At 35.1% G+C, this 72,089-nt stretch overlaps 2 long non-coding RNA genes across 3 annotated transcripts; one reads left to right on the top strand and one right to left on the bottom strand.

The window, feature by feature from the left end:
- Window positions 1-22,997: 22,997 nt before the first annotated feature.
- LOC129058800 (uncharacterized) lies at window positions 22,998-70,409 on the bottom strand. Of its 2 annotated transcripts, XR_008524200.2 has the most exons (7): window positions 66,526-70,409; window positions 52,657-53,164; window positions 49,958-50,047; window positions 43,170-43,339; window positions 34,921-34,974; window positions 34,577-34,612; window positions 22,998-25,706 (listed from the first exon to the last, which is right to left on the bottom strand). It is a non-coding gene; the product is annotated as an uncharacterized LOC129058800 (long non-coding RNA). The 2 variants fall into 2 exon arrangements; XR_008524199.2 differs by lacking the exon at window positions 43,170-43,339 and having other exon boundaries at window positions 34,577-34,619.
- On the top strand, window positions 45,758-50,041 carry LOC134761282 (uncharacterized). The gene is made up of 2 exons (XR_010139720.1): window positions 45,758-46,718; window positions 49,567-50,041. It is a non-coding gene; the product is annotated as an uncharacterized LOC134761282 (long non-coding RNA).
- Window positions 70,410-72,089: the final 1,680 nt, after the last annotated feature.

Raw genomic sequence — 72,089 nt, 5'->3', positions numbered from 1 at the left:
GTAAACTGCTTTTGAATTGAAGCAGTTTACTTTTTCAGTAAATGAGAACAGAGGATTTTTTTTTAATAAAATGAGATTCGATTTTTTACAGCTATCTGAGTCTTTTTAACTGCTTTCTTTAAACATGCGTAGTAAAACTTTCGTGTGAATTTCATTAAGCTTCAAGGTCATTCAGGAAAAAATGATAAGCATATCAATGACAGAAGTGTTTTGCATGTAATGCAGGTGTTTGCCTATCAAATGGATTCATTAAGACAGAAGATCATTTATTCATTTTCTGTTATTACTATTATAATATTTAGAAAGAAATCTTAATATGCCATATATTCTCTCACTGTTTTTCGTAAGCGCATATCTACCATACAATAAATAAATGCCTTCATATCACTATTGTTATTTTTAATTTCAGTGAATTAGAAACAAAATAGTCTATAATTCCTTCAACTGATTTTAATTACATCTGAATGTCCAGGATTTTTCCATTAATATGGATATATATATATATATATATATATATATATAATTGAAGGTTGGACTTTATATTGGAAAGATATTTTTACAAGTATATTAAAATTGTAGAAATTCACAATCTTCCCTTATTGTGTTTTTATAATATATATTCGAAATTTTAATTGAAACTAATGTTCACAGTGAAGAAAAACATTTGAAAAGTAAAATAATCTTAAAAGTTTTTTTATTAAATTCATCCACTTGTTAGTCCAAGAATTTAAGTTTTTACTTGATTATTTTTATGTGCTCATCTCGTGAAAAACTATCTTTTAACAACACTTAATTATATGTATTAATATACTGTAATATTGATTAAAATTCTGTTCTACAGACGTCAATATATTGACTTTTTAAATACTTGAGAATTTCAGATATTATTTACTGGTATAATTTACTAGGGTTTCATGGTGATCATGAAAAGAGAAGACTTTCTTCGAGTAAATAAATAATTATAGTTTCAATAAATTTGTAGTATGCTGTCCACACTGTACTGTTTACAATCTATTTGTTAGTTGGTATGCCTTGCTGATGGTGGGTGTGACTATCTGTGCAATTCTGAAGATGCATGGCTAGCAGAAAAAATGTCTACATTGTAGAAAACAAAATCACTTTGTCAGAATAATGAATAATTACAAAAATTACATTTTGCATTGAAGTAATTTGATGTGATATTTTTCCAAAACAAAAGGGTAGCTACAGTAGTGTCTGGATTAGCTAGAATTCTCCAGAATAGCTGTGTATAATTAATTAAAATTTTGATTAAGAGTTAATTGGCACAGCTATTGTTTCAATTGTTCATTAATTTTCTGTAAGTGTACAGTAGTTTCTCCCTTAGTAAATAAAGGATAGTAAACATTCTTAGCAAGATGATTTCTAGTCGAATTTGTTCATTATTTAAGCATAAATTGTTCTTGTACTGTGTCATGAAATGCTTTGAACGTTGTAAATACAAAGATGAATACATCTTAACTTCGTAACTGTTGGTATCACACATTTGGAAACCCATCAGAGATGTTGAGGATGACTGTGCTACATACAGTAGCCAAAACAGGCATTACCAACTTTTAAAAAATCATTGACAATCTCATAGGTAAAAAGGATATTTATTATAATTTAATATTAATGTATTTTATTAGCGTTAGCTTGTTCATTTTTCATCATTTAAAGTTCATTTGTGGTGCTCATATTGTGAGCTGTCATTTCATATCCATTGCTCATTTTTTGGTTATACTGTTAGTTTCTTCCTAGTAATATGTGAAAGCTTTTTATATATTAGACTTGGATTATGGTGACTTCTTTGCCTTGCGTGTTTGTTATTAAAAACCTAGTCAAACTTATCGTTGTTTTCTTTTCTGGCCTTTGAATGTTGTATTACACATAGATAACCTTTCTTTGTCCTAACATTTTATATTATTTTCCCAAAATTCCTGTCACCTTTTGTAAGATTCATTTCTTTTATATTCAAATATTTAGTTTTTATGGTACAAGGTGGCATTAAGGATCAAACTTATTTTTTTCCCCTGGAATTTTCCCACTGGTTTGAAGTGTCCCTTAAATTATCTTATGAATTTTGCCTGCTTCTGGATTTCTGGTTGGTTAAATTGATCTGACTTTCTATACACATCCTATTATTTCCTGATTTAGTTATTATTTTATCATTTTATCAACATTAAAATTTGCTTTACTACAAAAACAAATATTGCTTCTCTTCTAATCCCAATTCCAAGTAATTTGCTTCGTCTGAGCTGCTACAAGTAATGCATAACCGTCTGAAATGAGGTCTGGAATATTATGGGGATCCCAAAAGAAAACTGGCTTGAGGCAGCTTCTCCTGACAGTTGGGCAAACATGTAAAGAACTGAATCAAAGATCAAGGTCAACACCTAGTAATTTGCAGATTCTTGGCGGGGTTTATACAGCAGAGACTTTCAAAAACCCACAGGGAAGATCAGTATTGGCCCCAGGTTAGCATGTTGAGCTTCTCCTATTATCAAGAAAATAAAAAATAGTGGAACCATGGGCAGATTACTGTATCACTTGAGACTGAAGATGTACAGAGGGCACATGCAGAGCCCCTTTCATCAGTTGTCCCAAACATGGATTGATGTCTTACCTACTTCACATCATTCTTTATTACCTTTGTGACTGCTGACCCTCAATGTAAACACAAATCCACACCTAAGCCCCCATGCCTTGAGAAAAAAAGAAAATTGCTGCATGTTTAAAAGGCCGTGTGTCAGTTTCCTATGGCTTCTGGAACAAATTACCATGAACTATATGATAAAACAACCCAATGTTATCCTTTTATGGTTCTAAAACTTAGAAGTCTGAAATGGCTCTTAGAGGGCTAAAACCAAGAAGAGAGCAGAGCTACACTTCCAGAGCCTCTAGGGTAGAATCTGTTTCCTTGCTCTTTCCAACTTCTTGATGCCACCTGCGTTTTTTGACTCATGACATCCTCCTCCATTTTCAAAACCAGCCATGGAGCACCCACTAGTCTTTCTCTTTCTGTCTCTCCCTCTCTCCCTTCCACCCCAACCTCTTTGCTTCTGTTCTCACACCACCTTCTCTCCCTATGCTTCTATTTTCACATCACCATCCCTGACTAACTCTTCCTGCATCCTTCCTATAAGGAACTTTACTAATCGTCAGGCATACTCAGATGACCCAGGATCTTGAACTTAATCATATATGCAAAGTCTCTTTTGCATGTAAGGCAACATTCACAGGTTCCTGGGATTAGGATGTGGATATCTTTGGGGGACATTATTCAACCTACCATAGATAGGCCAACAAAAGAAGTTCAGTCACAAGATGCAAAACTGAAATACAGCTCATAGAGGAATGAGGTGAAAACTTCCATAAAAATAGGAGTAATTGAGGAAATGGGAGCAGTAGAAATGTACACACATACACACACACTAACACAAACATAGACTTTTTTTTTAATTAAACAACTAAGTAGAATATTTGGAAGGAAAGAAAATCACATATATTGAAAAGAGAATTATAAACAGAAAATGGAAACTATAAGCAATTGTCAAATGGAAAAAGCAAGAAATAAAAATAGTAATATCAGAAATTAAGAATTCCTTCAATAAAATATCAGTGATGTCAAAAATAGTTAATAGTAATCATTCAAACTAACAAAGAAAGATGGTAAAAGAAGGTAAAAAAATGACCTGAACAGCCAAGAGCTGGGGGACAATACCAATGGTCTAATATACCATGAGTATAGTTCCAGAAGGAGTAGAAAGAGAGAATGGGACAGAAGAAATGTTTGAAGAGAAAATAGCTGAAAAATTTTGGAAAGCAATGAAAGATGTCAAATCACAGATTCATAATACTCAAAGAAGATAAATACCCCCACTGTCCCACACTCATATGTATTCACACCCAGATACACCAAAAGTAAACAGTAAATTTCGAATGCACTCAAAGAAAAGAGACAAAGAGGACTACAGGAGAACAAAGAGAACTAAGCATTCTCCATAGTTCCATTAGTGGTTATGAGTGACTATGCACCCATCAGAAACCCAATGCTGAAAGAAAGAATACAGAGACAAAAAGAGGACAAACTGATGATTCAGCTTATGTTAAGTTCAAAAGCAGGTAGAACTAATCTATGTTGATAGAAGTAGAAGTGTGATGTCTTTCAGGGTATTGATTTATAGCAAGCACAGGGAACTCTCAGGGGTACTGGAAGTATTTTTCTGTCCTTATTTTGTACTTGAATTTGCCCACTTTTTTTTTGTAAATTTGGATGACTTTTTCTTCTTTCAGTTTTATATATTTTGTATGTTAGTCTTTTACAAAATTATGTATTGAAATATAGTCTTCAACTTATTCTTGTAACTCTTTTAAACTTTTTTCAATGTATAGTGATTCTTAATATTAAGAAAGCTCTGTTTATCGTATTACATTTTTTCACCTTAAATTTAAGAGGTATAAAATAAGTAAATTGTGTAAATAAGATATGACTGAATTAAAATTGAATAAATGTAAAAGGGAAAAAAGCCTAAGAAATATCAAGATCTCAATATAAATAAAAACAAGAAAAATTAATACACACTTTAAATTCTAATTGTAATCTAAATAGTCTGTTTCAAATTGACACAGTAAGCTGTTGAATTTGTGTTGAAGAGTAAATATCTAGTATTAACAATGTAATTTATTCAAACAGAAGACTGTTGAGCAGAGATATGCCTTACCATATGTGAAAAAAGTGCAAACCCCAGTAATCATGTCACTATGCTGTTGGCATAGACTTAGCCAAAGGTGAGTGGAGAGAACAGAGTTCAGAAACAGATTTCAGAATCAATAAATTTCAATACGTGAAAAAGAAGGTATTGCAATTCGGCAGGAAATTATTGGCTAATTTAATACTTGTGGCTGGCACAAGTGACTATTTGTTTGAAAGAAATTTATATAAAAGCCTACTCTACATCATATGAAAACATATTGCAGGTAAATTAAGCATTTCAATATAAAATAAAATCGCAGAAATGTTGGGAAATTTTAGGAGACCAAACAAATAAACTAGAGATTAGGGAATCTCTTAAAACATGTTAGGAAGGCCTGGCGCCATGGCTTACACCTGTAATCCCAGCACTTTGAGAGGCCCAGGCGGGTGGATCACGAGATCAGGAGATCAAGATTATCCTGGCTAACATGGTGAAACCCCGTCTCTACTAAAAATACAAAAAGTTAGCTGGGCATGGTGGCAGGTGCCTGTAGTCCCAGCTACTCAGGAGGCTGAGGCAGAAGAATGGTGTGAACCCGGGAGGCGGAGCTTGCAGTGAGCTGAGATCATGTCACTGCACTCTAGCCTGGTTCCAGAGCAAGGCTCCGTCTCAAAAAAAAAAAAAAAAAAAAAAAAAAAAAAAGGAAAATTGTTGGCTATAATGGAACTATCAAAATTTTGTTCTATTAAACATAAAATTATAGGCAAGACACATTATAAGTATAGTCAAAGGAAAACTATAGATTGGGAAAGTATTTACAATGCACATACTTGACATATGTATGATATTTATATTCTCTCTCATATTCATTAGTGCTACCTTATTTCATGACATGATTTCAGTGGATATAAATTACATTGTGTTTTATGTAACCCCTAGAGACTGTAATGTGAATAGAAGCAGGGTTAGGCTCACAGGAGTTGTTCACTACCACAACCCTACTGCAAAGAGTTCCTACATGTTCATATGAGAAAGAAAGCCTTATAGAAAAGTTTGCAGAGGGTCTTTGACAGATCACATATGGAAGAGACAACCAAATACACACTAAACACAAAAATATTGTGGGACTCATTAGTAGACATTTTTTAATTGTATTAAAAGAATAACAGGGTAACTCTGTATAGGTTACCAAAAATAAAATAATAATCAGAACTGGCACCAATAGGTACAAAGGGTGAACGCACACATGTGTACATAACTGGTGAAAGATGATTTCGTAGAGCTTTTTTTGGAATATAATATGGCAATTTTATTTGATATTTATATCATATATATATGTTTATATCACAAACAAAGACTTCTGTAGCACAATAAGAAGATTCCAGGAAATCTACAGGTTTATTTGCATTTATTTATTGGTATGGTAAAAATCTAGGACAGGGATCACTAACACTAATGCTACAATACAATTTTATGAGGATAAATCTAGAAATGAGCTAAAGCACTAGTAAGTAGGGAAGCTGTTGACAAAATTACGGAACATTCATCCCACGGAAATGTGAAGTCTTTGCAAGGATGAGTTAAACGTTTATGAGTTGTCTTGAGAAGAGTTTATCATACAATTCTAAGTGAGAAAATCAAATTGCAGTAATGTATATATAATATAAGGTCAATTTAATACACAGAGAAGGGAAATACTTTTGTAGAAATTTTCACTTGAGTGTATGAACAAAGAGAGAATTTGGGTTAATGGAAAGAGCAAGGAGACACCACAAAAAAAGGAGATGATAAAAAAATGCTATATTAAAAATGCCAAGACAAAAAGCAAACTCATTAAAGATAAAATAAAAAACAATATGTGTATATATGCATATATTTATTTCTCTCTTATGAAAAGGTTATTGCTGGTTATGTCTACTAATTGAAAATTTCAAGTGATTTTGACTTTCCTCTTACATTTTGCTATATTGTTTGAAGTATTTATAAAAAGCATGAATTATTTATATAATCAGAAAGAAACAAGGAAACATTTTTATTTAAAAAAGAAAATATGTAATCCATGTGTAATATGTAAATTTGTATGACTCAGAATAAGTTAATCATTGTAATAGACTACTTCTATTATTTGTCACATCAGAGAGCTTCATGCATTGGTAATTCCCTATCTACAACTATCTAGCTGTCTTTCTATCTCTGAGACATTCCAGGCTTTGCTTATTATGAGGGTAAACAGGTCCTATCACAGCAATTTCCCAGGACATACCTTGAAGCCACTGCGCACTTGATTACCAGATACTGGGCCACATAGAATAAATGGTGCTGCTCTGCAATCTTCTGCTTCTAGTTTGTGATGCTTTCTTTCTTTGGTTTCATTGAATGCAGTTGCTCTGCCAGTACTGACCTCCCCTAGTAACCCCAGTCCTGTTCTCTTTCATGTAGTGAACAAGTCATTATTCTTTAAGTAATATTGTGCAATAGGATATTCTACAATAATGGGAATGTTTACCTGTGCTGGCAATGTGGTGGGGACTGGCCACATGGAGCTCTCGAGCAGTTGAAATGTGGCTAGTGACACTGAGAAACTAACTTTTAAAATTGTATTCAAGTTTTATTTATTTAAATTTAAGTAGCAAAAATGTGGCCTGTGGCTATTATTGAGCAGTGCCACTTTAAAATAAAATTTTCAGTGCTATTGGGATAGTAATAGCATTTTTCACCTATGTCTCATCTTTGGCTCTCCCAGACACACAAGCCTTGCAGGTGTGACTGTGCTGAGAGGTCACAGCCATCTCGCATCAGGGGTCCCCAAGCCCCAGGCCATGGACTGGTACTGGTCCGTGGCCTGTTAGGAACTGGACCACATAGCAAGAAGTGAGCGGCGGTCAAGGGAGCTCTACTGCCTGAGCTCCACCTTCTGTCAGATCAGCAGCGGCATTAGATAAGCACAAACCCTATTGTGAACTGCACATGTGAGGGGTCTAAGCTGTGTGCTCCTTATGAGAATGTAATGCCTGGTGATATGAGGTGGAACAGTTTCATCCTGAAACTGTGCCCACCCCACACCCCACCCCCATCCTTCCACGGAAAAATTGTCTTCTATGAAACTGGTCCCTGGTGCCAAAAAAGCTCGGGACCATTACTCTGGATTACTCTCAATTCTTCTTCGCTAGTGGTTATTTGTTTTTGGGGGTCCACACTATCTCCTCCAATCCAGAATCCACTGTGGAATCTCTACCATATAAAGAAGTTTGTTAATTTCCAAATTATCATATGGATTGAATATGAATTATTTTTCATAGATATTCTGAACCCCAACAACTTATGGGATATACTGGAGAACCTTTTTAATGTTGATATTTTGTCAATTATAATAACAAAATCCTAAACACGTTCTGAAAGAAGTTCATCTGCCAAAAGCGCACTAGAAAGTGTTGTTGTCCAATTCTTCCTCCAAGCCCATTAGAGCTTAATCTCTGAGCCAGGCAAAATTATACACATGCAACCATCCCACAGTTAAGGAGCCCTACATTTACATTTAGATCAGGGAAATTTAAATGTTTTCTTCTTCTGCACTCACCACAAAGAAGAGCATAGGTGCTGCAGCCCTTGTCTAAAGTTCATTTTCTCTGTCCCTATTCTGTCACCTCCCAGGAGGAGAACAAGTCTCATATGCAGAGTCAGAATTTACTCATGAATTTACAGCATCACAAATTCAGAGTGTCATTCAATTTCCCTTGCTCTACTCCAGGACACTTGACGGCTACTTCTTTTAGATTCTGGAAACACAAGTTGTCCACCCCTTTCTGAGCAACACGTAGGCGCTGCATATAGCACAGAGGTTCAGTGTAAGAACGCTGGAGACAGACTGCCTGCTATCGAGACCGGGTTTCTCCATATCCTAGTTGTGTGTACTTGAGCAAATGTTGAACATCTGTCTCCCTGCCCTCATCTTTAAATGGGGAATAATAATCGTATGTGGATTCCATAGGATGGTTGAAAGGATGAAATAAACTAATACCTAGTCATCCTTTGATATTTATGGGGGATTGGTTCCAGGACCCCCCTGCAGATATCAAAATCCATGGATGCTCAAGTCCCCTATGCGAAATGGCACAGTTTTTACTTATAACCTACATACATTCTCCCGTGTACTTTAAATAATCTCTTGATTACTTATAATACCTAATTCAACATAAATGCTATGTAAATTGTTGTCATATGTATATTTTATTTCTATTAATTATTATAGTATAGTTACTTTTTTTTTTCTAATATTTAAAATCTGAGGTTGGTTGAATCTACAGGTGTGGAACAAATGTGTATGAAAGGCCAACTGCATAAAGCATTTATAACAATGCCTGGCAATACTACTGGCACTACTACGTGCAGTGTCTCATCATTTGCTCTCCACTTGCCAAAGTTGGCTGCCCTTTTAACCTTCAAGAAGGAAGCCATATTAACAAGGAATTTTCCTTCTATGGGCAAGTTACACATACAGGCAACCCTGGGATATATTGCAGATTTGGTTCCAGGCCACTGAAATAAAGCCAATAAGGCAATAAAGTGAGTTACACAGATATATCTGTTTTCTTTCTCAGTGCACATAAAAGTTATTTTTACACTATGCTGGAGTCTATTAATTCAATAGCACTATGTCTAAAAAATTTACATACCTTAATTAAAATATATTTTATTGCTGAAAAATGCTAAGTATCTTCTGAGCCTTCAGCAAGTTATAATCCTTATGCTAGTGGAGGGTCTTGCCTCAATGTGGATGGCTGCTGACTGGTTAGGGTGGCGATGGTTCCTCAAGGTTGGGGTGTCTGGCAATTTCTTAAAACAAGACAACAATGAGATTTGCCACATTGATTGACTCTTCCTTTCATGAAAGATTTCTCTGTAGCATCTGATGCCATTTGATAGCATTTTACCCAAACTTTCAAAACCTGTCTCAAACCTTGACACTGCTTTATCAACTAAGTGTATGTAATATTCTAAATCATTTGTTGTCATTTCAAAGTGTTCATAGCATCTTCACCACTGGTGGATTCTATCTCAAAGAAGCCACTTTCTTTGCTCTTCCATAAGGAAAATCACCTCATTCTCTTCAAGTTTTATCATGAAATTGCAGCAATTCATTCACACCTTCAGGCTTCACTTCTAATTCTAGTTGTCTTGCTATTTTGGCCAAATCTGAAATTAATGCCTGCACTGATGTCATGAACCCCTGAAAGTCATCTATGAGCATTAGAATAAACTTTTTCCAATCTCCAGTTAATGGTAATATTTTGACCTCGTCTCATGAATCACTTATGTTCTTAAGGGCATCTAGACTGGTGAATCCTTTCCTGGTTTTCAACTGACTTCTCCCAGATCCATCAGAGGAATCACTATCTGTGGCAGCTATAGCCTTCTGAAATGTATTTCTTAAATAATAAGAATCGAAACTTGAAATTGCTCTTTTATCCATGGGCTACAGAATGGTTGTTGCGTTAGCAGGCATGAAAACAATGCTTATCTCTTTTTACCTCTCCATCAGAGCTCTTGGGTGACTAGGTACATTGTCAATGAGCAGTAATATTTTGAAAAGAACTTATTATTTTAAGCAGTAGGTCTTGAAAGTGGTCTTAAAATATCCAGTAAACCATGCTATTAACAGATGTGCTGTCATCCAGGCTTTGTTCTTCCGTTTATTGAGCACAGACGGGGTAGATTTACCATAATTCTTTAGAGCCCTAGGATTTTTAGAATTGTAAGTGAGCATTGGCTTCAACTTAAAGTCACCAGCTATCTTAGCCTCTAACAAGAGAGTCAGCCTGTCTTTTGAAAGTTTTCAGCCAGGCCTTGCTCTCTGTAGCTATGAAAGTTCTAGATGGTATCTTCTTCCAATAGAAGGCTGTTTGATCTACACTGAAAATCTGTTGTTTAGTGTAGTCACATTCACAATGATCTTACCTATGATTTTCTGGATAATTTGCTGCAGTTTCTACCTCAGCACTTGCTGTTTAACCTTGCACTTTTATGTTATAGAGATAGCTTCTTTCTTTAAACCCCATGAACCAAACTCTGCTGGCTTCCAATTTTGTCCTCTGCAGCCTCTTCACCTCTCTCAGCCTTCATAAAATTGAAGAGTGTTAAGACCTTGCTCTGGATCAGGCTTTGGCTTAAGGGAATGTTGTGCCTGGTTAGAATTTCTATTCAGATCTTTAAAACTTTCTCCATATCAGCAATAAGGCTGTTTCACTTTCCTATTACTCATGTGTTCATTGAAATAGCACTTTTAATTTCCTTCAAGAACTTTTTCTTTGCATTCACATCTTGGATAACTGGCACAAGAAGCCTAGCTTTTGCCCTATCTCAGCTTTCAACATGCGTTACTCACTAAGCTTAATAATTTCTAGCTTTTCATTTAAAGTGAGAGATGTGTGACTCTTCCTTTCACTTCAATACTTACAGTCCATTTTAGGGTTATGTATTGGCCTAATTTCAATATTGTTGTATTTCAAGGAATAAACAGGCCTGAGGAGAGGGAAAGCCAGGGAACAGCCAGTTGATGGAGCAGTCGGAACACACAAAACATTTATCAATTGCGTTCACTGTCTTATATGGTCACAGTTCTTGGTACCCCAAAATAATTACAATAGTAACATCAAATATCATTGATCACAGGTAATCACAACAGATATAATAATAATGAAAACTTTTGAAATATTGTGAGAATTACCAAAATGTAACAAAGAGACCAAAGCAAAAGTGAGCACATGTTATAAGGAAAATGGCGCTGATACATTTGTTCAAGGAAAAGTTGCCACAAACCTTCAATTTTTGAAAAATGCAGTATCTGTAAAGTGCAATGAAAGTATGCTATATTCCAGGGATACTTACATCTTTCATCTTTGGCTGGAAAACACCTCTAAATACTCACACAACATCTTCCCAAGGTAAATCACTGGGGTGTAACTTTAATAAATAAGATGTGATATTACTATTATGTCTGCCATTTGAGATGGAGAATAGTAATGCTGAAAATATACTTTAATTCAGAGTAAGTTTTCAGTTTTTAATGATGAGCTTAGCACCGCAGTTTTCACAAATGCTATATTGATAAATGAATGATCATAAATTATTAGAATAGCACAGAAATTGTTTTGTAGAATCAAACAAATTCAGGGACAGGGGTGTGGAAACCATAATTTGTGACCCTTTTTATGTTCACGTTAAATTATTTTAAAATTCTTTTGCCATGAAAATTTCTGTCTTGACTCTTGTGATTGTCCTTATAAATTGGAATGTAAAATATGGCTAACAGGTACATGTAATAGTGTTGCTAATGAATAATTGATGCCTTAATAGTCTTTGAAAATCTCATTACCTGATTGTTGCTAAGAATTTTCTGGTAAGGGCTGCCTACAAAACAGAGGAAAGGGAAATTCCTCTGACTTTTTACCAATGATAGAACCCTAGAGGTGACGTGCTTGAAGAGGGAGGCAAGACCTGATTTTGGATTTAAAATCTGAAAGGCAGATGTTTATTCAACTGATCTAACAAGCTATAGGGTCAATAGAGAAGTAAAATAAGAAAATGAATGAGGATTGTCAGAAGACATGGGAAAGCAAAGAAGAAGCCTATTATGAGTAATTCCAAAGCAATTTTATGACCCATGAATTGTTCTTTTTCTGTACCAGCACACTTATTTCCAGACTTTAAATGTGTTATCAAGTTTGACTTATCTGTACTCCCTCATCCCTCAACTTACTTCTGGACCAGATCTTGGTTTATTTGGTGTGCAGGTGTCCCATATTTACACATGCTATGTAACATGGATTAACTTTGAAAGTATTATTCTTAGAGAAAGAAGCCAGTTAAGGAAGACCCCATATTATATGACTACATTTATATAAAATGTCCACAGTAGTCAAATTCATGGTGATGAAAATTCAATTAGTAGTTACTGAGGGCTATGGAAAGGTGGGAATGTGAAATGATTACTAATGGGTAGAGAATTTCCTTTTGTTGTGATAAAAATATTTTACAATTAGATCATGCTGATGATTGCACAATCCTGGGAATATAATAAAAGCCACTGAAATGCACACTTTATAATATGTTTAAAGTATAAATATGAAGCTATTATTAATATTAATATGTGTGTACATGTATATATTACACATATGGAATTTATACACATATAAGATACACATATATAAATATATACACATATATACATGAACACACATATTAATAACATGTATGTTACCTAAGTTTGTCAAATATATAATATATGTTACACATATGTGATATTGTATATATATATTTCACATGCTCAGTTAACATACACTTACACTCCCCTAATGTGAACTAACAAAATACTAGATTCCCTGATAATTTTGGACATCCTTTGTTTCCATACTCTTTCTGCTTTGGTACCATCTTTGTGTAATTACAAATTCTCAATTCTGTCTTTATAATCTTTCTCCTGGACCCTTGCCCTTTACTTTCTTCTTAGTCTGCATTTGATTCTTCTATTTTCTACTTGTTGACTTCTGCTGTAGAACTTTCAATAATTGACCCACAGTCAGGTGTGATGGCCCACAGCTGTAATCCCAACAGTTTGGGAGGCTGAGGCAGGTGGATCTGTTAAGTCTAGGAGTTTGAGACTAGCCTGGGAAACATAGAGGAGACCTCATCTCTACAAAGAAAAAAAAAATCTTAGCCAGTTGTGGTGGGCACGTACCTGTGGTCCCAGCTACTAGGGAGGCTGAGGTGGGTGGATCGTTTGAGCCTGGGAGGTAGAGGTGCAGTAAGAAATGATCGCACCACTGCACTCCAGTATGGGTGGCAGAGCAAGAATCTGTCTCAAAAAAAAGAAAACAAAAAACCCAAGTAATTGACCCATTAGCTTAGGACCACCTGTGTGATGTAACTTACTCTAATGTTCTCTGTAGTATCTGCATCTTTGCCAGCTATTTTGTCTGACATTCTGGTATCAGGAACCTCCCGCTTATAATAGCAACTATCACTCTCTAATAATTGTTTCCAATGACCACTATGTTTAATGAGGAAACTGCATCCCAGTCTGTTCAGAGAGGGAAGAAATACATGTCAAAAATTACATGTCTGTGCATATCGATGCCATACCCTTCAACTTACAGGAGGGTTCTCACATCACCGTCATGCCACAGATTTTAAGGAATTGGAAACTGTTTCCTCAAGATCCATTTCCCTTATACAGATACAGATGCAATACACTGCTGTCATGCAGGGTGTCAATCTGTATGAAGATCTGTATATGTGATCATTATAATATCTTAGTATGGGAAGGTTGATAACTGAGCAGTCCCTTCTGCATCTTCCTTTGAGGATATTTCAAGAACATTTTTGGCTCTCCTTGCCTTTACATTTGACAGACTTGCACAGATGATTTGTGGAATACAGCTCTTAGTGATTCTGCCTTGAGGATGAAGGATCTACTGCCAGGGCAACATGGGAATGATGCAGTTCATGACACATTTTTGAGTAGGCATCTCAAGATGAATGCCCCAAACTACTGAATATAATTAGTCTGTGGGAGACACAGCTTATGACATTCTCTGCTATTCATTACTATAGAAAGAGTCACTTCCAAAGAGGAAGAAATAAAAAGCAACATTGATGCATTGCCAGTTGACATCACCAGAGTGAGCATGTTGTGAGGTAGAATGGATATATGTGTACTTTGGTGTTCAAGAGACATGCAGGTACTCCTTCTGCATGTACTGGGCAAGAGTACAACCACTGCCTAGATACGACATTTCAGGAGTAACAGGGGAATCTGTGAGATTCAGCCTTGTGCTATCACTGAGACTGATTCTTCAGTCAGGCTAGCAAGGGTTTAATAGCTGGCCACATTGCCTATATTTTGAGCTCATGCAGATTTTCATCACAGTGATTTTAGCTGTGTTGCATAGGTTTACAACTTTGAATTTTTTCAACAATTTTAGCTCTTGAAAAACTTGTTATAATCATTAATATTTCTTTTGTTTCAGAGACACAAGACCATCACACAATTAAATGTATTCAAAAGTTCCTGTAGCTTGCCAGGTACCTTAACCTCCACTTTTTTTTTTGCTTATAATTTTTATTAATGAGATTGCTTAAAAAGGAGTTTGTCTTTAAAAAGCAATATGTTTTGCTGCTGCCACGTGACAGAATTTAGAATCAGGCTGCCTCTCTATTGTGCAAATACCAGTTCTGCCACATATTAACTGTATGTCCTTGGGCAAGATAATCTTTTTGCCTAACTTGATGCCTTCCTTACCTGAAAAAATAGAGAGAAGGAGAATAATGGTTCTTAATAAGATTGTTAGGGTGTTAACTCGATTACTAATGTAAAGAGCATTTATTAAAGTATGTAATAAGTGTTCATTATAATTATCTTGCCTATTATTAGTGTATTGGCCTTTATATTTGATTTCTCTAGTGATTTTGGATCTTCCTTTTGGACTGTGGTACAAATCTTTCCCACTCACTCTTCCCACATTGGATTTCCTACGATGGTCCTTATTCAGTCCTAGAGAACCAACCCTCAGCTCCAATCTATGGATTATCTTGCAAATTCCTAGCAAGAACTAAGGGGGAAGGCACAACATTATTAGGTAGAGAAAGCAGGAGAGGTTTTCGGACTCAGATACTATTATATGTAAGTACTGTTCTAAGCACAGGAAACACACAGCATCCACCAGGGGGTGCTTGTCTTGTAAAGATTGGTTAATTTTTGTCCAGCTCAGTCAGGGAAGATCCTTAAGAGACTAAAGTTGAACAGACACTAAAATGAATGTGTTCTTGAATATGACGTGGAATTTTGAGCTTGGTGCTCACTTGCCTGGATATAAAACTATTTTTGCAGCCTGAAGTCACATAATGAAGTTTTAATAGAGGCATTAGAATAGCATGAATACTCCATATAAGAGAAATATTTAACCATCCTCTCCTTTCAGCTCTACTTCCCCAACACACTAGCTCCTAAACACACACACACACACACACACACACACACACACACACTAACCTGGCCCATGAAACCCTACTTATTTACGTATATGATTTATTTTGTATGCTGAAAACTGTGATGTTTAGGACCCACTGTAACTTCTTATTTGGCCTCATTGAGTCAGAAGCTGGATGGTGCCTTTATTCCAAACAGAACCACATAATGCCATCCTGAATTTCATAAATACATCCTTCATATTTTATTATTTCATTAGTCACTTGAATTCTCTACATAACCTGTAGCAAGTTCTTTTGATTATTTATAAGGTACACTGTACTAATAAGATATATAGACCTGTGGGCTTTTGCCCTGATGGCACAGATGGAAAAGTAGTTTCAGTGACTAGATTACGAAGACCCTATCACTTTGTTCCTGATAAATATTTATTAAAGACAAGCATTTTACAAAATTTAGAAAATTAAACTAACCCTGTTTTAGTGGGTTGCTTAAACAATTTTTTATAAGAATGTATGGATTTGAAATGCTTTTAAAATCTTATTTCATTAATATAATTACCATTCAAAATTAAGTTACACAGAGTATCTCAATTTGTTGCTCATGGGATATGATCTCTCTTAGTTTAAAATTACATTATACTCAGGAAAGCTTCAAACTATCAGGTTAGCTTGTTTGGCAGATTGTTAGATTAATTCTCTAATTCACTGAAACATCTATTACAATTTTCAAAAGAATTGACTATAATGAATTAGAGAGCTAATCTTAATAATTTATCACTCAAATGAGGTCATCACAGCTAGTGGAATATTCAAGACTACCAGCCCATTTCTAACATTTTCTTTATATGGAAAAATATATTTTACATTATGTTCTATCACATTTTTAATGGATTATAAAATATACTAAACAGCTGCTGTATTATAAAATAAAAATTACTCATCATCAGCCTGTTGTAAATTACTTGTATTAAATTATTAATTATAATCTTGGCAAATAGTTAATATGAGAGTGTGATGCATTGATAAACAGGGAACAATGGTATACTCGAGTTCTAAAATTTTAAGCATTTATTAGAAAATCCAGAGACAATTACAAACTACATTTGTTCACTGTGGGTATATTTCATTTAAAATAACAATAGTGACTGTTAATATATTTTTAAATAGTAGTATAAATATTTAACTGAAGTTTGTTAACTTTTTAAATTCTCAAATATAACTGAAGTTTATAAAGAAATATTGGTCCAGATTTGCTTTTTTTGAATTTGAGAGATTTACCCAACAAGTTAGGGTAAAAATGTTTATGCATTTGGATATGTTCTTCCTGCTCACAAAGCTCTCCAATTTGCAAATGTCACTTTTCAGAAACATTCATGAGTAAGGTAACTGAATAGCTATTACACTGTAAAATAATCTCTACTAAGTAGATATTTTGCATTATTTAATAATTTTTATCATGTTTTATAATATTTCAGTATACTTTTTATTAAGTGATGTTAACTAGCATGTCATTTGGCAGAATATAGCAACATCATATATTGTTGCATATAATATGAAAATATAAAAATTCAATTAACATAGATTTTATATGCCATCCTTCCTTTAATTAAGCATATCTTAATGTATTTGAATGATATTTTTGTCTCACTTTTTGGCCATTTACATGAGTTATTATGTGGATATTAGAAAATACACTGGTCTAATCTTTGCTAATTCTGCTTAACTGTAATTTCTAGCTTCCCAAATAAATTCTGAAGTAAATGTAAGAGGCAATTACAAATTATTTTGCAAGATTATTTATAGACTGTATTCTAGTATTATACCCATAGTAACTGCATAATAAATATTTAATGTATTTTAAAATAACGAAAAGTAAAAATCACTAAAACTGATTACCATCGTGTGCCTGTGTCTGCACATTCTGTATTTAATCCTATGGCAAGCCTTTGATAAAGTGCCTTTATTTTGCAATTTTGCATGTTAGAAATCTGGGTCTCAAAAGTTCAGATAATTTGTCCAAGGTCACTCAGTAACACAGCCAACCAAACCCCAGCTTTTCGGAGACAAATGCCTGTGTGCTGATAACCACTGCAAAATACTTTCCCCAAAGAATATGTAGACTATTTTCAAACACCATTAGTACTTCTACCAAATCAATGTCAACACATTTCAGCAAGTAATTACTATAAAAATTACTTTCAGCAATGCTACAGAACATTAGATTGCAGTGATCTCTATTGTAGGAGCTTGTAGGATAGGATACCCATTCATAGTAAAGGACTGTTTATTTCTTACATACATGGAGATTAGCTTTGACGGCGGAGACAACTTGCCACAGATAATGAAGAGAGTTGGGCACCCTGCCATAGAGAAGTTACCTAATATTTTAAACTCATCAATGATGGATCAATAAATACATGCATACATTTATAAAACGCATAATAGTATTCCAATTTTTGCTTGCTTTGATGAAGTTGGTCTAATCAAATCTTACATTTTAAGCTGAATTAAAGTAGATTTCAAATGTTTTTGGTTTATATAATCAGACACCTATAAAAAAAAAGGAGGCCAAACAGAAACAGATACAATTTTGCAAAATCCTTTTAAGACTGAATAGACTTCAAAATACAATTTAAAGAACAAACTTATAACTCCCCACAATTATCCCTCCCCATACCTAAATCTGTGCAGTGCATTCCATGTATAGCAATGCATATGCTTTTCATTCTAGATAGCCCAAGAGTCCCAGTCCTTTTTAGCACCAGGGACTGGTTTTATGGAAGACAATTTTCCACAGATGAGGGTTGGGTGTTGGGAGGGGGTGAGGGGATGTTTTCAGGATGATTCAAGTGCATTACATTTATTGTGCACTTTATTTCTATTATTACTACATCGTAATACATAAAGAAATAATTATACAACTTATTATAAAGTAGAATCAGTGGGAGTCCTGAGTTTGTTTCCCTGCAACTAGATGAGCCCATCCGGTGTGATGGAATGCAGTGACAGATCATCTGGCATTAGATTCTCCTAAGGAGCACACAGCCTAGCATGAACAGCAAAATAGAGTTCACACTCTATGAGAATTTAATGCTGCTGCTGATCTGACAGGAGGTGGAGCTAAGACGGTAATGGTAGCGATGGGGAGCAGCTGGAAATACAGATGAAGCTTAGCTCCCCAGGCCACTGCTCACCTCTTGCTGTGCGGCCCAGTTCCTAACATGAACCCCCTGGGGTTGGGGACCCCTGAGATACACAGTTTGGCAGTCAAGCGCATCTGTGGAACATACAGCTTTTGTAATGCTGATGTTTAATAAAACTGGTAAAACATATATTATTCTGTCTTATTAAAGATAATAAATGCTTACTGCCCATATTTCTTTGTTTTTTTTTTTTTTGGAGATGGAGTTTCACACTGTCACCCAGGCTGGAGCGCAGTGGCGTGATCTCGGCTCACTGCAACCTCTGCCTGCTGGGCTCAAGCGATTCTCCTGCCTCAACCTCCCAACTAGCTGGGACTACAGACACACACCACCATGCCCTGCTAATTGTAATTTTAGTAGAGATGGGGTATCACTATGTGGGCCAGGCTGGTCTCAAACTCCTGGCCTCAGGCAATCCGCCCGCCTTGGTCTCCCAAAGTGCTGAGATTACAGGTGTGAGCCACTGCACCTGGCCCAACTGCCTATATTTCTAACCAGTGAAAATTTCTTTTCTATTTGCTGATAGACAATTAAGCGGGATAATTTACTCTTTCAAAATTTTCTTTTCATTACATGTTTAACAGAAGACTAATTCCAAAACCACTAAATATCTCCTCATCAAAGTGACTTCCAAACATGGCCAATGTTGGAATTGTGAGGTTGTCCTCTTTTTCTTGGAACAGTCTTTTCCTGCTGTTTGCTTGGCTTTTTCTTTAGGTTTTAGCTAAAATGTTATAATAGAAAGAGTTTCCTTAATCACTCACTGATGACCTTACCTGTGGACTAATTGGAATGATTCAATAATTTTAATTTCTATGTTGTCATACATATTCAATAAAAGAGAACTTGAAGGTAAATTATTAAGATAAAATACTATAAAATGGACAGTGCAAATAATTTTGAAATTAAGAAAGCATAAGTAGGATATGTGACTTCATAGAAGCATAGAATTAAATGGCAATTTTTAAATTAAAATGTAGAAAACTGAATGTGTTATGTGGAAGTTGATAAAGTGGATAATAAAGAAAATAACTGGAAGATACTTTCAGTTCCAGGCCTAGATGATTAATCTTTCAAAAACATGCTGATGCTCAATGCATGTTTCTGAGTAGTCCCTCTTTACCCATTTCTTAGGGAGTGGTTGACACAGTACAACTCCAGAAAGGAAATGCTTGAGTAGCTAGCATGGTTTGTCTTTAGCGCCACCACTTGAGACTTTGTCATTTGAAAATCCATATGTGGAAACAAACACAGTATGCGAGATCCTCTAAATACTGTAATTATACACATATAAATGAACAAATAGCAGATCTAAAAGCTTTTTTTGAAAAAAAGGCCCTATTGATGCCAATTTGATAAAAGAAACAATGTCATTTTTACTTGCAATATGCTGAAATCTCTCTTTGAAAGTAGATACATGATTCTAATTTTGCCAACAACACATTTTAAATTCCAAAAATTGATATGTGGGGTGATTATACGGTCTGTAAAACGAAAATGCCTCAGATTATTGCATATAATAATTACCCATTTTCTCACAATATGAAGACTACTCAAATTGCAGTAATATTTTTCTGATATACTTTGGGCAAAGAGTAGATAATAAATTAAAATTTAAAAATGTTTTATTTCACACTGAGCAAGTAAGTATAAACTATCTTTTAAAATAACTGTAGTTGTCCTATTAAACAACAGTCCCTTTGAATATTTCTGTTTCATTTTTGGTTTTGACTCATACAGATATGTCAGTTTTAAGGCAGTTTTTTTTTCTGTAATACCAAGATTACTTACAAACACACTTGTTTGCAACTAACATTATATTACAATCATAATACTTCTTAGTACGATGTTTTTAGCTATCAAAACACAACAAATAAATGTATATTTGTTGCTATAACCTAGCTATATGCACTTTAAGGAACAATTTGTATACAGAGCTAACCCATTTCAATTCCATTTTCAATTGTATTTATTTAACACTCGTTGCGTACCTAGAAATATTTGGGTAATTTGGAGGACATAAGTAAATATATAAATCACAGTGTTTTATCTTAAGGAATGTGTTTGTCTTCAAGTTATCAGTTGGCTATCTATAAAAGTAGTAGCGACTAAGTATTAAATTATATTTAATTAGATTCTATATTTGTCTTCAAGTATTTTACGGCGTAGAATATTGGGTAAATATTAAGCTTTTATTATCTGAGAAGCCCAACTAGAACTACTGGCTGGAATTTATGGGAGTGTAAATCTGTGTCAATGTAAGGGAAGAACTTGACAAAAGTAAGAACTGTATAAAAATGGAACCAGTGAGCTTTAAAATGTTTGAGCATCCTTATACTTTGAATATTACAGCACAGAGGTATTTGGGCTAATTTCATGTAATGGTATAATGCAACCAGTACAGTACCTAGTATGATGAAACATGTTTACTAAAGTCTAGTTCCTTTAATACAACCATTCCCTAATACCTATCAGCCTAAGGGAAAAAGTACAGGCTCTACTCATGCAGATTATGGACTAATAGAAAAGAGGGTAATGTGTTTTTAGTAGGCATCACTGCAGGGATCATTGTGAAGAATATAAAATTTGAAACAGGCTTCGCTAGACTGGCCAACTTTGAAATGGTTCAGAAGTGTGTACTAAGTTGCAAAGGTAAGGATGAAGAGAGAGTTTAAAATATAAACAAATAGAATAGAAGTACTTATTTTTATACTTATAAAATTATATTTTTGTCATATTAAAAATGGAAATGAAATTCATTGACATTTCATAACAACTTCAACAATATCAACTCATCTGCTGGATTATTACACACTAAATATATGTAATTATCAAGATTTTCGGAAGCTACAGCTATCATTTAGAAGATTTGGTGACATCTTAAGTACTCTATTTAAAGTACTTGTTAGATGCAATGATTCTTTTGTTGACACATGTCTTTAATTTGCATGCAGATAACAAATAATTCTTAAGATAATAGCTTGTGGAAAGGACAGTCAGGCTTGGGTTTAAAGGCACGTGATCAGCCATGTGGCTTAAGAAAAGCACAGAAAATCTTTTAAAATAAAATCCGGTAGAAAAAGGGTTGCAGAAGTTGTAAGCTTTCACAGCATGGTTTCAAATTTCCCTTATGATAGATACACATTTACTTATAAAATGAGGAAAATATTTGTGGTTTATTCTTTGAAAATATATTTCTCACCTTCCTTCTGTTGTTGATACTATGGGGTAATTTATCACTTTAATATTAGATAATTGGAGGTGGTTTTCATTATTTGTGATCACTGTGTTCCTTATAAGTCCAGAAACCAAAGAATTTGCCTGCCGCGTCTTAGTATTTCACCTGTGATTAGAGCAAATTGCCACAGGGAGGTGTTGATACATCAATCTGCTCCAAGATTCTGAGGCTTGGACCATAAATGAGTTTCCTCTAAATCAGCATAGATAAAACAGGAAAAATGAAAGGAGGGGACAAAATGTCAGAAGGTGTAAGAGAAATATGATTCGAAACAGCATGTTGTGTTAGAGAAACTGGAAAGATCTCAGTATGGTCGGTTAGATTATAGGGTGCAAATGTTGGGTTAGGAGAAGACTAAATTTAAGAGACAGGGAAGAACTAGACAAATGCAGTACTATAACAAGATTTGTGTTTTGGGAAAGTATTTCTGGCATAGATATAGATGATAAGCTAGAGGGGGAAAGATTAGAATCCGGGAGACATACCAGGAGGCTACTAAATTAATGCCTGGAGGGAAATGCTGAAAATCTTAACTATAGAAGCTGTGATAGGAATGGAGAGCAGGGGATGGATACAAGAAATATTTCAGCATTAGGACTGGCAAATATTTTAAAGACAAATATTTTCCCACTGCCATGAAAGCAAAAGAAAAAGTTATTTTCTCAACAGCACTCTCAAGAAAAGCTTTATGGATTAGCTATTGTATGAAATGAATACTCAAAACTGTGCTTATACATTAAACAATTATCATCTTTTAACTTTAGTAATAGCAATCATATTTACAGTTTTCGACACAGACTTCAACATTTCCTGACAACTGATTTAAAAACAGCTTTTATGTATACCTGACAAAGCATTTTCAGAAATATTTTACATATCTTCAAATAAATGTTTTCACTACATGACTATTACATGTATTTCAATAGTACTCAAATGATAGAACTACATTGCGAAAGTACCTTATTGTGAAGAAGAACACAAATGACATATATATTAAGATTTAATGTGCTACCATTGAAAGAGCTGCATTCCTCTCTTTATTTCAAATATATTTCTTTATTTTTTACCAATGTAATTTTTAAGTCTCCAGAACATATCACAGTGTCATCAAGGAATAAGTAAACAAAAAGATAGAAACATTATGCCAATAGGCTTTTTCCTTTATATACAAGCAATCAAGCCTTAAAATGTTGCCTAGATGCAAGCTGAAACTTCTTAGTTAGAGAACCTGAACACAGAGACAGCACTTCACTCTCAGCCAGCTATGCCACGGTGAAGAGCACTGGATCCGGAAATAGGCCAAGCTGGTGGCCCAGGGAAGTCACTTCTCCATGTGTCTCTGATTTTTTCATTTGCAAACTGAAGCATTATTATAAGAAATAAGTGACCTAGTACACATAAAGAGTAGTGCCTGATTTGAAAGGCTGGGAAGAAAGATTTAATAAGAAGTCAACACAACAAATATTAGCTATTTATGTAATACAAGCAGAACGTTTTATAAGTATAATATGTACTGCTGCCTGGAGTTCTAGAAAAGGACACTCATTGATTGATGCTGAAAATGTAAATTTTTGCAGAATTTGTGGAACTCAATCAGGCAACATTTATTAGCCAAAAACTAAACATCTTCTTTGATCAAGCATCCCTGTCTTTGGAATCAATTCCACAAAAATAACCCCCTCAGTATCTAGAATATTGGAATAAGGTTGTTTTTGTTTATGTTCTTAATGGCAGAAGCAATGTTAACACCCCACCATGGCACATTTTTATCTCTGACACAGTACTATTTTTGTCAACTGACACAATAAAATAGTTTTTTTTTTTTTTTTTTTTTTGGAGACAGAGTCTCACTCTGTCACCCAGGCTGGAGTGCAGTGGCGCGATCTTGGCTCACTGCAAGCTCCGCCTCCTGGGTTCACACCACTCTCCTGCCTCAGCCTTCCAAGTAGCTGGGACTACAGGTGCCCACCACAACGCCCGGCTAATTTTTTGTATTTTTAGTAGAGATGGGGTTTCACCGTGTTAGCCAGGATGGTCTCGATCTCCTGACCTCGTGATCTGCCTGCCTCAGCCTCCCAAAGTGCTGGGATTACAGGCGTGAGCCACCGCGCCTGGCCAAAATAGTTATTCTTAATTCTGTACTGTGAACATACAAAAACACAATTAACTATGCTACTATTTCCTTTTAACTAGTCATAACATAATAACTTAAATGCTTATGTTAAGATATATAAATAAAACTTACATATACTACAGAAGTGCATGAGGCATGATGAAATTTCATTTTTGGAAATTTCATCACTGCCATTGAAAATCTCTTCTACTGTAAGTTAAGCATTCGTTTTAACATATTCTTTAGGTATGAGGACATTAACCAAGTGACTTAAATCATAAGTATACTTTATTAGCTGAAAAACTGCTGGTGGTGGCAATATATATAACTTGAGTAAAAAATAAAGTTTTATATTAAATACCAAATCTCATGGGATTATACGTGGCTGTCTGGCATATTCTGTGGAGAAAGATTCTATGGCCATATTCAAATCCACTGAGTAAAATACCATGAGAATTAGTAACATTAGTATTGATGGCAGCATCGAACTCCTTGTGTTATTGTTGCTATGAATACATAGAAAAAAACACCTGAATCATGTTTTCTTCAGTTGGTTGGCATTAAAAACACTAAGCTAGCATAATAGTTTCATAATCTAAAAATCTGATAGTCATATTTTATAGTCCAGACATATTTTTATTTGAACCAAAAAATGTTTCAAATATGCTACGTAACAATTTACATTTTAACTTAGAATTTATTAGCAATTAAGTAATTTAATGCATCATAGGCCATTATTTAACATGTACTTTATAAATTTTTAAAAATAAGACCCATAAAATATGCTATAATTTCACTATGTGACATAATTAGGCTGAAATTTTTTCATGTAGTTCTGTTTATAAATTTTTGACCAATGTCTGAAAAAGACATATATATATATAGACAGTCTGTACTTATAATGTTACTTAATAATTTGGTTCCCATTAAGAGGTGACTGCTTAGAAAAATGAGTTAACAGTGATAAAATTTAATCCACATGGGTTTTCTGTTAGTTCAAAATAACTACTTCAGTCTATGATATAGAAGTGACAATAAGCACCTTTTTTTTTAAATTTTACTTTAAGTTCTGGGATACATGTGCAGAACATGAAGGTTTGTTACACACGCATACATGTGCCATGGTGGTTTGCTGCACCCATCAACCCGTTATCTACATTAGGTATTTATCCTAATGCTATCCCTCCCCTAGCCCTCCACCCCTCAACAGGCCCAGGTGTGTGATGTTCCCCTCCCTGTGCCGATGTGTTCTCATTATTCAACTCCCACTTATGAGTGAGAACATGCAACGTTTGGTTTTGTGTTCCTGTGTTAGTTTGCTGACAATGATGGTTTCCAGCTTCATCCATGTCCATGCAAAGAAATGAACTCATCCTTTTTCATGGCTGCATAGTATTCCATGGTGTGTACTTGTCACATTTTATTTGTCCAGTCTATCACTGATGGGCATTTGGGTTGATTTCAAGCCTTTGCTGTTAAAAATAGAAGCACCTTTAATTTTAAGAGAATTTTCTTAGAGGTATTATTTTATTTGGCATATCATGGTATTTCACCACTTAACAGACTGTTTTTTAACAATACAAACTGTGCCTATTTTTTTTCATGTATTCCTTTCAAATAATACTATAATTGAACAGCATAGATGACATTATAACAGTAAATAAAAATTATGAGTCCAGGCAAGATTTTCCTTTTCACATACTATTTCAATATGACATCTAATGCACAGAGGTGAACAAATCCTTCCTGAATTTAACTAAACTTTATGTAACTTGATTCCATCTTAGATGTCCCAGACAACACAGGTTTAGTAACTTTGACAGTGCGTATGCAGGTCACACTTCTATTGCCTGCCATTTTCTATGATTCACATTTCCAGATCACCATCCCAGTGCAGATGAAGAAGGTTGTGAATGTACTAGAAAAGGTAAGGAAAAACTTATATATGTTTGGGGAATTTTTCCTGGTAAAAGTATTCTCAAAATCTAATTTCACCTCTTTCCTAAACGTAAAAACATTAAAGCATATATCACTATTTATGTTTATGAGAGTATTTCAAGCAAATCTAAATCACAAGGTAAATACAGAATACGGCCCCCAGGAGCTCCTCTTTATTTTTTCAACATTTTTACAGTATACCCAAAATATGTGATCTTCAGCAAGCAAATTCAGAGCCAACAATCACATCTTTATATCTAGATTTCCTACTATCAGGGGAGGCTTTCAAATCTGCAGTGTCATAAAAAATCAGTTACTTCAAGCTGTTATTATGAATAGCTACCTCCAAAGTGAACTAAAGAAGAGTTTAAGAAGATATTTTTCAAAACTTACAATTGAAGAAAGAATCAACTTTGTTTTCTAAGTGCAAATGCTTTGTTGGAAAGAATAATTGGCTTAGAACATTTAACCTTCATGATTTTACAGAAGGATCATGATGTAACAGCCAACTAAAGGCATATATAATTTACTAAATAGTTACATGGACAGGATAAAATTGGATGTGTACTGGCTAAAGTTTGTAAATAGGCTGTATTTTAAATGGCAATGTTATTTACCACAGATAAAGAAATGGTATTCTAAGCATCTCTGTAAAATAATACCACTAATAGCACTGGGTAGGAATATGAATGAATGAATGAATGGAGAGTTTGGAAGTCTTAACCAGAGTAACACCAAATCTTCAACTCAATATCAATGGAAAAACCAAGTCTTATTCTTTACTGGTTTCTAAACTATGCAGAAATTATTTCATGTTCATTTAGTTTAATATCAACCTTATTATTGGCAATTTCAATATATTTGTGGTTTTACTGAGTACAGTAAATCTCAGTCCCTTCTCTGAGTTCTAGATTAGAAAATAACTCACAGAGAGGAAATAACATTCTTTATATAAGTATTGCTGATACAAAAGAATAAGGCTTAAATGTGTGATACAGTGGGATTCATTAACCTTATTTCTAAAATTAAACAGAGTCTCAAGCCATAGGAAGAACCGAACACCATAAGGCTCTTCGTGCTATCACTATTAGTGCAGCGGCAAAGCCTACTTTTATGTATTGTTCAACAGAATCTATTCTTTCTGCAGGCAGCCTGAAAGGAGAAAGGAGGGGCTGAGCTAAGCACATCTAGGTCCTTTTCCCATAGTCACCAAACAGATAAGTAACTCTACCTAACATAGGAAGGAATGAATGAACTGTAGACATAGACTCTAAGAGTGTGATAGACGGACTTTTCTTCCCATAAAACGAACTGTTAGGATGGAGAAAGAGGAAGCACCTCCACATTCCAACATTGTTATCTGCTCACAACTAAAACATATAGGTTCTATAGAGCCCAGGAGATGGGAAAATCCAGTGTTTTAGTGAATCACTCTGTTACAAGTATTCTTTTCAAGGCTTTCATTTGAAAATTAACAGCTGTATATAAATGATTGCGTCATTATTCTTACTTATTAAAATGGCAAAAATAAGCATATAATTTATTTCAGCAGTCCAATATTGGTTGTAGAAATATACCTTATGTTTCTGATAACTACTTATCTTAAAATATGTATCTCTCTAGAAACAGGTAACAGCCAGTTTCAGATACTGATATAGACATAAATATAAAATTTTATTTTATTTCACACAACACTGGTTTTGAGGCTTAAAATTACTATATACGCTGTTTTATAACTTTGCAAGTAGTAAAAAATGATAAAGTAAAGCACTTCACAAATCAGGACTAGAGATGGGAAAATCTTTACAGTACATGTTTTATTTCTTCATCCCACTGACATCAATCACTAAACAGACAACGTGTACAAGTTGGATCTCCGTATGTTTAATATTTTAAAGAAAAGCACATTTGAATGAAGAATTTCTGAGCCTAGACTCTCTCCTTATTCTGTATACCATTTACAACAAATACAAAAATCTACTTCTTAAAAAGAGATGACAAGTGTAGACATGTCACATTTATTTTCTTTCAATCATAAAAAAGATTAACAAGACAAGAAGCTTTATGTAAACTTTAAGAGATTTGAGTAAGTTTTTGTCTAGAAGAATTTACTAATAAGGAACAGTGAATTAAATCTCAAAGAAATTATAGAACTTGAAAGGTTTTGCCACTTAAAATAGACAAAAAACATATATCATCATGCATTTCTTAACAATAAGGATATATTTTCAGAAATGTATCCTTAGGCAATTTTGTCTTTGTGCCAACGTCATAGAGTACACACTCACAAACCTAGATAGTGTAGCCTACTACACACATAGCATAGACTGCATGGTATGGGTTGTTGCTTCTGGGCTACAAACCTGTACTGCACGTTATTATACTGAATACTATAGGCAATTATAACACAATGCCTCTTTGTGCATCTCATCATACCTAAACATGGAAAAGATACAGTAAAAATATAATATACAAGATGAAAAATGGCACACCTATATATGACAGCTCCATTATAATTTTATGGAAACACCAACATACACGTGGTCCATCATTGAACTGAAATGTCATTATGGGGCACATAACTGTAAGATTTAAAATATGATGTGCACCAAACAACTTTGATATCATCTAAAATGATATGTTGTAGGTTTATAACTGCATAAAGGTTAATAAGACCTAAATTAAATTTTTGGATTAATTTTTTTACCTAATTTTGCCATATATTGATGGTAAAGAGTAAAATTTGAACAATGATTCTTAATTCCTGAATATCCATGCTATAATAAAATCGAGATTATATATTTTTCTCCAATTAGTTAATAATTATTAGTTTGCATTAAGCAAATAATGTGCTATGCTTTATCAACCAATGAATTTTGCTTGCCTAAAGCTCCTTTTAAGTTTAAATTGTTTTCATTAAGACAAGTTCATTACTACGTTCAAGGTCTCTATAAACCAGCAGTATTTGTTTTAATATGCATTTACATATTTTATATTTAAAATATACCATTTTGGGAGAAGTATATGAATTGAGGAAGAGAAAATAGACTAATATACTATTGCTTAATACTGTTGCATTAGTTACTTAAAATAATTGCACTGGAAAAGACCTTTCTATAAACTTGTAAACAACTTAAATTCCTTGAATGGTGTTTTAGAAAATATATAAATATACACATTTTTACATATAATACTTAATATATGTGCTATATTAAATATGTATCTATGTACTTTATAACATGTATTCAAATGTTTTTATAAAACATATATGAACAAATACATATATATTTATACACATATATATTAATGTGTGTGTATATATACACGTATAAAATCATATTTGTTAGAGAATATTTGAATCAATTCAAAACACATTTCCCAAATGTGATGGTCAATGAAATTATAGGTTAATAGTTCTACTAAATGATGTAAATTGGCCTTTATGAGAGATCATTTATTTAAGTGAAAATTCAGTTAACTCTAAAAAGTGAATTTATTAGACACTAGCTTAAACTCCTCATCATTTAGAACTGCACCATCAAGGTCTTTATAATATGTTCAAATAAATGCAACTCCCTAAGAGTAAAATATTTTCTTTAAACTTCCCACGTGTGTCCCGTGTATCTACATCTACAGGAAGGGAAGATACACGATTAGTTACATCAGCTCAGCAGCAGTTCATTTTCACTATCTGCAAAGAAATCAGATTATATTTTTACATAACCATAGTGATGAGCTTTGTTTTCAAGTTTATTCTAGTCTGCTTGTACAACACATAGTATTAACAGTTTTTATATGTATGTCAACAGAGAAAAAGAAATAAGTCATAAGCAAATACATATTTGAAATGCAGTTGTTGTGAAATAAACATCTTCTGTCCCTCATATTAAAAAGGTATTTAGGAACAGAAAGTTTTAGCATACTCGTCACATTTTAAAAATGTGTACCAAAGAAAAATGATAGTTTTAGATTTTCACGCTACTTTTTGTCTTGTGATGACCTCTCCTGGTTGAGTTGCTCATTATCTTAGATTCATGTAGTTTCCATCTTTTTCTCCTTTGAATGTTTTATATTAAGAATATAACTATCATACTTTCCTTCAGAGCTACATATAATGTAAATAAAAATGTTCACTAATGTAAAGTACAGTTGATATTTAAAGTACTGAATCCATGAAGCTCATTCTAATCAATAAAGTTCTGTAGCATCCGTATTATTTAATTCATTTCCAGCATATAGGGCAACTTTGCATTTTGGTCACACAGTTTAAATTCAAACGAAATAAAAAGCCACCTTAATTAAGCCATTACGCATTTTTAAACAATAGAGAATGAAAGCCAAGTTAGTAAAAAATCTTAATGGCCGTAACTATTAACCATCTTAAAAGTAATTGTTTCTGTGTTCTCTGTCTTCAAATTCTAATTAAAAAGTTAAAAACTCGGAAAATATTTATGAAATAACAACTTTTTAATCTTAAAATGCATTAACCCAATGGCTGCCAGTGTTCCATTTGCTATGCATGGCAGATGTTTCAGATGGACCCATCAGAATTAAAGTATACAGAACGACGGAACACGGAACCCAGGAAAAACCCTGGATATGAGGACCTTCAATCAGTGAATATAATAAATTTAACATATAAGGAGTTTATTTTCCAGGAAAAGTGGCAGGAAATTCTATATAACCAGACCTTGAAATGGAAACAGAAATTTCATCAAACTAGTTTCCCAATGATAGAGTTACATATTTGTGTAAATATCAACAGCAAGCATTGTATCCCCACAATTTGTTTAAATTTATAAAATTGACATAAATATTAACAATATTTAACTCTTTGTGATTTAATTTGTGTTATAAAAAATGCTATACAATGTTTTCAAGTTCATTACAAACTTAGATTGCCAGTTCGTTTATCTCCTTATCTTTATACATTGTGAGAAAAGAAAAGCTAATACTGTACTTAGGAAGATATGTCAAAACAGTAATACTGGCTCATAACCGGATATTATATAGTAGATTCCTTATTACAACTTATAATGTCCTTTTTCAATGCTATTCTTGTTGATAGTTACCACTACAATAAGAACATTATTAACAAAGATGCATTAATACATCCCAAAATCTTATAAACAAAGAGAAGACTACTTCGCATATGACGATTTCTGGAAAATATTAAACTTTTCTTTTCCTAAATGGACAAAAAAAATCTTCCTTTTAAACTCTGAAATCTCCATGATAATTCTTTACCAACTTACTCATTCTCAGAAACTAGTATGCGCTTATGAATATTATCCTAAGATTCCTATAGGCAGTCTTTCTAGTGTTTTAACTCTTTCTGAACCAAAGGAACAATCATGCATTTCCTCTCTACATGCACAGTATGCACTTCTAAAGGAATGCAGAAAATGGGCCAGAATCTTCCATTTCTTTCTAAACCTCATGAAAACACGGGCAGTCTTAAACACACACACACACACACACACACACACACACAAACACACACACAGTTGATTAAAATGCAGAGATACACATATTGAATAGAATTATTTTCCTGAAAACCCTATTAAGAATCTGTTTATTACTACATTAACGACGCTTTGCACTGAGTGTCCCAAGTCCCGTACTGCATCAGTCATATCCATATCAAAGTATCAAAGAATTAAAGCAATTTCAGTTACAATTTCGCTGCCTTCCATTTTAATAAGCAAGTACTAAAGGGGCATTAACTTTTTAAGAGAACGGGAGAGGTTAAAGAGACCCTGTAGGTGCCCAAACTGTTTAAAACATGCTCCTCTTGTTAACCTCAACCCCGTGCTCATTAAGTTATAACCATAAATAAAAATAAGAAACTTCGTTTTGCCATGGTCTTCACTTTTCATTCACTGACCTACCTAAGCCAAATGCAGTTAACTCTCCCTGCACAAACAACTCCTAAGAAGCTGCCATCTACACCAGTCTCTCTAGCCAAGCTCTTGCCAACCGATCACGAAGACCAGGAACAACTTTCCAGAAACATCACCAGCGTCACAACCCTGTGTCTTCCAAAACAAAAACGCTAGGTTTCGAGTTTGTCTACTGCAGTGGCTGCAAGTGTGTGACAGCGGAGACACAAACACATCAGGGTGCGAGCACTGCGATGCGCTTCGGGGTTGACACCCTGGTGCCAAACATCAATGCCGCACTGAAACTGCTCCAGAGCAGAGCGAGGAGACGGCTACTTACGGGACATAGAGGGAGCCGTCCAGGCTCTGCAGAGGCAGCTGCTGACAGTCCACAGCAGGAGCGCTGCCCCGCAGCCGGCGCGCGGAGCCGCCCGCATCCTTCGCCTCCTGGCCGGCGGCGCTCCAAGAGCTCGCTGCGGAGATGCAGTCCGTCTCTCCGTAGGGTTCTTGAAGGGAGATGGGCTGTCCTCAAATACGCGAGGAAGCCAAGCCCCTCCCGCTTCCTCTTCTCCCCTCACCCCCCTCCAGGCTCCAGTTCTTCTGGGCTTGGAGCGGCAGGCGAGTCAGCCTTCGTTCTCCCTCCGTGCGAGTATTGCCTCTTGCACTGTGTGCCAGTGCAATGCCGGGGGAGGAAATTCAAACCAAGAAGGCAAAGGAGGGGGAAGAGGGGAGGGGACGGACACCTACCCCGCCCTCTCCTTCTTGAAAAAAAAAAAAAATCACCAAAGGACGGGGGAGGGAGGTAATCAGAAGAGCGGAGGCTGCAGAAGAGGAAGGCAGAGCGACGGAGACGGTGGTGCAGCTGTTGCCACTGCGGGCGAACGCTCCCTCCACCGCCGGGCAGCGTGACTCGGGGGGTTTCCAGTCGCCCGTCAGCTCACATGGAGAGCTTGTGCATGTGGGGAGCGCGCAGCGCAGCCGGGGCGCACGCACGGCCTCAGCGCTGCGCGGCGCGGGGAAGCATTTCCCGGGCGGCGGAGCGCGAGCAGCAGCAACAGCCGCGGAGAGCAGGAGACGCCGCCGCCAGCGCCTGTGAGCCCGGGCGGCGAGCGAGGCGGAGGGAAGCCCTCCCTTCTCTTCCCTTCTCGGTCCCCTCCTCGGCTCCTCCTCCTCCGCCGCCTCCTCCTCCTCTTCCTCCTCCTTACCGTACCCTTCTGGCTGTCAAAACCCTTCTGCCCTGCCCTGGCCTCGTTTGAAAGCAAAAGGGAGACTGAGCCGACCGGTCGTGGTCCATCAGCTGGGGCGGGGGCGGAGCAAGGAGGCGCGCGCCTCTCCCGGGGCGGGAGGTGATGCTGTCCGCGGTGCTGAAGTTGGGGATTTGCTGTGTAATCCTAGAACCCTGCTCCAAACCTGGCTGCCCCCTACCCGGCTGCCGTAAGGAGAACACCCTCGCTCAGATGCCTTCTCCTTTCCTTCTCTCCTCCCCTTCAGATAGAGATGGTACAGGCTCCTGGAGCTCCGGCACCCCGGGAACCACAATCAGGCGTCCGACAGGCAGGTCTTCCGAGTGATCCTAACACCAAGTGACGGTGCTAAACATCCCGACTGACTGAAGCAGCGAGGGAGGACTGCAGATGCCGTTAATGCACATGTTTTCGATATGTAATTAATTCGTACTCATACATATGCACACGTACACCAAACACACGCTGCTACCAGGAGAAACTACACTTAGGCAAACACGCATACAAACACAAACACAAAACGGAAATACATAAGCAGGCATATGGGTAACTATTTCAAGGTACCTGAGGCATTGCAAGCACTAAGAATTAAGAATGTTTAGAGAGACCTAGATTTTCTTTTCAGATTTAGATAATTTTAATAATAATTATCAAGCTCTTCTCCCTAGCTCACAGCTCTTCACACTCTACCCTCTATATGTTTTTCTTCCATCTAGTCTACTTAAAGTATTTGAATTCTTATGTCTCTGCAGAGCCAAGCAGTCCACTGACTTTATTGACACAATTAAAAATCATTGGTCATCTAAATATCTAATGATGTTTGTGGAGGACTAAATAGGAGTAACCATGTCTTTCAATGTTATGCAATGAATAAGCATTTGCATTTAAAGATAAATAGAAAATTTATGGAGGCTTGCCTACTCCTGGAATAAACTGAGTTTTTAACGTCATTGTTTGGTCTTAGAAAGGTCCACTGTAAATAGTACTGTGTATTCACTGCATAATTAATATGGTGTTAATGGGTCTGATTCAGCACTTTTTATTTGATCTTTGTTTCTTGTTAATTTAAAAGGATGCTTTGTCCTAGTAAGAACTGCAGATTGGGTACAATATGGAAAATGAAGAAACACACAGATGACTAACGGGAGGTAAACTGCCTCCTCATTCTATAAAATACTCCTCCTGTAAAATAATACAGCAAATGCATTCTTATGGATTATAAAATGTCCCTTTGCTGTTTGAATTACCACAGACTGTCAAAAGTCAATGACCACTTACCAAAACACTCCAGTAAAGAACTGCCATCAGCCATTTCTAAGAGCTCAAAGAAACAAGTCATAGGAAAAAATACTGTCAGAAAGCGTAACTTTTCAGAACAATCTATTATTTAACTATGCCTCTCCATTTTAACTATCATACTGAACTCCAGTAACATAGCATTAAAGTATTTTCAATAGAAGAAAAAAGGCAACGATTGAAAGTATTACCATTTCAGTAACTCAATGAATGCTATTCCATGGGTATCTCAAGCAGAACTGAAACAATTCCATTTCCCAGATTACCAAACTAAAAGACATGCAATAGACATCTATTTAATTATTTTGTAACAGAAAATGATATACCTGAGGGTGTATTCTTCTCCAAAAAGCATTCTCATCAGTTTTCAGTAATTTCTCCTAATGAGAAACAACAAAACTCAATTTAATGACACATGTAAATACCTGCACCACCTCTGTGCCATATAGGATGGTCTTATTTCATGCCAGTATGAGCTAAGAGCCTGCTTTAATCTGTTTTCAATGCACTTTGTCAGGTTTGAAAGTTATGTCACATCATTTGTAACACAACTACCTCTGCCTTCGATTTGTGTTAATTAGGTATGGACATCTGGAACTCAAAATACTTAAAGTCTTAAGACTTTAATTGTTGCCAAATCAGAGATTCCCTAGAGTATAATGCTATGTTCTTCCTATCCAAATCCATTAGAGTTTATATTTTCATCATTATTACAATTAGAATTTAGAATTAAGCTTCTTCTTCCTTCAGTTATCAGTATGACTTTTAGTGAGAAGGTAGGAATTAGTAAGTCTGTTTGTTCTGGTCAAACTACACGGTCCAGCAAAACTGGTAATCCAGTCAATGGACTTACAACAGTCCAACCAGATGTCTAGTAGATATGACAAGCATGAAATTTCTTGTTTCCAAGAGTGAATTCATTATTGATTTCTATATTACATTCATGTTTGCAAATAATTGAAGACAGCTAATAATGATTTGAACATATGTCTCCTTAGTTGGGAGTAAGGTCAATTAAAGCTTGAAAGTAGTAAAACTAAGCAGACCAAAGGTACACACACACAAACCCACCCACCGCCCCCGCACCCCAGCCCCACCTCCCCCAAACACACAGCATGACCAGAAAAGACAGTGGGCAATTTGCATTATTTTGGAAGTAGAGCAATGGAAAATAACAAAGAATAGACATTTTCTCTTTCCCACTGCTCACGTCCTCTTTACTTCAACAGATTTTTAAAAAATGTTAGCTTGATCCCATGAGTAGTGGCTTCATTAGCAGTATACACATTCTTCATTTGCATCCCCAATATTAATTGAATATCTACTATTATTGGGTTTGGCATTATGCTACATAGAGGTTATGCCTATGACCAAGACAGATATTACATTGGTGGTGAGTGGTTGAATAAAGGGACCAAAATAAGTCCATATCATCTTTATGCTAACATTAATTCAAGTAAATCTTGACTGGCTATTTTTTCCAATATCTTAATACATTCTTAAAATTAATATCCTCAACAAATATAAAAATTATTGTTATCACAATCATCATTATTATTCCAGAGTTCTGTAAATAGTCTGCCGCAATGTAAATTATCTCAAAAGTCTGCCCAAATTTTGGAACTTAAGTGAAGAAAAAGAGTCAAAATATTTCAATCCTAACAGTTTGAAGTGATTGCATGAAGCACTGGAAAAATTCAGGAATTTTCAATAGGTTAAAAAAAATTGGTATATGTCTAGGTGAGTGCCTTGGAGTAGAATTTCCTTCTGTAAAGGGAGCTGTCCAACTATGCCCAGAAATCAGTGAATGCCTGCTGAAAAATCGGTCAAATTAGAGTAGATACATTTGCCAGTCTGATTGCACCCTCTAAGAAGGCTTTAGCACCTGCTTCTCTGAAAATATACAAGCTGTCTGGAATGTTATTCTTTAGTGAGCATGAACAGGATAAAGTAGAGTCCCATAGTAAAACCTCTGGTGAGCTGAAAAATCTACCTGGATTTTGGTCCTTTAGCCCTGCTAATTGTCCCTGGGCACTCTGAGATACTTCAGATCATAATCAAGTATCAATTCGAATGACATACTGAGGAAGATGCATAAACTTAAAGGGATTTCCAAAATTTCACTTTATTTTAAAGGTCTCAGGGAAATGCATCACACTGAGTGTTATTTGGACTAAACACCTTGAATATATTGCTAAAGAAACAATTCATGTTTTGGCTGTTTAATGTTAGTAGGAAAGGTAAAATCAGCAAAGGGTGGTCTTAATGCACTGGTAAACATACTTTCAATTAGTATAAGAAACTGGGAGGAAAAATGGTTAAACTAATTTGTATATTTAGAATATAAAACTTGACCTTAATATTTATTGCATTCTTCATGTTCTGCAGGGTGAGGTGGGGGTCACAGCCTAGCTCTGTTGCCCAGATTTTAAGTGAATTTCTTTTGAGTGTCATAATCACATAGAAATTAGGAAGAAACAGACGGTCATTCAGGAAGCAAGTTAGAGTGGAAATTGAGCCTGGTCTCTGGGATTTGTGTATAGGCCTACGAACTCTTTGTGTGACCTTACCCACACACTGGATGCTTTCATTTTCTCACCTATGAGATCAGAGTAGTATTTATACCTATAAAACTTGATTATTTTGGGAATTAAACATAATTTATATATTATACCAGGCACAGAAAGTGTTCTCTATAGATTAACTACAAGTACTATTATTATTATCCAGATAAATTAATATACCTCAAAGTTCTAAACTGAAGTTCTAGAATCTTAAGTTTATCCCTCAATAAATTCATATTGCAAAATCATTTAGATTTTTTTCTGGATTAGAAAAAATCTTTTATCAATGAGAAGTTATTTCAAATTGTCTGAACATTAAGATCAATTTATGTATTAATGTGAAAGCAGTGTGAAAAAATAAAATGCATATTGGAATAAAATTTTGGAAATATATTTGGAATTTGAAAGAACTATGAGAAAGTAAGGTCTATAGAAACATAAGGCAAGATGTGGGGCTTGTGAACTGAAGTACATATTTTCCAACAAAGATCACTTCTTAAGATTTTGAAAATTATCTTTGTTTCAATTAAAAGAGAGAAAAATAGAGTTGTTTAAAATTATTCTGAGCATTAAAGTATTACTACTCCATTGAGACTAGACCTTATGTTATAGATGTACAGACTGTCTAAGCAACAAGGAGGACCCATTTCCTAAAGCAATAGTTTCAGGAGATGAAGGAGAGGGGAGAAAAAGGCCTTTCAGCATTGTAGGCTGGTTACAGAGAGGCAGTCAGGCTCTCAGAATTGCAGTTCCAGGAGTGGTTGCTGCTGAAATATTCAAGTTTATGAGTGGATTGTTTCCTGAAAAATCCAGGATTAAGTTGGAGGGTAGTGGGTCTAATCAGTATGACTACCCAAAGCAGACTGCCTACAGCAGGCTTTAGGAAGTAGGATTTGTTACAGTATAACCCGCTCACAGTTTGCAATTTATCATCAAAGGTTTGTTTTAATACAAAATACTAAACTATAATAGGAAGGGTGTTGAGTACATTTATGAAGCACAGTCTTATGGGCAAGGGCTTAAAGACCTTTAGATTTTATAACTCAGGTCATTTGATTTGATAGAATTGAGTAATATGTCTAAATCACATAGGCCAATGCACGTTTTGCTGACTTTTGTGTGAAATTTGTGGTATGAGTAGCTAGGCTGTGGAAAGTATCTTAGTCTGAATTTAGAGATGTGTGCTATTACTATGTTAACAGCAGATTGTGTAAAGTTTTATGTGGACTTTTCTTGTCAGACAGGTTATTTAAACTTTTATCCTTCTACTGATGTCATGATTATACATTTTAGACCACAGGGAATTGGGTAGAATTTACTCCCAAATAGGAGATCAGTAAGTCCACAGAAAATATTTGGGTTAATAAATATCAAGAGTTAATATGATTTCATCTCTGGGGAACGAGGGTGAGTGAGAGCATAGAAGAGGAGATGGATAAAATTCTATGAAGAATTAGGCAACAGCCTTCATTCCAAATACAATTTCTTTGATTCGGATTAAAGATAGAAATGACTTGAACTGGAGGCTTATGTCTATGTCTGTGACTTCCTCTTGGAATGGGGCCTGTGAAATCTTTTTGGTAGTAAGTGAATACAGAGGTGCATATTGAAATAGCAAATGAAAACAATAGTCATGACCACTGGATTCCAGCCCTGGGATATTATCTGGTTCTAAATAATGGAGGAGAGGTATTGTGATACTTTGTTCAGGTACTTAAGAGGAGATGAGCTTGTATGTAAAGAACAAATGTAAATAAAATTAAAAATGATTTGTGAGGACTACAGGAAGAAAAAAAGGCAGTAGCTGATACAGACTATCATCTTTGGTCTAAGTGGAACTAGAGAAATATTATGAAATGCTCCAAATCTACTTAATGTTGACACACATTCTCATGTATGGTACTTCATTTGGTTTCTAAGAAAACTCATAAAATCCTCAAACTTTCAAAATAGGGTGAGACTGATGATAAAGAATATTGTGTAGATAGCCATGGGAAGGATGCAGAGTTGTTTTATTTGGGGCAAAAGATGGATTTAAACATTTGACAAACAAGCTTGCCTAAATTGTCACATTCTTGACAAAATTTAGCAACTCAGTGGAATAAAAAGGAAAATGGAATTAGGGTGGTGACAGACAAAGGATATTTGGAAGAAGTAAGTTCATCTAGAAGAATTTACAGACATTGTCTTTTCCCTGGGTTGATAAAAGTTTATCATTCCGCCTCACTCTCAAGGAGATATTTCTGGACCAAGATCAACTATAGTATCTTCAGTTGATTTAAGGAGAGAAAACCCTTGCACTAAGAAGCTTTTAGTGTCAGTAAAGAAAAATGGTACACTCCAGCCATATTGAATATTAGGGCTAGTGCTATATGCTCTGTCTAGAAAAGAATAAGCTCATTTCTGAGATGTAGAGTCTAGGATGATGCTGGCAGGTCCCATTTTCTTTATTGTTAGTGTTCTTCTAGACATATAGCAAATTGGAGAGTACATAGTTATAATGGGGTTCATGCGAAAGCCAAAAATCAACTTTTAGTAGCAGCAACATCATTTACAACAAATAAAAGTTAAGAAAACACACCATCTAGCAAATAAATTATAAACGCTTAACTCAATTTTAGGAGATGGTTTCTTAGAAAAAAAAACCCATAAAATGGCTGGCTTATAAACAGCAAGCATTTATTTTTGAGTTTTGGAGGCTGAGAAGTTCAAGATAATGTGCCTGCAGATGTGGTGTCTGATGAGGGCTTGTCTCTCATAAATGGTACCTTCTAGCTGTGTCCTCCCTTGATAGAAGAATAAAAATTCTCCCAGGCCACTTTCATAAGGACACTAATCTCTTTCACATGTGTTCTGTCCTCATAATGGATCCAACCACCAAACACCTCATCTTCTAATACTATTAACTTGAGGCTTAGGATTTCAAGATATGACGTCTGAGGGTACACATTCAGACTACAGCAATTTCCCAGTTGTTACCTCTTTACATTCCATACAATATGATGTCTGCTTGTTGAATGTCCAAACATCTGAGATCCTCAATATTTTCCTGGAGTATTTCTTGGAATTTCATATTCTGTTTTCCTCTTATTAGTTTTTGAAAATGCTAGATCTACTGACAAAGGTGAATGACATTAGGTAGCATCCAAAACCCAATCCAGTGATTAGATTGAAGTCAGCAGTCAGATAGACCAGACAAAATAATATAGCAAACAGGGCATATTATTCTGGAGAATCTGGACATTTTAAGAACAAAGTAAACAAAAGAACAAATGATCATTTATTGTTCACATGGTAGGAGTCGACATTACTGATTTGAAACTAAAGATTACTGAATTTTTTTTCATCTGGAAAGATGAATTGATTTAAATCTCTCTACAAATTTATTTACTATGTCCTCAATTTGCAATAGTGGAGCTATATAGTGCAGCAAAATTTGAGATAATAATTACTGCCTAAATGTTTTAAGTTAGTTTGCATAGTTACTGCCAAAACATTTACAGCTTGCTTCCATAGTTCTTACTGAACCTAATTTCATGTAAGGATGCACCCTCCCATCAAACAATAGGAAACACGAAGCCCTCTTTCACTTTTGCAGAGCTGAAGGCAATTATGGAACCTAAAGTTGTCTTTTATATCAAATACCTAGAACAAATAATAAATTTTACTTCAGTCTGAACTATGTGATGATTATGAAATACATTTCAGAAACGGCTTTAACTAAATGCTTTAGTACAAACATGTTTAATTCGTCTTTTCAAATATGTTTTCTCACTTGAATATATAAATTTTAAAGTTCCCCTATTATAGTAATTCTGCTAAGATCCAAATAACTGTCTTATTACAATTGAATGATCATCACGGTAGTTTATGTGATAATATAATAATTAATGATAACTTAGTCTATTGAAATTTCCACGTGATTACCATTTAGCCAGGAACAGGGAGGAGAGAGAGGAGATGGTTTTTTCATTTATATCTTGTTTAAGAATATTTCTAATGTACACCAGCTCACATATCTGCTTTAGTATGTTGAGTAGATTGAATATAATTTAATCTTTCTTTAAGAATTCATTAATTTGATAATGCAATTATCATTTCAACTTTATGTACTAAAATTGAATTAGATTGAAATATTTCTGATTCCAGAGTTAGTGTGACTTTATGTTAAAATTGCTTTTTCTCTACTTCTCTTCATCTCCTTAAATCTTCAAGAGTCCATGCACCAAGTTGAAACTGAGGTTGCTTACCACTTTGAAGGTAATTCTTTAGTTCCCTGAAAGACCAAATAGGAATAAAGCTGTGTCTGAGAGGCAGGAGAGGTGAATGGAGCAAACTCTGCCTGAGATCTTTGGGCCAGGCTGATCTAATTTCACTCCTTTGTGTGTGTGTGTGTGTGTGTGTGTGTGTGTGTGTATCTGTGTGTGTGTGTTTTTTCAGAGTTCTGCAATTCCAGTGGTCAAGAATTAGCCCAAACACCAGGTAGTAATAAACAGTAATTTTAAAAATATTGTCTTGCTTATATTTCTTTGGGACTAGAATGCATGTATAGCTACTTGTAGAAGTCTAAGCCTCTATTGTCTTAAAAAAATTAACTTCAAATATACCATATGTATCCTAATTCAAATTCTTTGATCTTATGTCATTTTCATAAATGCCAAGTATGGAAGACAATGCTATTTTTTGTGGACTTTCAATTACTGACATTCAGGTAACAACATTTGGTTACTGTAAGGATTATGGACTGACATGTTGGTATTTTCTTTATTTAGAAGGCCCTGGATCATTTTGTCCATCATCTTGGAATCCCTAGCCGAGAATAAAAATAATTTAAGAATAAAAATACCATTGTGGAAGTCAGTGTGGCGATACCTCAGGGATCTAGAACTAGAAATATCATTTGACCCAGCCATCCCATTACTGGGTATATACCCAAAGGAGTGTAAATCATGCTGCTATAAAGACACATGCACACGTATGTTTATTGCGGCACTATTCACAATAGCAAAGACTTGGAACCAACCCAAATGTCCAACAATGATAGACTGGATTAAGAAAATGTGGCACATATACACCATGGAATACTATGCAGCCATAAAAAATGATGAGTTCATGTCCTTTGTAGGGACATGGATGAAACTGGAAATCATCATTCTCAGTAAACCATTGCAAGAACAAAAAACCAAAGACCGCATATTCTCACTCATAAGTGGGAAGTGAACAATGAGAACACATGGACACAGGAAGGGGAACATCACACTCTGGGGACTGTTGTGGGGTGGGGGGAGGGGGGAGGGATAGCATTGGGAGATATACCTAAAGTATAATAATAATAAATAAAAATAAAATAAAATAAGAATAAAAATAATTTATTCTTAAAAAATATTTTAAGAATAAAAATAATTTTATAATTATTATAAAAATAAATTAAATAATAATTTAAATAAAAATAATTTAAGAATAAAAATAAATTAAGTATTAAAAATAATTTAATACTGGGAGTGGCAGAAACAAGTTAGGTGTAATTTATTTCCATGTGAATGTGTGAGTGTGGGGGGAATGGCATATCTAACTAAAAGAAAGGCACATGTATCTAATTTTTACAAGGCTATGGATATGATACTCATTATTTTAGGTATAATCTACAAATGTGCTTTACATTTAATCGATAATAAGTAATTTTATATGCTGACACTCCATTGTGTAGAACACTTTTTATAGTTATGTAATTTAAGTGTAAAAACCACCATCATCTGCTCTTAACACATTTGAAATAAGACAATGGTCATTTTTACAATTTATGACATCTTGAGTTAATGAGACGACCTTTCTTCATATTACTTTTTAAATTCATGTACTGTGGAAGTGTTATTTACGTTCACATTGGGTTGAGTAACCAGAAGGATAGGCTCAAGGGAGACTTTTCTGTTCTCTATTCTATTAGAGCCTACTACTTAAATTCCACCGGAAACAGAGAGGAATGAATTGGGATGGGAATAGTTTAAGCTTACCTTTAATATACACTCAATAAAGTATTCCTAATTGATTAGAATGCAGTTCTTGTTCTAAGTCATTTGTTATTAGTTAACATATGCAATCAAAGTGTCTTAATAAGAATTCTCTCAATTTTATTGACCAAGAAACTGTAAGCACATTTTTTTTCTTCTTGTTAATGTTGGTCCTGTGATAGGAAAAAACATAGGAAAACTTTACACTAAAATAATCAACTTCACCCTAAAATGATTAACTTGCCTAAGATAATTCTGATTATTGTCCAGTGCCTCTGTACAGAGGAGGGTGAACACGTAGAAAATTAAACTGAAATAGGAACAAGATGTTTGGTGACCTCACAAATGTGTTTGTAAAGAACCATAGCTATTGTATGCAATCAATAGTGGCTTCGTGCTCTCTCCACTCAGCGCTCCCCTGGAAAGTCACCACCATCACCACACCAAATAAATAGCGCAATCTATTCCATCCTTTCTCCCTCATACAACTTGACGTCTTTCTTAGTATACAATTTGCCTGTCATTTACCACTCACTAAGAGTTACAATCAGGACAAGTGGAGAAGTGGGGCAAAAGGGGAAAAGAAGCACACACTGAGGTTTGCGGGGCTCTCCTCCTGTGGAAATGGCATTGACATTATTCCCCCTTGACCTCAACGATTTCTAATTGACTAGGTTCACAAAGATTTATCCTTTCATGATTCAAAAAACCTCTAGCCAGAATGTTCCCAAAGTTTTCATTCGAAAATAAAGTAGGATTTTATACAACTAAATTCAAATTTCAAACCTGAGTCCAACGTCCCTGTCTTCAGTGGTGAAAATGACAATTATATTTCCCTAATGCTCTGGTGAGTACCTTTCATAATAAATATTGTATTTAGTTACATGGCAGAACTATTCATCTTTACGGAGACAAGCAATGTATTCTGTACCGCATCAATATATGATTCACTATGTGAAGCAATCACAGTAATTCATTTCTCAAATTTCAGTTCTCAACTTAATCCTTCTCACCTCATTTCATTCAACATTTGAAGATAATGTAAAACTTGAAAAAATTGCTTTAAAATAATTAACAAACTAATTATCTACTCCAGGTTACTCTGGAAAGAGTCACGTAGAGAGAAGTTAGGTAACTTTTCCCCTTATTTGACTTCAAAGACCATAGAGTGTATGGTTCTTATTTTCAGGAGAGAGGGAGAAACAGAAAGAGATAGAGAGAGAGAGAGAGAGACAGAGAAAGGGATGTTTTAGCTTCTCCAAGCAAAGTGAGGAGGAAAGTTACCCAGATAATTACTGCCATCAGATACTTTTGCTTGCTTATCTCTGTTGAAGACCATCATCTGAATAACTACCTTTGGCTTCTCTCTACTGTGCAGAAATTGCTTATCATAGGAGGAAATTTAAAGAATATGATGACACTATTCCATTTCTCATTTTACAATAAACAACTACAATAAAAAAAAAACCAAGCAAACAAAATATCATTAGAACATAAAAGAGTGTGTAAAAGTCTAAGCTTTGAAACTTGTATTCCTGAATTCAGACCTTTAGCTCATATTCCACAGTGTCTGTAACATTAAGTACATAAAATCAATGGACTGAAGTTAGGTGACCAAAATAGTACATTACAACTTGGTTATTTTAGATTCTTAAGAAGAATGATATCAATTTTAAACATAAGAAGTATATCAAATGAAAATATATCAACTTTTGTATTCTTTCCTCTTTTTCACATAGTTCTGTGAATGCAGAGCGTGATCAGTTAACTTCAACATTTATTAAACTTTAATGTTTATTAAAACATTAGACGAAGGGTTTCAAAACCCTTAATATTTAAATTAATCCCAAGATTATACTCTTGAATAGCACTTATTATTTAAAAAAAACTTTAGAGAAGAAATCAAAGGAAGAGAACAAGATAAATTAAAACTAAAAAGTTTTCCAAAAAGACATGATTTATGGTTCATAGTCCCATAGTGAGCAGAGTATGAGATTAAGAACAACGTGCACAGATTGATTTTAGAAAAAAAAAAAGTGAGTGACTTCTTCCTTTGCTGTAGTAGGAAATACTGTAAAATAACATAGGTATTTTGAAACACTAAAGAGAGAAAACAATGACTGACTAATCCAAAATCCATCAGTAAGTCACTGTCCAGTCAAATTCTGTTTTATGTCCCCAAACAGTCTCTACTACCTGTCACATAAGGGAAGAAAATACAGAAGATGCAGTACTTACATTGAAAATAAAAATAAAAAGTAAGAGAATATATTTATAAATGATATACCTGATAAGGGGTTAATATCCAAAATTTATAAGGAACTCAACTCAACAGCAAGAAAACAAATAACCTGATTCAGAAATGAGCAAAGGACCTGAACAGACATTTTCAAAAGAAGACATGGAAATGGTTAGTAGGTTTATAAATAATATTGAGTATTACTCATTATTAGGTGAAAGCAAATTGAAATCCCAGTGAGATATTACCTCACACCTGTTTGAATAGCTGTTATCAAAAGGATATATTATGATAAGTCTTGGTGAGGATGGAGAAAAAAATGCAAGTACATAAAAAATACATTATAAAAAATGTAAATGTACAACCATTATGGAAAATGATATGGAGGGTCCACAAAAAAAAACTGAAAATTATGTTAAGAAGAATAAGCCAGGCACAGAAAGGCAGATACTGCATAATTTCACTCATATGTGGAATCTAAAAAAGTTGATCTCATACCCCAGTGGTTGAGCTGGGGTACCTGGGGATGTATTGGCCAAAGAACACAACATTTCAGTTAGATAGGAGAAATAAATTCAAGAGACCTATTGTACAACATGGTAACCATAGTTAACAACATATTGTGTTCTTGAAAAATGCTAGGAGAGTGGACGTGAAGTGTCAATTTACAAAAAAAAAAAAAGAAAGAGAATAGAACTACCATATGATCCAGCCACTTCTGAGTATGTATCCAAAAAAAGTGAAATCAATATGTCAAAGGGATATGTGCACACCCATGTTCATTGCAACATTATTCATAAGAATAGCCAAGCTATGGAAAAAACGTTAGTGTTCATAAGCAGATAAATGGATAAAAAAGATGGCAATATACACAATGAAATACTATTGGGCCTTAAAAAAAGGAAATTCTGTCCTTTCTGATAATGGATGAACCTGGAGGACATTATGCTTTGTGAAATAAGCCAGGAACAGAAAGACAAACACTACGTGATCTCCCTTACAAGTGGAATGGAAAAAAGTCAAACTCATAGTAGTTGATATGCTTTAGCTATGTCCCCACCCAAACCTCATCTTGAATTGTAGCTCCCATAATTCCCACATGTCCTGGGAGGGACCCGGTGGGAGGTAATTGAATCATGGGGGCAAGCCTTTCCCTTGCTGTTCTCGTGATAGTAAGTCTCATGTGATTTGATGGTTTTATAAAGGAGAGTTTCACTGCACACATTCTCTTTCCTGCCACCAGGTAAGATGTGACTTTGCTCCTCCTTCACCTCCTGCCATTATTGTGAGACCTCCCCCAGCCATGTGGAACTGTGAGTACATTAAACCTCCTTTTCTGTATAAATTACCCAATCTTGGATATGTCTTTATTAGCAGTGTGAGAACAGACTAATACAGAAGTAAAGTGTAAAACGACAGTAATCAGGGTTAGGGGGTGGGAGAAAATGGCGAGCTGTTTTTGGTCAAATGGTACAAATTTTCAGTTAGATAGCAGAGATCTATAGCATGGGAGAGTGACAATATTCAATAATAATATATATTTCAAAGAAATTTAGCAAATCTCAAATATTTCACCACAAAAAGTGATAAGCAAGTGAGATGATTGATATATTAATTAGCTTGATTTAATCATCCCACATTATATACATCTATCAAAACATCACAGTTTACCCCATAAATGTATAAGATTATGATTCTTCAATCAAAAATAATATTAATAAAAAAGAAAAGGCAGTTTTTTTGTTCATGATTGACACACCATGTGATCATCAGTATGAGTTAAAGAATGGTGAAGAGGGAAGATGTTACACTAAATAATTCAGTGTACACGTATATAACTTGGCACTAGATCTGCTTCTGGTTCCAGAGGAAAATAATCCATCTGGTTATAGAGCCAGCATTGAGATTGCAGAGCAAGAATGAAATCACTCCCATCTCAGTACAGCTCATATTTACCTAAGTAACATAAGAGTGTTTTTGGAGAATTGCACTTTAATTCAGGGTCTTTGATATGTTCTATCGTGCTCCTTAATGATTTTCATGGCAACCACAAGTAGGGAGTGTTGTGGGCTAAATTGTGCCCCGTCAAAATTTCTATGTTGAACTCCTAACCCTCAGTACTTGAAAATATAACTATATTTGGAGAGAAGACCATTGAAGAGGTAATTAACTCTAAATGAGTTAGGGTGGGGCCTGATTCAATATGACTGAGTCCCTTGTATGAGGAGGAAATTTGTACACAGAAATATCATGAGAGTAGGCCATGTGAAGACTTAGGGGGGAAGACAGCTATCTACAAGCCAAGGAGAGAGACCTCAAAAGAAACTTACCTTGATGACATCTTGATTTTAGACTTCTAGCCTTCAGAACTGTGAAAAAATACATGCCTGTTTTTTAAACCACACATTCTGTGGGACTTTGTTATGACAATCTTCGAAAACTGATCCAGGGAAAAATAGCTTTCTACCTAGATTCAGTCAAGATAAAGAATTACAAAAGTCCAATCTCCTGTCCTAAAGACAGTTTTTTTGAATTCTCTTTTTCACTTTTCATCTTTCTCTTGATGTGTAAGCAAGAGAATTGAATGCAACAAGAGTTACGCTATGTCACTTAGTAGAGTAGTCAGGCATAGCATCTGTGGTCAGGAACTGTGTTGTCTTTCTTTCAATAGTTGATGTTTGGTTAAGTGCTCAGTGAAGCTGCTTTTTATTATAGATTGCACCAGATTGCTAGTATACACATATGGAAATGAGTTTAACCCATTTGCAGTCTCTAGAATCTATTCTAGGACCCTAGCTATGGATATAATCTCTATACTGCATGGTAGTCTTTGGTAAACACAGGTCTTTTGACATTTTAATTTCCTCCACTATTATTCCAAGTGAAGTAACTCAAGAGTGGAAAACCAAAAACTGTAAGCTCTCACTTATAAGTGCAAGCTAAGCTTTTAGTACACAAAGGCATACAGGGTCATATAATAGATTCTAGAGGCTCAGATGGGGAGGCAAGGAGGAGGGCTATGATAAAAAACTACATATTAGGTACAATGTACACTGCTCAAGTGATGGGTGTATTAAACTCTCAGAATTCACTATCATAAATTCATTCACTAACAAAAAAACCACTTGTAGCCCAAACTCTATAGAAATAAAAATTAACAACAAAAACAAAAAAGACAGGTCTATGTCAAGTGTCTTCCTTTGAAAAGTTTAACCATTCTCAGACATTCAACCACCAACCATTTCCTTTTAAAATTTCTTAGTTCCTGTTATCAGAGTACATTTACGTTTTCAGAAGAATCAGACTATAAAACTATATTTCTTTTCATTTTTAAAGGATGTATTATATACTTTAGTAAGAAGATTACAAATACGGGTGGCCCTATCTCTAGGAAGAAGTTTGCAAAATTGAATCAGTCTTTTGTGGTCACAATGTTGTGAAGTATTTCTGCACTTATTGAGTGAGGGTTGGTAGACACTGTGCATTGTACGGTGGAACATTCATTTATAATTAATGATTATAGAGCCCAAATTAGTGTTAACATGAATTCAAAGTATTTTCTGCATGGTTTCAATATACACTGAATTTTCCTGAAATGCAAATATAGTGGAAATTGAGAGAAAAAACTATTATTTTTTCTTAACAGAACTTTACTTAACATTAAATACCATTTTAGAAAATCATGTCACTGATGGCAACACTAGCTGTGAGACTAAAGTATACCACTAATAGTATTCCTACTTCTGCTGCTTATGTATTTCAAACAATTATGGTGAATCTGAGTAGCAATGGGGCTCTGCAAACTTCATTATGTTTTCTACCTTCTCTGTACCTGCATATTAACATTAAGAAATGCATATTATCTTATTATAAATTATTTTTCTTACATTTTTATTTATATTAGAGTTTAGGCATTATTTTCAAAATATTTTTGAACTTTTTTTTTGAAATTGTGTGAAATTGTATAATGGGTTATACTATCTATAACCTTTGTTTCAGATAGTATTATAAAATATTTGTGTAAAGTGGTGCTGTGTGTCTAGAATTGCCTCTGGGACTTGCCTTTAACTCAGTCTTACTGCAGTTATGCACCTGCAAACCTTTAAAACCCGAACACAAATTGTCTTGAAAATTGAATTTCTGAACTATTTTCTAATTTAGAGTGACTGGGAAGGAAGAAAACTACAAGCGTGACTGTTTCTGTTCAAACTGGCGACCCCTTCAAGAGCTATTGAATAATAGAATGAAGGCCATCATCCCAGTGAAGGAATTCTCAATATACTTTCATTAGTAAGCATGTTTTTCCATTGTTTTAATCTTAGACCTGAAATGTAGAATGATTAGTGGTAACTATTTTGGCTGCTTAGTAGCTGGTTTTGCTACCCGGGTAAGTTCTATGAAATTAAGAGTTTTGATTTATTATTTCACAGTTGCATGTGGCAATTCCAGGAACCATTCCAAAACTACAAAGATTAGCTCATTTATCTTCACAGCAACTACTTTATCCCCACTACACAAAAGAGGAAACTGAGGAAGAGACATGTTAACTTACCAAAAGTCGGTGATATCCAGTAAATTGCAGAGCCTGGACACAGTTGTCTGGCCATGGAGGCCATGGGCTTGGCTAATTATGTTACACTGCCTTCAAAGGTTGCAATATAGCAAACGAGAAAGAACACGGCAGTAAAAGGATTAATGAGAAAACAGAATTAGATGATATTGCTTTTTTCATAAAGGGATCTTTAAGTTTCCACTTATGTTAAATTCACCATCCTATATCAAGTATGAATAATCAATGGAAGACCACCTTCAAATAAGAATTAATTTAATTGTTTATGATAGAGAACCATAAACATTTTCAATTGCAATTGCCTTTTAAATGAGGAGAAAGAAATAAACAACTCAATAGCTATTATTAGACATATTATTTGAGCAACAAAGGAAAGAAGAGACAAAGTGGGGGAGGGGAAAGAGAGAGAGACAGAGATAGAGAGAAAGTGAGAGAGAGAATGGAAGGTAAAAGGTACAAGCAAGCAGGGAAAAAACGTGAAAAGAGAGCAATGATTACTGACTTTATTATAAGTGAGAAATCTGGCCATTTCTTGTCCGCCTAGTCTAGGCAAATTTCTGGTGTTTTAGATTATTTTCTTTTCTCATTCAAATGCTTATTTTAAAAGGATTCTGTTTTTAACCAGCTCATTTACCAGCGCCCCACTCCCACCGTGCCTCCAGTTTTCAGGAGCTGGAAAAGCTGGAACAATAATGGAACAATCATAATACTCCTTTCCAGACAGATGCACCTTCATTGATTTTCTTTATACATCCCCTTTCTGTAACATCCTCCTTTTGATCATATAATACAATTAGATCTTTGTCATAGCTTCTGTTTTTAAAATGTGCATATAATATTTTAATCTGTGGAAGTGATTATAACATAATGTTACAATGTTATAATGTTATAATATTATAACGTAATGTTATAATGTTATAATATTATAACGTAATGTTATAATGTTATAATATTATAACGTAACGTTATAATGTTATAAATATTATAATAATTTTACGTTAACATTTACTAAAATGATTCAGCACTGTGCATCAATGGCTGTTTATGGATAGAAGTTGTTGTTGGGCATTGCTAAAGGAAAGCAAGCTACTTGCAGATATCAATGAATTCAGATTATTATTAGAAGATTCTGGTGAAGCAGCAATAGTAGAAGGCAAACAGTAAAAAATGAAAGTTTCCGCTGCATGGAAATATTTATTAATTTTGTTATTATTAACTTTTGCAGTTAATTCTTAAGTTTCCTCTGTTATTATTATTTTGTAATTGTCATCGTTTTAGTGTTCACATAGCCTGTTGTCTTTTATTGATTTCCAAATATCACCATTTGGTCAATATTTACGTTTCAATGTCATGTTTCTTTCCCTCTAGAATAATCTCTTTTGAATATGACAGCCATATAACTTTGTTTTGTTATTTTGAGCACTTAGAATTGGGAGTCTTTGCTTCATATTTTTCCAATGTTTCATAGCATTGATATTTCTTGTTGTTTTCTTTTCAATGACACTGCTTTTATTTTTAACTAAGCAAGGTTAACATTAGTCCTAGACTGAAATACTTGTATGTCCTACCATTAGATTATGAAATAATATATTGTCTACTTAGGCTATTCAAAACAATGTTTCTTATATTTTTGTTGATTAAATTCATATAAAAGTTTACAGTAAAGATAATGACCCCTGGTGAATAAATATCTACCTATATATGGTCTCTTTAACCTGAGGATTTTGGTGTTGAAATGCTCCAGATGTATATATGATTACTTATTTAATTGTAGAGAATATAAATTTCTCAATGTGTAGTCACTATCTTTCTACTGGAGTCATAATGATTAGTTGAAAAAAGCTGTGATATATTTTTCAGTTAAAATTCATACAAGTAGAAATGATAGAGTGTATAAAAATCAGAAGCTACAGGCACGAATGTATTAGAATGATAAGTAATCATAAATCTTGATTGCAAGATGTCCGCTTTTCTCAATTGATCTTATTTGACAATAGTCAACAATACAGTTTTTAAACATTCTATATTCCTGGTCTCAAAGCCACACTGCAACTAGGATTATTGGTCGATTGTTTTTCTACCAACTGACCTTGACTTAGAAGAAATCCATATTCTGTTTATATTAATAACCTTTACATTTGTTCTTATATAGAAAAAATGTATTCAGTGCTCATGAAATAATAATATCGCATTCATCTCAATACAAAGACTTTTACTCGCACTCCGCCCCATGATTCTAATTAAACTTGAAAGGGAACAAATAACATTTAAAGTTCTTTAGGGAATAATGTTACACTCTTATTGGTTAGTTCATCCTCCTTTCAATCTTCTCTAAACTCTTAATTTTAGGTCTTTCAAATGAATTTAGTTTTTACATAAGAGTTAATATAAATATGCAGTAATTATATTCATACCACACATATATGTACATGTTTTGTAGCCTTCTCATTTCAACTTAATATAGCATGAATATGTGCCCTCCAACACATATTCCATTGAACCATGCTATTTAAATTATTTCGTGATTTGCAACTGAAAATGTATGGGTCACTTCTAAATTTTAGTTCACCAATACCTTACTTCTGATTATATATAGTATTCCCACGATCTTATGTTTCTAAATAATGTTAGCGTTAGCATTAGCATTTTGTGTATACAGTTTTGCACTAATCTCAGCTTACTTCTTCAGCGATGGCTTGATGAGTATGCAGATCACTCTCTGTTTTCCATGAGAACACCCCGAAGATCCATTTACTGCCCTTCTTTGTCCTGCCTCGTTCCAAAGCAGGGTAACCCTCAGGAGCTTCATCACTTGGGACCTTGGCTTTCCATCGTTCCCCTGAAAACAATGAGAGCCGCTGGCTCTGGCAGATTAGCTGGTGGGAGGAAAGAGAAGTTGGGGTGCTTCTTCTGTAGTGCTTGCTTCCACCTCCTAGTGGCTGGCCTCGGGTTTGACAACAGCTGAGTTCTGTGGTTTAATCTCCTATCCTCTCTTCATGCTTGGGTTTCATCAGTCACTAGACTTACCTCTTCTGCCTTAGAGGTGGAAATGGCTTCCCATGTTGTTAGTCGCTAAATGCTTTATATGCTTTGATTCTTTTACTCTTGGCCACACTTCTGTAAATAGCACCTCCATCAATCTCCCCTTATTTATATCTGTTGAGTAGGTCATCTATTTTCTATCTGAATCTGATAAAATAGGCAAAGGGATACAGCGACATTTTAAGCATTTGGAATATATTGTCACATTTTCTTCACAATTTAAATATACCCCTAGTAATGTATATGAATTTAAATATTCCTATAACTTTCTAACATTAGATTTGCTGTTTTTAATTATTGTCAAGATAACAGGCAAAATAGAACATAATACAGCATTCCATGATTGCTAATTAGGACAAATATTAAGAGAGAGAGTGTGTGTGGTGCGTGCGTGTGTGTGTGTGTGCACGCACCCATGCTTGCAGGTAAGTATACATAGCAATGTGTCTAAAAAGTGCTAGCCACGAATTATGTCCACATTTCAACTCAAGCACAGAATAGACACGTGAATAGAGGCAAGACCTTTCTTCTTTAAATAATATTGGCCGGGTGTGGTGGCTTAAGACTGTAATCCCAGCAGTTTGGGATGCTGAGACTGGCGAATCACCAGAGGTCGGGAGTTTGAGACCAGCCTGACCAACATGGAGAAACCCTGTCTCTACTAAAAATAAAAAAATTAGCCAGGCGTGGTGGCGGGCGCCTGTAACCCCAGCTACTCGGGAAGCTGAGGCAGGAGAATCACTTGAACCCGGGAGACGGAGGTTGCAGTGAGCCGAGATCGCGCCACTGCACTCCAGCCTGGGCAACAAGAGTGAGACTCTGTCTCAAAAAAAAAAAAAAAAAAGCCTTTTTTTTTTTGAGATGGAGTCTCGCTCTGTCACCCAGGCTGGAGTGCAGTGACGCGATCTCGGCTCACTGCAAGCTCCGCCTCATGGGTTCACGCCATTCTCCTGCCTCAGCCTCCGGAGTAGCTGGGACTACAGGCGCCCGCCACCACGCCCGGCTAATTTTTTGTATTTTTAGTAGAGACAAGGTTTCACCGTGTTAGCCAGGCTGGTCTGGATCTCCTGACCTCGTGATCCGCCCGCCTTGGCCTCCCAAAATGCTGGGATTACAGGCGTGAAGTCTTATTTTTTAAATTTTCTGTGAGCCAGAGATAATAGTAATATTTGTTCCCTTCCAGCTTTAAGTCTGTGATTGTACATCCCCATCAGATACAAAAGGACAGAAAGAAATCCTGCATATTCTGATAATGCACGATTGAAGAAGCAAAATCCACTTTGTGTGTTGAGTCACTGAGTCATTTGTAAAGCTACTTTTTTTCTCCAAGAACTGATGAATGCCGTGATGTATGTTATTTCTTTGGTAATATACTTCATCAGAGAATTATTTTTACAATGCCCAATGAAGTAGACTTAACCTTTTACTGTGTTAAGGGTCAAATTCTGTTAACAAAGAAATCATTCATGCTAATAAGAGAAATGGAATTCTACGTTTTTATCATTTCACATTTATGTATTGCTTTCCTGAACTTTTTTGTTGGAAAACTCTCATTTTGATATCTTTACGTTATGAATGGTTGGAAACATTACCTGAAATTAAGTGGTTCACTTCATCACGTTATTTTTCTTAGTACAGAATGTTTCCTTGGATTTTAAAAAGGGGTCTTGTGGCATGATAGGAAAGAGAGTATTTCTTGGAAGACAAGGAGCATGAACCTCAGAAGTAGCTCATTTGTACCGGAGGTAATGGTGTGAGAGATAGGTAATGCTAGGGCCTTTGAGAGGCTCAATGAAGTGGAAAAGGTAGATAGAGAGCTTACATATTTTCTGCAAATGTGTAGAATTTGCAATACTAAACCTGGGAAGAGCATGTAGTGTGTGATGTGCTTGCTTTGCATATGGGCATGGTGTTATTGACTCACCTTCACCAGGTCAAGGGCTTTGCATTGTTGGGGTGATAGATTTACCCTGCTCAGTTTGCCTGTCCTCCGTGAGCAGGAACATGAGTTTGTGAGACATCTGTGTAGGGTTAGGAGGGCAGCTGAAAGCTGTTGAACAGAAGGGAGCTAACAGGCTTGTGCACAAATTAAACTTGTAAGTGTAGTGCCATCAGTGCTCTGTGGAAATGCTGAGCAACCGGAGCGAGGTAGGAAGGGAAATCTTTAGGGATGTGGAGCATTTGGGGGGATTAATGAATACCTCAGAGAATGGGAAAATCATGATATTTCTATACACTATTTGCAAGAAAAATAATGTACAGAAATATTATGACATATTCCAAAAGCACATGTGGATGTTTAAGCATACATTTAGGCTTCTACATTTAGTAAACTAGATTTTAAAATGTTTTTCTAACACTTAACAGAGGATCTGTCATTGACTCAAACTATCATTAAAACAACAGCAAAAGCCAAAGAAAGAAAGAAAGAAAAAGTGTAAGGGCTCTCCCACAAATGCCTCAGGTGAGCAGAAGAGAAAGGCAGATGGCAGCCTCTGTGCTCAGTGGCAGCTGGCCAGCTTGGCCAGAATTGGCTGGAGATCCATGACCCTTTGGCTCTCTTGGGAGAGTGTAAAGTTCTGTCAGCTCATCCATTCAAATAATTAGCAAAAGATATTATTTCCCTGCTCCATCTGCTTGCATTTTTCCTAATAATTGGAACACTGAATAATGTTCCCAAGTCCTTCAGCTTCTCTGCCGCCACAACTGATCACATCTCTGGGGAAAGACCCAAGACTGAGAGAATAGTCAGGAAATTAAGTCTTCCCATGTGAGGGGCCTCCATGAGAATATGAGATCACTGCAAGCAGAGGTACATCAGGGCTCAGGAGTTTTGTGAGTGTGAGGTGGCAGAGATCATTCCACTTTGAAATTCACAGCCTGCAGCCTTCACCGTAGACAGGTGTCTTGAACATACAAGGCTTAGGAACCATGATGCTTACAAAAAGAGCAAGTGTTAAATCTTGTACTCAATCACAAATCAACCTTAAGAAATTGCCTTATAATGCTGGGTTGGGAAGCTTGATATATATATGTATATACATATATTGTATTATATATGTATGTATGTGTGTATATACACACACACACACAAATACACACACATATATATAAAATCCTACAGCGGTGGTACTCTTATGGATATTCCATTATGGATTTCCCCAGACAGGGACTATGACTCTGCCTTCCTCTGCATGGTACCTAGCGCAGCACAATGCATGATGGCACTCAATTAAGTCCAGTTGACTTGGTGACTGTAAGTGCTTCAAACCAGTGAAGAATAGAAAGAATCAAAGTGGAATGTATGTTTGCATTTTGCTATTAATGTTAAATTACCTTTTCAACTCTAAGGCCCTTCTGACTTTGTTTCTTCACTTGGGACTGTGAGGGTGAATCTCAGTAAAAGAAATGATTAGCACCCACCTCAGTGTTCATTCACTCCACGTGTTTTACTGAGTATCTACCACATGCCAGTATCAGAGATGCCTGATTGACTCCATTTCTGCAAAGCAACCACTATATTTTTAAGAAGTAAAGTGTTCTAATATTTGTCAATGTAGATATATTCAAAAGTAAGTTAGCAGCGGTTAACATTTGTACTGATTTCTATGACATTTAGAAGATTTTATATTAATAAATTGTAAGAGGAAGTGGTTATTTAAAAACTAAATTCATTTTCCTGAAAATACATGTTTTTACTGAGAGTTCATTCTACCCAAGATACTTTTTTTTCTTCTTCAGACAGCATATAAGTTATGAAACTGGGACAAACACTTAGTTTTTCAGATATGTTGTCAAATGTTTTTTCTACTATTCTTTCTACTCCCTATCATATAAGAATGGAGCTACTATTTACTTTTTTGAAAAGAACAATTTTCCTTTATAAAAAAGATTCTCTTAAACATTGTCATGTTGCAATTAAGATGTGAAAGGATTTAAAACAGAAACATCTCTCTATTGCAAGCAAAGTTTCAGTGTGTCTATAACAGAAGGAAATGAAATAAAGTATGATAAATGCATTTCAATGGTCAATTTAAATACTATAGTTACATAATGTTTAATAAATTTAACCTACTAATAGGAAAACATCATTTGTGGATTTCTATTTTATTTGAGTTTCAGCTCCTTCAAAAAGTAATATGGAAAAAAATAAGTCAATTTCCACGTAGGATAAAGTAACCACATGGGCAAAGTTAAATTGTTATATATTTTATAAATATAACCTATTTGCTCATCAAGTCATCTGAATTTTTTCCTGAACATCTCTTTTTTTAAATAAAACTTCTCCCACTAAAGTAGGTACATTATTGAGATATATTATATGCCATTTTAAAATACGTTGTCTTTCTGTAGGTTTGATGTCATTGCTTTATGCTACCTTTATGCCCATTAGGAAGCAAAGTTGAACTCGATTTTAAAATGTAATGTCTTTACAAGAATCAATGTCTTCGACATTTCATTTTGTAGATCAGTATAATGAGGCTTTAAAATCTAATAAACAGGCCAATATCATAGAACTAAGTTTGGAATCTGGGCCTTGTGTATCCGCATTATGTTATCATCCACTGAGATGCTGGTAGATGTTTGAAGCTAGCTCCCTAGAGTAAAAAGCCTTGAATTATAGCATATGTTGATTTTCATGCTGTAAGTACCCTCACCAAGGCTGATTTAAACATATTACCATGACATCACTGAATAAGGAGTTACAAAGGGATTTACAGTAGTTCATCATTTTACATGATTTCTGTTGTATTGTTGAAATAGACATAAATAATCTCAAAAGCATAGATAATAAAACATTTAAAATTAAGAATTGGTGATTTTTTAATGTTAGTAGATAATTGTTGTTTATAGAATTTATTCAATTGTAAAGGCATATAACCTTTAAGAAATTAAGAATGGCTGTGTTTAACAACTGACTGATTCCTGACTATTTAACACTTGGTTCATACAGCTCTTGTAAGCTGGTACAAGCTGATCCCGTCACACCACTGGGTCACCAAAAATATTGATGTGTCATTTTGGGTGGTTGAAAATGTTTCCAATATGAATCTTCTCAATTTTGTTTTCACTGGCATGTGATGAAAAAAAGAGAAAAAGAGAGAAGAGAGAAATAGTTTGATATCTATATCAAATTGGGCACAAGTGATATAGGCTGCAGGACTGAAAATGTTTAAATTTTAGGCCATTGCCTGAAGTTTCTGAAAAAATAGTCACTTTCTTAGCATTTTTTTTAACCTATGAGCACGTGCACACACACACACACACACACACACACACACACACACACACACACCATCTTATCTCTCCATTTTATGCTTCTTGGTCCTGGGTTTCCAGGCTTGCAAACTTGTTTAGTCTGTATGAACATTTGCTAGAATTCAGTCCCAGAGTTTTCATGTAAAAACTTTTGCTGATGAAGTATAACACTTATACTACAGAATCATCACCATACTACAATGTATAAGAGAACCTAATTATATTTAATGGTAAATCTATAACCATATTGTCATTAATGTTGTTAACTATATATTAATGCCATTTCCTCCTATGAGCTACATTATTTTTCCTGATTCTATTTTGCTGTGATTGTTTTTTGCCAAGCGAAATTCATTGTATGGGTTGATGTTTGATTCATGTGGTGAAAAGTTTACACTAGGTAAACTGAGATTAGGGTAGGGGTTTTACACAAGGAGCATAAATGTACCAAAGCGGAAGTGAAATTTGGAGTGATATAAAAGGTTCTTAGAAAAGTGGATTATGGCAACAACAGAAGCCATCAATTATTATTGGCCCTCAAATACAAGTATGGGGAAATAAATTTTATTCAGCAGTGTAGGGGAAATGTTAGCATTTAGGTGGATACTTCTGGGTAACTCACTCTCTGCCTAGTATGGGACAGCAGAGGGTCACTCATAAAACCGCCTTCATGAGTACATATCAGTGGCATGGGTGTTAGGCTTCTGAGGACAAAGCAGAGAAAACTTAGCCAGTCATCAGATATGGGGTTATGAAATTGACAAGTACCAAGCAGTCCTGAAAACTCTGGTAGCGTATGCAATAATCTTTAAAATTCTTTACAATCCTCCAACTCTGATTTCACTGTATTATTGTTGGGATGATGATTACTATCTGGGGAGGTGATCCTGATGTGCCAGATGGTAAAATGAAGCTCTGAGGCCATGACTAGCATTGTGAAAGAGCAGATTGGCAGCTCTCCTGCAATCTGATAGGTGCTGGGAAGGCCTGAAAAATCCTAAAACAGCTGCTCTTTGATGTATCATCAAGCTTAAATTTACAATATTGGAGATTTATATTTTTGGGTCTTGAATGAGTACCTTGATGAAGAGGAAATATAGCAGGGGAAAAGATTTTAAAAAGGTAAAACTGCATTAGTTATTCCCAACTCATGGAAGAAAGGAACTCTGTTTTCAAATGAAGACATTTAGATGAGAGAGAGAGCAAACCCACCTCACATGGATATTGGATAGAAACTAGATAAAAGGTCCAGCAGGGACGATGCATTTTCAGTGACCCCAAGATTAGATAAAGGTCATAAATAAAAGGAAGAATCAGCAGGAGAAACTTTTACAAGGGTTGACCCTCTTTACAGGACAAGCTTTGATTAATCTGATCTAGCCAAATAAATTTTATATTCATCTGTGTAAGGGATTTTTATTTTCACATTTTACAAACTATTCAGATTGTAAAATGTATGTCAGAATAGTCTTGACCACAGTATCAGGCAACAGAAACAAACACACACACACTTTCATTTTATAAAATGAAATGTGTGGTTTACATTTATTCTAGAACAGATGAATAAAAAAGACGAAAAGTACAGTGAATATCCACTAGGTGGCGAGTGTGCTATGTCCCACTCACCTGCTTAAGGTGGAGCTGTTTCATCTTGTTCATCAAGATCTTATCAGATTGCGTTGTGGCCAAACAGATGTTTGAAGTGGATTTTAGAAGCCAGATAATAGTTTCCAATTATTAGAGGGTAACTCGCCTTATGAATTAGATGCCTTCCCCAACCACTGAGCAACATGAAGGGGTATTTATTAGATCACTATGTGTTTTAATACCACTGGTCACCGCTGCCAGGCTTTTCATCTGAACTCTGTTCTGGTTATATTCCCAATATCATGCAATCTGGAGTTAAGAGCACCGTCCTGGGCTACAGATTCTTTCCTGTAATTTTCCTCGTACTAACGACTGTTAATCAACCAAATGGACCTGAGATCCTCTTCCTTTGGCACTTTACAAGTCTTTGTTCTTTCTTTACGGCCCTCTTATGTGAAGTACCACATTTTAAGCATTACACACAGAGGATTAATAATTGTAGGCTTGGAAGATAAGATCAGCTGATAGGGACATGTACCTACTCAAAGTTACACTACAATGACACTTCTGCCTTAGAAAACCTCTCATTTATGAACCCTTTTTGGGGGCAGGAGTAATTTGCATTAATTTGATGTACCAATTAGACAAAATGTAATAGTGATCTTTACACTTTCTTAGGTGTATTCTCTTTCAGTTTGACTTAGTTAACAAGAATTGCTTTCTTCCCAGCTTACAATGAACTCTAATCATTTGTGTTGTATCCTTTATTTTTCTTTACCCCTTTGATTTATCACATATCAATAGAAAAATTACAAAAGTAACATGATCCTTATCTAGTAATGCTGAAATTTTTAAGAATGTCAATTATAATGTTAATCTTGAATCAAATTGTCATTCTCTTTCTCAAGTTCATTTAGACTTAGCACATTGTGATTTCTGATTGACTATCATTTGTGCAAAGTATTATAGAGAAGTCAAAATATAAAGAACACAGATCAGTTGAAAAATCAGGGTAGAAAAATATCAATAATGTTATGTAAGTCAATTATTAAAGTAACATCTACATCAATCTCATAAACAATAAATAGACATAAAGGAGCCTCTTTACTCTTAAGTTAGTTCCCCTAAAAAGCCAACTCTAGCTTCTAAGCACTCTGAATTATCTGCTTTTCCTCTCTGGGCAATGTCCTTATTTGCTAAAAGCTCCCGATTCTGTCAAATTAGAAAGTAACTCACATTAATTTATTAATTGCTTATACATTCCTATTTTTCCTTAACAGGATTTACTTAAGAATAAAGAAATGCCTTAGAAGGAATTTTTAATGCTAATGTCTTGGGCAATAATCAGAGTATTCTTCCACATGCCAGGATCATGAATGTTGATATGCTAGCCAGCAAAGACATGTGCTCCTCTGAAGATTCTCCATAATGGGAGGCTTAGATCAGAGCTGTGGAGAGACAGCCCATTAGAATCCTGGCTCCACCACCAGTAGCAAAAACTAAACAAAACAAAACAAAACAAAAACATTGTGCAAAACAAAACAACAACAAAATGCTACTTGTGCAAAAATAGTGGTTTTGCACAAGGTGCTAATATTTCTGAACCCCTGCTTCCTACTATGCTAATAGGCAGGTGCGAGAGGGGATAATAATACCTAATACATAGAGTTGATGGAAATTGAAATGAAACAGTACATTGACTTAACACTTTGCTTGATAAAGAGTAAGTTCTGAATCAATAGTTACATTATCAGTTTTTACTAATGTGATGAAACATGGATCAGAAAAAAGCAGGATATATCACCATTGTAATTTGATTTTATCCTAATTTCCAAGAAAAATAAATTTAAAATATTTTAAAACCTACATTTATTAACTTAATCCCATTGCAGTGCACATAATTTTAGTGACTTTTTAAATTACAAACAGAAAACTTGTTATCAAGCCATTCAACACTTGAAAACTGTACTTAAGATTATTTACACAAAATAATATTTCTCAGTATTTTCCTCTACTTTAGCCATTTAAAATTTCTCTAACTGGTGGGCTGCGGTGGCTCACGCCTGTAATCCCAGCACTTTGGGAGGCCGAGGTGGGGGATCATGAGGTCAGGAGATCGAGACCATCCTGGCTAACACAGTGAAACCCCATCTCTACTAAAAATACAAAAAATTTGCCGGGCGTGGTGGCGGGCGCCTGTAGTCCCAACTACTCGGGAGGCTGAGGCAGGAGAATGGCGTGAACCCAGGAGGAGAATGGCGTGAACCCAGGAACCAACCCAAATGTCCAACAATGATAGACTGGATTAAGAAAATGTGGCACATCTACACCATGGAATACTATGCAGCCATAAGAAATGATGAGTTCATGTCCTTTGTAGGGACATGGATGAAATTGGAAATCATCATTCTCAGTAAACTATCGCAAGAACAAAAAACCAAACACCGCATATTCTCACTCATAGGTGGGAATTGAACAATGAGAACACATGGACACAGGAAGGGGAACATCACACTTCAGGGACTGTTGTGGGTTGGGGGGAGGGGGGAGGGATAACATTGGGAGATATACCTAATGCTAGATGACGAGTTGGTGGGTGCAGTGCACCAGCATGGCACATGTATACATATGTAACTTACCTGCACATTGGGCACATGTACCATAAAACCTAAAGTATAATAATAATAATAATAATAATAATAATTACAATAAAAGAAAAAAAAAGAGAAAAAAAAAAAAAAAAAAAAAAAAAAAAAAAAAAAAAAAGCCTTTTTCTGCTGCTTAGTAATCTACTGTCAGTAAACAGACTAAAAGTCCACCCATCAGAATAGATAGTAACTTTGTGTTCTCATATACAATAGAATATCATGGCACTTTTATAGAATCTAAATTATTTTATAAAAACCATAAACTTACAGGTAGGTGATTTAGAGATATGTTATTCATCTAAATGTATTTGAACAGGTTCTATTTTTTTTAAGTCCTGGCAAACAAACTACTTTAGAAGCTTAAAACATTTCAGCAGTTTATTATTACAGAGAAGCTACATCTGGTATAAATGATTATTAGTTGTTGTCAGAAATGCATTATTAATTCACTGGATCGTGCTTTTCAATGTTAATTACCCATGGCATGGTTTTTCAGATCCAGTCTCATTAATCACAGGCCCTAGGCCAGTATGCTAATTTGAAGTCTATGTAAGGATTAGTAAATATTTGTTCCTCAGTAATACAGTAATAAAACTATGAACTAGAGTATATCATGACTGAAGACCATTGCTATAGAAGGTCAAATATTGGATAACTCTAGCCATCTGGAAAAGTCTTTATTTCTCCATGGAGTACATAACATCCCAATGGTTTGTCCCATATAATTGACATTATTCATGTGAGTCACAGAGTAATCGCCTGGGTGTTTTGGTTGTTTGCATGTTCTCTTTCCTGCTTGCTTATCTGTTTTTAGAATCCAACAATGTTATTTCATTAATTCCCAATGAATGAAGAATTTGAAATATGAAGTATAATGAGCAATGTATGATCCAGGATCTTAGTTAAAGAAGAGTCTCTCTCTTAATTACAGGGAAATGTGCAGAGAACATTTCTTGCCCTGTACACTTCACTCTCATGTGTTAAAAATAACTGACACACTCCCTAGGAATTATTGCAGATTATATCTGAGGAACTGATTCTTGGGACATAGGCTTAAAGGACAGTTAGGTCGTTATTCTTCATGAATACCTTTCCAATATAAATTTCAAAAATTGTCTCTTAAGAACAGTTTTTCATATCTAATGTGTCATATGCATTATCTGCCCTTTGCACCCAAACCTCAGAGTTTTGGCCTGTTTGTGTTGCAGTCTTCCAGTTTGACAAACTAAACTGCACTAGCGAATAGAAGCAGGCAAACGTCCTGTCAGTCCACGATGATTTAGATTCAAATTAACCATGCTATCACTCTATGAAGTGATTCTGGTAGGGAAGATATTAATTGAGGTATCTTTAGATGTGTGAGCCTATTCATGACCATCAAAAGTTGTATATCACACATTGACCTTGTGTTGCTCTTTTATGTTTGCTTGGTTCTGAGTACAAATTTAATTCCTTCATTTATTAAATCTTCTTATTTTGTTAAACACTCATATCTCCCTTTTTGCTTTTGGTTTCCTTTCTCCATCTCCAAGTCTCACTTCTCCTGTTTTATTTGTGTAAATGGTCTCTGTTCTTTCTCTTTTTGTGTTTTAATGGACACCTCATAAGGTGGTGCTTTCCTGGATGGCTTGCTAGTCCTCTGATTTCCTAACCCCTGAGCAGTTATTGAAAATTTATATTCAGATAATGGTTTTGACATTGAGCTTTCCCTTTTTGACTTCTAAATCTTAATTATACCAACTAATGATAATTCAATGTGGCCAAGTCTCTTTGCCAAGTTTCTTTATTCATACTTGGTCACATTTTTAATTCTTTTCACTTTCTGAATTATTCCTCTCTCTCTTATTATATGACAGTACCAATTTTCAGGTTTTGAACCAAATATCTTCTGTTATATCCTGGTTTTCAATGACTGGAAATGTTATTTAAACTTCATAAACCTCAATTCCTTCATCTGTAAAAATATGGGATATAATCTCAATCCCACAGTTTTCTTGTACCAAGTAAATGAATGAATATACAAAATTCATGTTACATGGTGATTCAGGAAAGTTTATTTCCTTCTCCTTCCTTATAGAGGGTATTGGCATGACTGGTATTTGACTAACACATTAATTGAAAGACAAAGTACTGGCTGTTACTGATGGGCTTCTTCACCAAAACATACGTTTAGTAGAGATTCTAATTTTAGTTTAACTATTAATATCACCCTTAATAATAATTCCAGTTCTTCCTGTTAGAGATGACCCCTTCCATTAATCTAGATATGACCACAGCAAATTTCTTACTAGTCTATCTGTTTTCAGTTTTGCTCCGTTCCACTTATTTCTCCAAGTGGTAGCTAGACTATCTATACAAGTACATATAAAAATTTGAATCACACACACACACACACACACACACACATGCATTTTTCTACCTTGCATACATCCTTGAAGTCTATGAAGCTACAAATGTATTTATATAATTATAAAATCTCTAGTTAGCATTTTTTAAAGAGTAACAAATTAAAAAAAAAAAGACTGGAAAAAAATCCTTAAGAACAATTGATACTCATAGTCTCCAGCAATTTCTTAAGAATCAGTAAGCAAAAGATGAACAACGCAATCACTAAAGGGATGGAGAACATGAACGCGCAGTTCATAGTGAAAGATACATCACAGCCAATGAAGCCCTCTCCTAAAGATGCTTCTATCCACAACTGAATAAAATTTAAAATAAAAAGGAGGAGATTTTACATTTTGCCTATGAATTTAGCAAAGATTAAATGTTTTATAATACCTAGTATGTGGAGGGCATGGAAAATACCATCATAACCCATAAAGTCAACATTCTTTAGCTTGCTTTCTAAGTCCCTCTGACCTGGATCCTTTGTGTCCCTCCAGCACTGATCCACTATCCTCTCCCATTCTCCAACCTCAATAACCTTTCTGTAACTCGTCTCATAAAGTATATTATCATCAGTCTTCACACAGAATTTTTCTCCTAACAGAAACATCTTGCCTTTTTTTCAATTCATTTAGTTAACAGATTTATTCTTTACTGTTCATTAATTTTAAATAGTTCACCTGGAAGAGTCTACATCTTCCACAGTCTCTGCTAGATGACCCTCCTGTATCTTCACATAGCAATCTTTGTCTCACTTCTCACTTTTCATGCTGTTTGTCATTGCCTGTTTGGTCTTAGTCAGCCTGCTAGACCACAGGATTTCTTGCTCACTTTCTTATCCCTACCATCTATAAAACTCACTGAAGTTTAGTGGATCTTCAATAAATAGATAATGAATTTGTTAACTGTTAATATTTGAATATTTTTACAAATGCTACCTGATGATTCACAGATCAATAGACTTGTCACAAAGATCCCAATGTGATTGCATGAGTATTAGCTCATTCAGCACACTGTCTAATTCCTAGGCATTTTCTTTTCTATATTATTAATAGTCTATCCTAAAATAATAATATGGACTATTATAATCACCATATTTTATTGGTAAAATTAAGATATAAAAAGATTAATCCACATGACTACAAAGATGCGTAGTCATCAAAGGCTGGTTCTCTAAGTATTATTTAGAAACCAGAAGAATGATTTTCCAAGCCTATGAATTGGTTTCTATGAGTCTTAAGGATAGGATGACTCTGTATTAAATAGGATTTTAATGGCTATAGGTAACAGAGGGAGAGAGGGAGGGAGGGAGAGAGGGAGGGAGGGAGGGAGAGAGAGCCAATTGAGATATATTGGGTCTGTTATAAATGAAGAAGTTGGATTCAGGTGATCTTATATGGTAATGTAGAACTATTCAAGTGACAAAATTAATAGAATACAAATTTCTTAACATTTAAAAAAAACAGTGCACTTTAACCATTATAATTTTCCCACAAAATAATATAATTCCTTGGGACTTGGTGATTTTTCTGACATGAACGTGTTAAACTAGAAGCTTAGTGACATGAAAGTGTTAAACTAGAAGCTTAGTGACATCTGTTGGAGTTGTTATGGAAGGATTCTTACCATAGATGAGGGGGTCGAACTACAGTTCCTCAAATCTCTCAAATTCTGAGATTAATGAGTCCAGGGATATGTGAAGACACTGTAATCAGTTTGCTGTAATCACAAATGTTATACAAGCAGAATTCCATTTCAGGCTCATAAAAGTTTTACATTCCATATAATGAAGATCTAGTTGATAAGATCACGCTGTGCCAAAAATGGACAAGTGACCTGAGGGGTATCTATTACAGACCAAAGCTTCCTACATTCCTACAAAAACACAAATTGGAATAGGTGACTCCATATTATTGTTTATAACAGAAGGTGTTCATTAGTATGAATCCATTTTACTGTCTACCTTAATCTTATTTTAAAACTTAACAGAAAATATACATACTTTTAAAACTTTTCCAGTTAGAAGTTAAAATTCTATAAAATAATCGACAATAATAAACATCGAAAGTACTGGTGAAGCTAAAATTATTGCAAGATATACACAAAATAGTCCATTCTGTTTATTATTGTTATCATGCAATAATATGGGTGGATTTTTTCAACAAATTTGGAGACTCCATTTTAAGGAAGTCTGTGAAATACAGGCTACATGACATATGCCAAATTCATTTTTGGGGACCCTGGAGTTAAAGTAGAGATACTGAAAATTGTCCCTTTACTTGTCTATCAGAAGAAACATTCCAAGTGGTGTAGTAAAGCGCTGTACAAAATAGGAGTTGTTTTAAATATTAGCCCCCAGGAATAAACCATTAAGGCAGATGCTGTGAATTGCAAACGGTTTTGCCATTGAGATGTTTCTCAGATGAAAGCATTTATACATAATGCACAGCTGAAGAGTGGTGGGGAGGGCAGGACTAGCTCTATAGGGATTTTTGAATCTAAAATTGGTTAATGATTTTAAACAATGATTAGGAGACTATTTAGACTATTTAGCACAGAGTAAACTGAGTTCATTTTTCTATAAACCAATTAAGGTCAAGAATCACATTGCTATGGCTAGAATTTGGTAATCTCCCTGTCATTTATGTGCTTATTTCTTTACTATGTTGGCTATTTGGAAGTACATCTGTTTTACACTTCTGGAATAATGCCGTTCTTATAGAAGGGTTAGTTCCTTAGTCATCAAAATAAACTGACCCTGAAGTTTCAAAAAGTTTTGCCTGCAGAGTGTTAAACTCATGTATTGGGAGAATCTGACTTATAGGAAGATATTATTTTAAAAACTTATTTTCATTACCAGAGTCACATATTGCGAGCAAGTATGTTATTTCTGGAAGTCACTGGAAATCTTTGCATATGCACAGTAAACATTTAATTTTAATATAATAACTTAATTTCCCATAAAATAAGCTATTTGTACTTAAAAGGCTCACATTTACAGAGAGTATATAAGGGAAATGTCAGCCTAATGAGTTACTCTTAAACATTTTTATTGAACAATTTTTGGATGCTTCACTTGTGTATACTTAGCTGATCATGGAAAGCAGGACTCCCAGGATATTTGTCCTGCCATCTCCCCTCTTGTCAGTATTCTCTCTCTTCTTCACTTTTGCTTTTGATTTCTGTAATAGCACAAACATTTAAATCCTCAAAGCAGATTCGTAGTAATCACAGCTATTACCCAGCACCAATCTTTACTAATAATACCGCAAACAAATACAGATGAAACAGCCTTTCCTAGAAGAGGCTGAAACTGTCAGACAACATGCCAAAATGTCCACTTTCTTTTTTCTTAGAACACCTTTTGTTTTCAGAATAACAGAATTTTTTGGAACAGATACATAAAAATATAGCTCACAAAAGGTTCCACTTTAATTTGGGGGAAACATCTTTTTATACTCTGTTAATTGTACAACTCACTAGCTCTCATTCTCCAGGCAGCCCTGCAGCATAAATTGACAATGGCAGCTTCATTTACAATATTGCAATCTGGGCTGTCTGGATACTGGATATATCCTGATATAACTATTTATTAGATAAGGACTCCTTTTTTTTTTTTTTTTTTTTTTTTTGAGGCAGTGTCTCACTCTGTTGCCCAGGCTGGAGTGCAGTGGCGAGATCTCCTCTCACTGCTGCAACCTCCGCCTCCTGGATTCAAGTGATTCTCCTGTGTCAGCCTCCTGAGTAGCTGGGATTACAGGCATGTGCCACCACACCCAGGTAATTTTTTTATTTTTAGTAGAGATAGGGTTTCGCCATGTTGGCCAGGCTGGTCTCAAGCTCCAGACCTCAAGTGATCCACCCACCATGGCTTCCCATAGTTCTGGGATGACAGGCATGAGCCACCACGTCCAGCCCTGGGACTCCTCTTTTCTATGTAAGTACAGTATCAGGTTAGTAAGAGATGCTGGGTCAAGGTTAATAGCATGTTTACAAATGAGAACTGGTTGAGGTTGCTCATTTCCTAAGCTTCCCCAGTAGGAAAGGAATGAGGCACAGGCCCTTTCCTTTCCAAGTTTCCACACAGTAAATTACCTTCTGTTGATCTATTTATTTTCCTATGAATCTCTATAAACACAGCAGCTGTATATCCTTTTTTGGAAGTGTTGTTCTTACAGGAGTTGATAAGGATTTTATTAAGTTTTTGGAAATATTATAGAACTGCATAATCTTTAAAAAGAGATAGAATGTCCATGACAATGAGTTCTGGTTGAACCTAAGTCTCACTTTAAAATTCATAGTCTACTCGCTTTATTGCAGCAAGTGAATTATTTAAGTTTTCTGACAAGTGGCTACCTCATCTGATAAAAAAAAGAAAAGTAATCGTGAGACACAAGTTATACTAAAGTGCTTGCAAAGCACAGCAAGTAGCAGGTGCTCAATGAACACTTATTTTCCTTGCCTTTTTGTGAAGTTAATAAGATCTCAGATGTTTCCCCTTTAATTAATGATGTCACACAATTGTCTTGTGATTATATTAACTGTTTAATATTTCTTTATCTCCTTTCCTACTGTTATCTTTTTTCTCCATTACCCTAAATGTGAACGTTTTTCCAAGTTACACTCTCAATTCATTTATTGTCTCATTCTACATTCCTTTTTAATACTTTTTAGAGTATGGCAATTTTTTTATTTTGAAACTACACACATAAATTGAATTATCGCTTTTACTTAGGTAAAATGGAAACCACAACAAGCAAAAAAGAAATGTTTAAATTAAAAGAAATTCTGTTCATCAGTCATCTCTGACCATACTTTCAAGTTCCATTCTGAGTATGGGAGATTTATATTTTCAATTTTATTCAGTACTTTATCAATAGAAAAGTTTATACATTATAAAAAACAAGTCTAAATGCTTCTCATGGAATTTCATTGCTACATTCTTTTTTTGTTCAAAAATATTTTTGTACCTAAGTCCGGTGTTACATGAGGTGCTAAGCAAAAGAAGCATGCTTTCTACTCTCAAAGAGCATATTGACTAAAGAGGCAGAAAGACATTAGTCAAAAGGTTATCCAAAATACAAACTGTAACTATAATAGATCATCCTAGATTGCCTTTGCATCCTAGATTGCCTTCCTAGATTGCCTTTGCAATGATGAAATGTTAGAATTCATACAGCAAGTTATAGAGACCTAGTCACTTGTCACATTGAGGGAGTAAACTTAGAGTTGAGATCTGAATGGTGAGAACCATTTAATTATGCTATGCAGGTTAATGAGAAGAGAATGACCAGGACAACACTCTCAACTTCCTTTTTTTTTTTTGGCATTTTACTATCCGCCTTGACCACTGCCAGCCAAACCCTCATCGTCCCTTATCTGGAAAGAAGAATCAGCCAGTTGTTGAAAAGGAGGAACAAGATGAAAAAATTAAGAGGGTCCCAAGGATTACAGAAGGCATGAATTTATTAATACCACCATTTAGTGTCCAGGTAATTTTTATATCCTCGCCCTTAGAGTCAGATCCTTCATGATTTTGCTCTACTCGCCTCTGGTTTTGCATCTCTAACATCTTCAGCTTACTTCCAAACTTTCTCTATGCTCCCTCCACCTTCCCATTTTTGTCTAGAACGGGTTAAAATTCATCCACATCAACACTTGCTAGTTTGCCACCACTTCACTCTTGGTACAATATATCTTTTGGGAATAGAGGTCCAAGATCATCAAGCATATTTTATTCTTCTTAAAGGAAATATCCCATTATATCCTTTGCATATATATAGCAAGTATACAATTTTAAAACGACTGTTCAACATCTTTCTTTCTTCTTATTTTTTGAGATCTTCTTGTGAAATAAGGACCTCATTCATTATTCTTGGCTGAGGAGTTTCTCATAAGCTAATTCACATATATGGTACTTATAAAACAATTGTGATTTATCCTTTATCTTCTAAGAGAAGATAAAGACATCTTTGATTCTTTAAAGAACATCTATAGATCATACAGGCAGCACGTAAAAGTTAACCCTTGAAGAATCTGCTGCTCTGCACATTTGGTAGTGTTCACAGAAGTCACACACAACTAAGTTAAGTGATTCTTAACTTAATTCTATTGACAATGAGCTTCCAAATAATGATATTTTTGGCTGGCACACTTAAGAAAGACTTAAAAACTTTTGAAGTCATTAGCAAGCCAACAGCTCAATCATTATTATAGTATAAGTATGCCTCAGTGTCTGTAAATCTGTCCATAGATACTTCCCTTTGCTTGGGTGCAGCGTGATGTTGTTGAAGGAGAACTGTTCACTTCAAAATCACTCACATTTAGTTCTGAGACAAAGCCTGTATATTCCAAGAAGTAAACCTTATACTTTTTAGGAAGAATCCCAGGAATTAAGTGAAATTAACTGCCTTTTCCTCTTGTAAGGACAATATATATAATGTTATTTTTACACTTAACAAGTGCCCAATTTACTTAACCTTCTTCCTTTTACATCCAGCAATTTTCTCTTCTTGCTATTCCTTGTGACATAATCTGTTCCAATAGGTTCAATCGTATCTTTTGTCTTCCAGATATGGAAACATGTATGTATTTAGCTATTGCGAAGACAACGTTTTCATGTTGATCAAAACAAGGCAACAAGCCCACAAGGATTTTCTCACAGCTTGACAACCATTCATCCACTTTCACCCTTTCATCAGGGTTCAGTTTAAGTCACAATACATCCTGATGCCTTATTGTTTCCTCTACATCCCAATAATTTTTTCTTTCTACACCATTTACATTCCATTTGGTCTGTGCTAGTTTATATTATCACCGCTATCTTCCTTCAAATAAGGGAATATTAGTTATGCTCTTGAACATTTCTCTACTTCTCACAGAGTCAGCCTTCTGATAAATGTCAAATTAAGACATTTAAGCGCATTATTGCCTTGTATTCACTTTTCCCCTATTGCATTAGTGTGTAAAGGACGTTAACATTTCCTTCTCTTGATTAATCCTTCACAGTTACAATTACAAGAGTATTTTATGAAAAGCTGGAGTAGAAATATGCATATGATTTTATTTAGGAGAATGAAAACACTAAATGCCCTTAATGTACACAAAGAGTAAGAAAGGATATTTTGTGGGCTCCATCTTTTAACAATTATTTTTTTCAAATATAATCTCTTTTTCTCTTATTTACATAT

The sequence above is a fragment of the Pongo abelii genome, chromosome 3, assembly GCF_028885655.2.
Source record: "Pongo abelii isolate AG06213 chromosome 3, NHGRI_mPonAbe1-v2.0_pri, whole genome shotgun sequence".
NCBI lineage: Eukaryota > Metazoa > Chordata > Mammalia > Primates > Hominidae > Pongo > Pongo abelii.
The sequence above is the reverse complement of the archived record's forward strand: the minus strand, read 5'-3'. Positions and strand labels throughout refer to the sequence as shown.